The sequence below is a fragment of the Rousettus aegyptiacus genome, unplaced genomic scaffold (assembly GCF_014176215.1).
Source record: "Rousettus aegyptiacus isolate mRouAeg1 unplaced genomic scaffold, mRouAeg1.p scaffold_m13_p_18, whole genome shotgun sequence".
NCBI lineage: Eukaryota > Metazoa > Chordata > Mammalia > Chiroptera > Pteropodidae > Rousettus > Rousettus aegyptiacus.
Genome location: NW_023416293.1, coordinates 84,397 through 156,485, shown reverse-complemented (window position 1 = coordinate 156,485; position 72,089 = coordinate 84,397). Strand labels below are relative to the sequence as shown.

The following is a 72,089-nucleotide window of genomic DNA, read 5'->3' as shown; positions in this document are numbered from 1 at the left end:
CCATCCTAACAAGCAAGCGAAGTATTTCCACTCATAATTTATTCCTGAGAATTCAGATCCAGGAGCCAGAATGTGTGGAAATTGTCAAGGCCTGCTGGCTGGTGGCCGCCTGAGCTGTTTTTACTTGCAACACTTCTGACACTGAGTGTGTGGAGTTTTTTCACACCAACAACCAGTTCTCCAACTCTCTAAACTAGGTGTCCTACAATTTAATTCAATTTGACACTAACTAAACAATCTGGCATTAGCATCAGACCCCACAGGTTTAAAGGCTCAGTCTCACGAGGCTGCACTTGCTTCAGGCCAGCCACGCTTCCCTCCAATTTAGGTACAAAGTCAGGGGTCCCCACAACCCTGCTATTTCAGGTTCAATAATGGCCCACAGAATTCAGGAAACACATTACTTACGATTAGTGGTTGATAAAAAAAAGGACACAACTCAGCAACAGCCAAATGGAAGAGAAGCATAAGGCAAGGTATGGTGGGGGCTGGAGGAAAGGCCCGGCCTCCACCACCACAAGGATACACTCACTAACCTGGAAGCTCTCAGAACGCCATCGTTTAGGGCTTTTAACGAAGGCTCCATTAATGATTGATTAATGACTGATTAACTCATTGGCCATTACTGATCAATCTCCAGCCTTTCTCCCCTCCCTGGAGGTCAGGGCATGTGAGGCTGAAGTTCCAGCCCTCTAATCATGGCTGACTCCTTCTTGTGATCAGCCCCTATCCTGAAGCTATCTAGGTGCCCACAGCCACCAGCCATCTCCTTAAACACACCAGACACTTATTACTGCAGAGATTCCAAGGGTTCTAGGGGCTGTGTGCCAGGAATTAGAGACAAAAAACAAACATTTATTTTTTTATTATATCACATCACCGAACCCACAGCTTCTCTTCCACCGATATAGAGATTTCCTGGCTAAGCTATTCAATTCAATCTATTCTTTCAGACTTCATTGTCTCTTTGTAACAAACTGAAGCCAAATTTTAAAAAATAAATAAATAATAATTACATTTAGAGCCATCTTTTTCTAAAAAGCATGATTTTAGTAATACAATATGAAGCCAAATATTGCTGTAAAGGTGAGCTCTCCATAATTATAGGCAGAAACATAAAACTTTCCCCCAGTACTAGGTCAGTCTTATGCCTTCAGCTAGGACTGCAAATGATCTAAGACTGATATCTTTATTTCAGAGGTTAAGGACTTTATTAGCTGAATTTATTTTGATTGGCTGTCAATCAGAATAAGTTAATTTCTGCTACACAGGCAAGCTAACTCCAAATCACAGTGGCTTATGAGAACAAAGATTTACTTTTTCTTCATGTTATACATTCCTCTCATGTCAGTCAAGATCTCCCTCCCTGTCTTCTAGAACCCAGACTGACAGAATGGCAACCCTTTCAGTGTTTCAAGTCTTCATGGTATAGAGAAAAAAGATCTGAATAGATGTTTCTCCAAAGAGGACATACAGAAGTCCAATAGGCACTTGAAGAGATGCTCAACATCACTGATCGTCAGGGAAACACAAATCAAAACCACCATGAGCTATTGCCTCACACCTGTTAGAACGGCTATTATCAAAAAAGGCATCAGATAAAGAGTGTTGACAAGGATGTGGAGAAAAGGGAATCTTCCTGCACTGTTGGTGGGAATATAAGTTGGTACAGCTACTATGGGAACCAGTATGGAGGTTCAACGAAAAATTAAAAATAGAATTATCGTATGATCCAGTAATTCCTCTTCTGAGTATTTATCCAGAGGAAATGGGAATAGAGTATCGTGTTCACTGCAGCATTATTCCCACTAATCCTAATTTGAAAAAAATATCTGTATCCCCGTGTTCACTGTAGCGTTATTTACAACGGCCAAGACATGGAAGCAACCTACGTGTTCATTGTTGGATAAATGGATAAAGAAAATGTGGTATATAAATGATTTGACCAAGGAAAGGAAGGAAATCCTGTCATTTGTGACAACGTGGATGGACCTTGAGTGCATTATGCTAAGCGAAATAAGGTAAATACTGTATATATACATAAAATATATATTTTTTTCATTTGACATGTTGACAGTTGGTATACAATATTATATTAGTTTCAGTAGTACAACATAGTAATTAAACATTTATATAACTTATGAAGCGATCACCTGATAAATCTCATACCCATCTGATACCATACACAGTTATTACAATATTATTGACTATATTATTTATACTATACTTTGTTTCCCCATGATTATTTCATGACTACCAATTTGTACTTCTTAATCCTGTCACCTTTTTGGCCCTGCCTCCCAACCCCTCCCATCTGGCAGTCATCAAAATGTTCTGTATCTGCGAGTTTGTTTGTTTCGTTTGTTCATTTATTTTGTTTTTAGATCTCACATATAAGTGAGATCATATGGTATTAGGTTTTCTCTGTCTGACTTGCTTCACTCAGCACAATACCCTCTAAGCCCATCCACGTTGTTGCAGATGTCAAGATTTCATTCTTTTTTAATGGCCAAGTAATATTTCATTGTGTATGTGTACGACCTCTTCTTTATCCATTCATCAATTGATGAACATGTAGGTTGCCTCCATATCTTGGCTACTGTAAATAATGCTGTGATTAACATATGGATGCGCATGTCTCTTTAAAGTGTTTTGGGTTTGTATAGATAATTACTCAGAAGTAGGATTACTGGGTCTTTCTTTGCCTCTTATTTTAGACTTGGTTTTAAAGCCTATTTTGTCTGGTCTTTCCATTTTCATGAAATATCTTTTTCCATCCCTTTACTTTGAGTCTGTGTATCTTTCAATGTAAAGGAGTCTCTTGTAGGTAGCTTATGTAAGAATTTTGTTTTTCTTACCCATTCATTCACCTTATGTCATTTGATTGGAGCATTTAACCCACTAACATTGAAAGTACTTGATAGATATGTAGTTTGCTCCATTTTAATGTGACCAAGTGAACACAAAACAAACACACAGAAAGTATCGCACTTAATGTGAAGCATTGGTAGCACCTCCACTGAGATCAGGGGACAAGCCAGAATGCCCACTGTCATTAACTAGATTTGAACACTACACTGGGGGTTCTAGTTATTAAGTGCACTTGAGGAAGAAGAAAAACAAGATATAAAAATCGAAAATATGATTCTGAACAGAGCATCACAAATAATCTGCAAATAAATTAATAAGATAGATAAGAAAAATTGGCAAACTTATTGATGCATAATCAATGTACAAAAATGCATTACATTTCTATGTGCTAGTAATAAATACAAATCAAATAGAAAAGATACTATTTACAGCAGCATCAAAGGTATACATAGCCATGGTTAAGCCTAATAAAATGTATGCCTTACATAAAGACAAAATTATAACACTTATTGAACATCGTCAATAAATACATATGCTATTGTTTTATATAGGAAGACAATACTTTACAGATGACTCCTCAAATAGATGTATAAATTCAATTCAATGTCACTCAATCAAAACACCAATGAGTATCTCGCTGTAGTTCTTTTTGTCCTTAGAATATGTCATCAGTGAGCATAAAGTCAGAATAATCATTTAAAATTTATTTGTATTAGTAGTTTTCTTCTGAGTATTAAAAATTGATACAGTAAGGTTCATTTATTTCTGTTGATATGAAATGTTAGTGTTTTTCAAAAATTTATTTCTTGTTAAATTATTTTTACTTCTTGAACATGTAATGTATTAACATTGTTCAAAGGCAAAAAATATATTTAAAAAGCTGTACTGAAAGAAACCTTTCTTTTATCTGCAGCCCGTTCCTACCCACCTCCTGGATAACTAATTTCACTACTTCTGGTTTATCTTTCTGTGTTTACTTTTTCCATATTATGCAGATACACATTGAAAAGAAGCCAATGTCTAACACAGAGGACAGAGTAAAGAAATTGTGATATATGAGTATGATGGGATGTTGTAGGCAGTGCAGATGAAAAGGCTGCAGGGAGGCCGGTAAGCACGCTGATCCTCACAGAGATAATGAGGAGGCAAGTTCACAAATCACTAAAACTAAATGTCCTGACTATGTATGTGTGATGTATGTGCAAGTTAAAAAAAAGTATAGACCAAATATTACATCTTGGCTCAAAAAATAGATTTTGTTTTCTTACTAACAATTAAGCATCAAAGGTTAGTGTTTTATAGCCTTTTCCACAATGATTACCTTTACAAATTATGTTTATTGACTATTAACTTCCTGGTTCAGTGTGAAAGTTACATTTACCAATGTTAAATTGACAAGAAGGGAAATGAAAAGTTTATTTACGTCTCCCTGCTGTCGTCTGGGAAGAGAATGAGGCCTGGGTTCTCTTCAGCTATGGAATAAAGGAAGTAATCAGAATGGTGGATAAGGGAGCAAATTTTTCACCATGACATTTAAGACCTGGCTAATCTTATTATTTTTACCAATATACCCAAGGAAGGGTGGAAAGCTAAGAGAAGAAAAAAATGTCTCCTCCTTTGGTCATTTCAATTTATAGGCTAAAAATTCATTTTAATGGAAATAAACCGAGAGATATTCCATGTACGGTATGCAGTCCATCGTATTTATAGCACTGGGATGTTGTTTTCATTCTCAGTCCCTTTTATCTCCGATGTGTCACATTCCAGAAACTTTATTCCATGCAGGCCCTGGGTCAACCTGAGAACTTAAATGATTGGCTAATCAGGAAGAAGGACCCTGAACTCAGCACGACGTGACTTTAATAGTGATGCAATCATCTGGAGATCTGCTTGCACTTTTGGGAATCTGTTACTCATGGAATGAGTACCAAAGGGATTAGACACAAAAGGCCAGCCCATCATCTACTGATGATCAGTTCCTGAACATGCAATTCCCCAGTGTCCACTAAATGCCTTAGCATGGAGGTGGGGCCGCCCTCACTGCTGAGTCCTTGTGGCCCCCCACTGAACTTCCCTTTAAATTTTATGGACTTGGCCACTGGACTTACAGTAGCCACCCCCCAAAAACTGAGAGAGGGCAAATGACCAGGTCAGGACCTCATAAGCCCATGGTAGGTATGAGATAAGAGATACTGACCTCTTTTTAAAAAATTCCTGAGTTTTCATTCTCCTATGCCCTCCTCTACTCTTAAGTTTTCAAAGTAATTTTATATCAGTTAATGTTCTATTCTGACATTTGCAACAACCTTGGTCTCGGTAGGTTTTCATGCAAATGGAAGAGAAGGACCAGGGAGTCTTGAAGCCAGAAGACCTGGTCTGGAGTCCCTGCAGCGAAGAGAAAAGTTTAAGTATGTAGTTGTGTGTGGCTTTCAAAAATAGACTCTTCCAACTTTATGGAAAGCTCCGTACCCAACAACTGAAGTTTTCGGTCTAGTATCCAAAGGCTACAAGTTTTCATGGCTGTCCCCCTTCCTCTCAGCTTCCTGCCCTCCTCTCTCTGTACTGATAAGCTTGGCTAAAGCTGCTACAGATTTATCTTCTCACCTTGAAGCGAAGATCCCTTGGCAGAAAGAAAATCAGATCAAACTACTGCTGAGTTCTCCTTGAGCCCTAAAACCAGCCAATTCTGACATTGTATTTTTATCCATGGGTCGCTCTGCCCTTGGTTCTTCTGGAACGCAGCACTTGTCAGATTGATACACCGGTTCCTGCATCATTAGCTAGCTTCCCCTGAGCTGGTTACTTGGTTCTCTGAACTGCATTTCACATCTTCAAAATAAAGAAGGTAACAGTCAATTGGGAGGATTCTCCAGAGTGTTAAATAAAATGATGGAGTGAGGACTTTGCTATGATAGACCTTTGACAAACAGCTCTTTTAGTAGTTATTTGTCTCTATCTAATTTTTGGTGTAACTATGCTATGGAAACAGGCTTTATAAAGCAAATAGAACAAGTTGGCAGGTAATGGAGGGTCAGAAGATGGCGAACGAGCTTGGTTTTGAAAACCAGACTGAGTGTGTCTCAGAGTCTTCATCTACAACAATCTTGGAATTGAAGGGAAGGGATTGACAAATTTCTAAAGACTTCCTTTAAGGTCAACAGGGCTCAAAATGTCTTTTCACAATTTTTCCCTTCTGCTCCTAACCCAGACGACTCAGTGGCCTTCACTGGTGTCCGCAAGGATCTGACCGACTCCTCCATTCTTCCAGAGACTATTCAGGCAGAGGCCTGAGAAATGTCCATATGCTCAGAGAGGGAAAAGTCATGAGCAGTAGAGTCAAAATCTGAACCCAGAGCTCAGGCTGACAATGCAAGGGCTCTTACACTCCTCCAGAGCTATTTGTATTAATAAAGGTGAAAGGTGAAATTTCGTTATATTCTGACTTTTCATTTATTAGAATAATAAGTCAAGGAACAGAAACCAAAATACCCATCAATAGTTCAAGAACATTCTGGAATTGACAATGAATATAAGTTATGTACATATGTATGTATGCAGATATATATACGCGTGTGTGAAATGAATATGTGTGTTTTGTATGCATCTGTCTATCCATTTAGGTATACATATATGTATGTATATCTATAGAACCATATAGAGGTCACAAATTTTATAAATTCTATTCACATTGATATTGATTCAATTTTATATTTCCTTGTTCCTCAGAGCAAATTCTTTTATTAAAGACATCATAGCTATGCTTTAAGGAACAAGAAAATAATTTAGAAAAATTTATGTTTTAATTAATTATAAAGAATTATAATCTTATTGAAGAAAATGTGAAAATAGACGAAGAAAAATGGATGACTTTGAACTTTACCTTAACATAATGGTCATTAGTATTTTGACGTCATTCTTCCTGGTCTCCTTCCTTAAGAATTTTCTCTTCGATATTTTCTTTATATCTCCTGGTTAAAGTATGTTAAATCCGTAAAATAACTCAATAATCTGATGGTATTAGCTATTATTTCTTTTCCCAGTAGATTTTAAATTCCATTAGACAGGAACTATGTTTTACTCAACGTTTTATTTCTGATTTTTCTGTCTTACCCCCAAGGCCTACCATAGTTCCTTGTACCTAGCCAGTGTACAATGAGTCTTAGTGAATCACATTTTGATGAAAATTGTAGAAGACCTAAGAGGCCTTGGGAATAAAGATTCTGGTGTCAAATTAAAGATGGGTTTTAAATTGATGACATAGCAGTAAAGCATCTCTACTGTTCCCAGGACACCAGCCTGATTGAGAATATGCACTCAACACCGGGACTACTGTTTTTTCTCTGGAAAGTATTCCAATTCATGGAGTCCATCCGCGACTTAAACAGATTCCTGTCATTCACATCAAGTTGGCCTACAGCAATGGGCTTATGCAAGAGGAACATGCAAAGTGGGTTTTTATTAACAAATGTCCCTTCTCAGTCTCTGAGGGAAGTGGCAGAACTGCTTTTTGCATGATGAAGAGGATTAACTAAATGAACAACTTCAGTTAAAATTTGAGTTTGCTCTGATTGTTCTGGAGTGTTTGTTTAGGAAATAAAATTGGAAGGTCTTGATTTCACTGGAGCTTTTTCATTGTACCCTTATTCAATCTGCAAAATTCCAAGTGTATATGAAGTGTGCATGCACATGTGTGAGAGACAGACTGTCCCACTTTCGTCTAAAATTGTTTAACTTTAAAATATTATAATGATCATAATACCAAAAAAATCATGAAATTTTGATAGAATCATGATATCTTGAGTTTGGTCATCTCAGCAGTTCCTCCTCCCAATATTTAAATCTGTATAGCTGTGGTCTCAGCCTGTGCTTAAATATTTTCATTGTTGGAGAATTTATTTCCTCCCCCCCCCACAAAAAAATCCATCTTTGATTGTAAAGATTTTTGAAGACTTTCTCTCTGTACTTCCTGTTTGGCGATCACCTATTATTGTCCACTTAAGCCGGACTTGTTTCTTACTCTTCCAGATCCACCTATACCCCCCAAGATGACCCAGGAGACTTTCAGATACTGGAGCTTAGCTGAGGGGGAGGTAGATATACATCAAGAGATTGCCAAGAGTAGAAAAAAAATTTTTCATGGAAAGATGGCAGAGGTATTTTTAAACCTGGTAGAACTGTGAGGATAGAACAGAACTGGGTGCGTGACCCAGGGTTGTGTGTATGGGGGTATTTGGGGAGGGGAACTGGTCAGAGGACAAAAAGGCAGTAAATTCCAAGGGGAGGGGCCTCTGGGAACCAGGTCAGGGGCACAGACCATGCACATGAAAAAGATTTTGAATTCAAATTTTGAATGCCCCGAATTTTCTACTGGATCGCCAACCCCATAGCCCCACTCATCTCTTATTCTCTGGAGGGGACAGGGAAATAGGAAAACTTCTCAAAATGATGCTGACAACAGTTACTGTTCATAATGAAGTGCTGAGGCCTTTACCTATGTTGTCTCGTTTCACCCTGCTAGCCGCCAGCCCTCTTGAGTTACCCATATTTTACAGGTGAGAAAACGGAGGCTGAGAGAGTAAATACCACGTGAAAGTAAAACAAAGTAGTGACCAAACCGAGATGTAAAGAAGATCATTTAACGCCAGAGCCCATGACCCAAGCTTCAGGGCACCCTGTCTCTGTGATGGCGGTGAACAAGCGTGGGCGGCGGCAGGCACGGACTGGGCATGTGCACAGTGTCCTCTGCCCAGCCTGCCTGCGGATGCACGCGGCTAAGGCGGCCCTGCGAACATCTGGAACAGAGAACAAACTCAGCTAAATTAATAATCTGAGTCCACTAGGGGAATGGAAAGAGATAAACATTTATTGAGAATCATCTATATGCAAAGTAGAGTGCTAGGAGCTTAAGATAATAATAAGCCGTATAATAAATATAATAAACTAAATAATAAACGTTTATCTCTTCTTCTTCCCTCTCTCTTGAAAACCATAAATTCCCAGTCAGAGGATCTACAGCAGAAGAATTTTATTGAATTCAATGCCCACAATGACATCGGTCTAATATTATGTGCTTAATATATTTATGGAATTAATAATAGATGGGTAAAGATCTCCCAAAAAGGGTTAAAATAAGATTCAATTAGTACTGTTTATGAGTGCCTAACAGGATTTCATGCTAGTGAGACTGGCGATATAAATATGACACAGCCCTCACTCTTCACATACACATACCAGACAAGATACGTACAAAAACCTACACAAGATATCATATGCTAAGTATCACATATGAGTAGAAAAATGAGTACAAAAAGTAGAGATAAGGATAGTGGGGCAGGGGGGTGGGGGTCGGGGCGTAGATAAGAGCCATTTCACTGTCCTTGACTTTCAAGGCTCAGCTTTGCAAAATAGAAAAAAAAATCCTTTTGTTCTTGCCCATAAAACAAGTCCCAAACTACCCACTACAATGACTAATGGTGACTGAGCAGGGACACGCTCTGGGAGCCATCTGTGAGCGCACGCTGCTCGCGCTGTTTCCAGCGGGATTTACAGGGAGGGGAGCGGCGCCTTGGGCTTCAGACAAAGCACACGGTGACAAGCAGGCTTCCCCTCGCTGTGGGCTGCCTCTTGGTCAAAGCGACCACATCTGCGGGGCCCCCTGCCGCCTCTGCATCGCCTGCCCTCAACCTTTTTAGCTTCTCCCTCTAAGCGCAATTTGTTTAACTCTTGGAAGCCAAATCTAATTGCATTTCTTTTCCTTTCTTTCTTTCTTTTTTCTTTTTTCTTTTTTTTCCAGATAATTCTTACAGCACTGGTGATTTTGATTTATCTATTTATTGCGGCAATTCCGTCCCAAGGTTCTGCTCTTTTGTCTCTATTATTTCTAAAAGCCTTCGGATTTTTGTGTAAGAAAGCTGAAAGATCGGAGTCCCGGGCATTGCTGAAGATCGATCGTGTCTTATATGCTAACAGAATAGAGATGGTGTCTCTGAGTCTATTTTCAAAGAAAATAGAAATAATAATAATAATAAAAAAAAAACAAGGTGCAAACAGTATGGAGGTAGTGGGCAATGTAGTGGTGAAAAGTCTTCCTGAGAACCCATGGCAACAGAAACAAATCTGTCAGGAGGAAAGGTGACGCTGGTTGTAACAGGTACATTTCCTCCCCCATTCTACTGATTTCCCTGCAAAGGGACAGGCAAGATAAATACTATAACTACTTAATATCTCTATTACAAGAATAATATCCTGGAGAGTGTTCTCTTGTTTATTTTTACCAGGAGTAAATCTTTTAGCCAGATAAACAACATGGTGATGTTCAGCCACATGTATGCAAATCATGAACTAATTTTTTTTCATTGAAATAAAATAACAATTAGTTGCTCATATTTATAACGCATAATTCAATAAGGTTTTTAAATTATAGTTGGTATATAATAATATGTTAGTTTCAGTTTACAGCATAGCGATTAGAGATCTATATAATTCACAAAGTGATTCCTCTCAATAAATCTTGTAGCCCTCTACCCCTTACATATTTATTATACTTTATATCTCTATGACTATTTTATAGCTATCCATTTGTACCTCTTAATCCCTTTGCCCTTTTTCACTCACCCCCCCAATCCTCCTCCATCTTGAAACCCTCAAAATATGTTCTGCATCTATGCGTTTGTTTTCATTTTTGTTGTTGCCGTTGCTTATTTTATTCTTTAGATTTCACATGTATGTGAAATCATATGGCATTTGGTTTTCTCTCTCTGACTTACTTCACTCAGCGCAATATCCTCTAGGTCCATCAAGGCAGTCTCCTTTTCCATCCCCTTCCTTTTAGTCTCCATGTGTCTTTTAATCTGAAGTGAGTCTCTCGTAGGCAGCCTATGTAAGGGTCTTGTTTTCATATACATTCAGCCATCCTCTCTATTAATTGGAGCACTTAATTCCTTTTTATTTGAAGGACTTCTTAATAGATATATCATTATTGCCATTATTTATTCATATTTTTGATACATATTTTTTTCTTCTTAAAGAAGTCACTTCAACATTTCCTGTAATGCTGGCTCAGTGGTGATGAACTCATTAACCTTTTTCTTGTCTGGGAAGCTCTTAATCTGTCCTTCGACTCTAAATGATAGCTTTGCTAGATAAAATAATCTTGGTTGTAGATCTTGGATTTTCATCACTTTGAATATTTTATGCCAAGCCCTTCTGTCCTGCAAAGTTATTTTTTTAAGAAATCAGCTGCCAGTCTTATGGATGTTCCTTTGTAGATAACTGTTTTTCTCTTGCTGCTTTTAAGATTCTCTCTTTGTGTTTAACCTTCGGCATTTTAATTATGATGTACCTTGTTGTGGCCTCTTTGAGTTCATCTTGTTTGGGACTTTCTGAGCCTCCTGAGCTTGAATGTCTTATTTCCATCACTAGGTTAGGAAAGTTTTCCATCATTATTTCTTCAAATAGGTTTTCAACTTTTTGTTCTTCATCTTTTGGTTACATTTGTTTTATCCTATAGGCTCCTTATGTTATCTTCATTATTTTGGATTCTTTTTTCTCGTTGCCATTCTGATTGGGTGTCCTCTATATCGGTGATTCGATCCTCTACTTCATCCCCTCTGTTAATTCCCTCTAATATACTCCTCTTCTCAGATAAGGTATTCTTCATTTCCGATTGGTTCTCTTTTATAATTTCCATCTCCATTTTTATGTTTTCTATCTCTTTGTTAAAATTCTCACTGAGTTCATCTACTTTTCCCTTAAGTTCATTGAGCATCTTTATAACTAGTGTTTTGAACTCTGCCTCTGATAGATTGTTTGACTCCATTATTTCTGGATCTCTGTTCTGTTCTTTCATATAGGACCTTCTTCTTTGTCTCCCCATTTGGGCTGCCTTTCTGTGCCTGTTTCTATGTACTAAGCAAAGCTCCTAAGTCTCCTGGTTTTATTAGCATGGCTTTGTGTAGTAGGTGTCCAGTGGCACAGTCCTGAGAGGGATTCAGCTGCAGGCCAACTTAAACCCCAGCCTGTGCCCCTCTGGGGACACCTGTTAAGATTCAGCAAGCAATCCCCAGATGACTGAAACCCAACCTGTGCTGATAGTTGCCTCAACAGGCCATGCTAGAAACCAAGGCCAGGTGCCACCAGTGTGGGGCTAAGGGCTGCTCAGCAAGGGGCACAGGGCACATTGAGGATATCACTGGATGTGGCTTGGGTAGGGTTAGGATGGGAAGAGTTTCAGGGAGTCCTTTGAGCAGAGTAACCTCTGTTATCCAGTTCGATGACATCTCAACTATCTGGCCGCCTGTGTCTGCACACTGGGAGTGGGGAGGGCTCAACAGAAGAACAATGGATGCTTCCAGCACTTCTGCCCAGGAGAAAGTCTTGCCTCCAGTTCTTACCCTGAAGCCCAAGGAATCAGCAGCCCCCTGTATGTCGCCCGAGATCTCTGATCAGCCGACCCAGCGCTGGAGCTCAGAACAAGCGAATCCGTCCCTGCAAAAGTCCAGTCGCCATTGTGGCCACCTTAAGAGAAGCCTGCTTCTGCCAGCTGCAGCCTCCACAGCCTTTGTTTCACTCAGCCTGTGGGACCAGGCACCTGCTCAACTCCGCCCCCTCCTGCCACTGCATGGCGGTTTCTTATTGTTCTCCCTAGTTGTAGCGCCTCTGTTCATCCAGACCCTAGGCAACTCCGCTTGCTGTTGGCTCTGTGTTGCCTCACATTTCTGGTGTGATCGCAAGAGGAGATGTACAAAGTTTCTATGCTCTACGCCATCTTGACCTCCCCTTGTGAACTAATATTCTAATGAAACAGAACTGTCTCACAGTAATGAAGTAGGAAGATGAGCCACATTTATCTCTTATTCCTTCTATAAATAGTGGTGTGGTGTCTGGTGAATGTTTAACAACCTGCTCTTGGGGGTGGGGATGGGGGTTTGCAGTGTTTGCTATTTCCATAGTGTAAATATTCCCATCGATGCTGATTTCAAGTAACCAACCTGAAGTCACTGAACTGGATTTTGAAAGAGATGCACATACCGGCCTTCACGAGCCTGCAGGTGCTGGCTCCAGCCCGATACCACCTACACATCACATTAAGTGAATAAGATTCTACAAGTAAAACTTAGTCCTAGAAAGTCTTCATGTTTGAGTCCTGCTTTGGTGAGCTATTACATTTCAACTAAGATAAATGGCCTACTTACTATGATATCACTGCAGTGAGTATTGAATTTGTGCTAGACATTTCCTGTCCGAGCAGACTGTAATACTGACCAACTCTAAAAATAAGTGCTACCCCTTAAAGCTGACTTCACACTGCCTGAGTTCATATGTTGCTCCTGCTTTCCTGGCACATCATAAAATTAGATGCTTTGTGTAGCCTCTTTTGGTAAATCATGGTAATTTCTCAGGTGTCATTTGTATCCCCAGGGGCACTCTGGGAAGGAAGTAATATAATCTTGTAAGGAATCCCTTTTGAAGTAGTTTCACCAGAGGATTTTTGCTGAGTCTTAAAATAACTTGATCCCCCTTTCCCTGGATAGTCTGCCCATGGAGTTCAAATTGCTTCCCCAGAAGGCCTGCAAAAAGGGGTGAGAAGATGGGCAGAGGCAAACAATAGAAATGATTTATAAATTAAGGGAAAGAAAATCTTTGAAAATTATTCTAAGTTCTAACTTTTGGGACTTGAAGGAAACAATGGAAGTCTCGAGGTTTAAAATCCACAGATTCCTAGATTAGTTCTAGGAATATATATATATATATATATATATATATATATATATAAAAGAGTGAGAAGGAGATGGAGGAAGGGGAAGGGAAAGGAAAGGGAGTGAGGAAGGAAGAGAGGAAGAGATGGAGGGGAAGGAAGGGAAAGAAGACTGAGTGTCCATCAAGTGATAAGCTAGCACTAGGCTTATGGTCTCTGTTGCCTTCTCCTTTTGCCCTTAGGCAGCCCCCCTGATCCCCTGAGCTGGTTCCAGGAAGTAGAAACAGAATGCATTCCTCCCTTTGGTCAACATAACATAATGTAAAACATCACGTGATATCGATCGCGCAATTCCGTGCGCTCGTCTCACCCGTGGCTCCCTGCTGCAGGCCCCACCTTGCTAGGGAACAGGATCTACAATAGTACCTCATGCAACTGTTTACAATAGAAGCATTGTATGCTCTCTCCGGTTCCCACTGGCCACGGACTTCCGCTTCCCTCTCTGTGCCTCGTAGTAGCTCGTGATGAGCATTTTCCCGTTTCTTAGCTCATTAGAGTGCACGAGGTACAGTGTGGAGCATGAAGAGAGCTAGCGCTCTGCCCAGTGCCCTCCATCTTCTGAGACAGAGGAGGTGACCCCGGCAGAGGAAGGAGGAGCGTGGCCAGGAGCCAGAGCAGCCAAGCAGCGGCAGCACTTTGTAAGGTTCTCAGTGTCTTTGTAAGAAAGTGATATAAGTATTGTCCTTGATTCTTAATCACATTTCGAGGCAGGAAAATTCATTATCTTCTATCTCCCTGCACCACGGCTATAAGCAGAGGAATAGAATGGCCACTTTAACTATCAGTTATTGGGCACTTTCTTGATTTAGATCATTTTATTGCATCCCATGAGAAGAATTAAAATCCTTCCCAACGAAGAGCACAAAAGGCAATGTTCACTATTCTTTTTCTTCCTGGACAGTTCATACTTTAAAGAAATAGAATAGGAAGTAGATCGCTTTAAGATAGAGCCAGAGGAGAGAATTCTCGGACTTTTTTGGAAATGCTTCCCTGTGCCTTAAAGCACCATGAGATCCTAGGGAGTAGCTAGCTGCTCAATAAAAATTTCTTTCTAAATAAATGAAAAAGATGAATACTCGATGAAGTATTCCGGCTTTATGTCTCTGGAATTGATCTTTTCGTCATCACACAGAGAGATTACTTACTTCTGTTGCTTCTTTATTAGGAAGAACAGGCAGGAGATGAGATCTGCTTTTCTGTGCCTTCTAAATGGCAGTTATTGGATGTCATCACTATGTGTGACTATCATTGCTCTTTGGGCTTATTTCCTGAGAACTAGGGGTATTTTGTAAGTGCAAATTGCTTCCCTGTATGCACTACAATGTATGTTAGCCTGGGATGGTTGTGCATACCTTCTCTTTACTTTGCCATTTGTTCTTTCCTGCTGGCCAGAGAAATGAATACATCAATAAAAATATCTGTGAATTTGTAAGCAAGCCTGATGTAACAAGAGGAAGCTCCGGTCAAGGGATTAAACACTTCCTGCTGATGAATGAGAGAAAATCCACAACCAGGTAGACACTGGGTTTCCCCTGCTCGGATCTGGATTCTTTGGGACTCTCATTTGGATGCGATCAGTAGCAGTCAGACATTTTCTCCAGGGGCAAGTGGTGGAGCTAGTTGCCCCTAAGTATTCTGCCCAATTGTTCATTTATCATTATTGGGGAGTGGAGTTTCTAGCATAGTTTATGAAACTGCCCAATTGTGCATTGAGGAGTGACATATGAAAGTCATTTTAAAATCTAAAGTACTATTCCGATTCATGGTCTTATTAGCCACACTATTTCTAAGGATATCATAATACAATATGTCTTGTATTTCACTTAAGGGCTTTTCTAATTTATGGAAGATGTTGCCCAGTATCCTCCTTGGCTTCACACCTGCTTAAGCCAGAAGCCTAGGGGCAGTGCCTTAGTGGTTAACACACAGGTTCACAGAGTGAGAATTGAACTGGCTCTCCACTAAGTCCCAGACGAATTATTAGAATTGAATGAGACAACAAAAACACAGGTACACTTGGTAATAGTAATAGGTATTTTTTATTCAAAGTCATTTTCACCCTTACCGGTTAGTGTATTGGCATTCCTGCTGCTATATTTTAAGATTTATGTATCTGAACAGGGTCATGGTGTTAATTATACTGCCCTTGTATGTACTGCGTAACCTTGGGAAAATTGGTTGTCACAGCCAAGGAAAGGACAGAACAGATCTCAACTGTTCTCAAAACGCATAAGTGAAGGCATGGCCCAGGTGTTCAGGGACAAGTCATCAGGTAAAAAGAAAACATAATATCTTCAGTCAGGGGAATTGCTCAGGTTTTCATCTTCAAAATATGACATGTAAAAATAAAGGGAATATTATTTTGAGGGGATAGGAAGGTAGAAGTATTCAACATATGGATTGTGTGGTACCTGTTCTATACAAAGCCCTGATCATCTTATCGTAGAATAGATGGGCTCTCTGTCTGTGTCCCACCACAGGGGATGCTTGCATGGCAGTAGGTACCCTGTACCCCACTACAGGGGATGCTTGCATGGTGGTACCCTTTACCATGCTTTCCCATAAGAATCAAGCAATTGCTGGCCAGAAAATGAAAGCATTCCTTAGTGAATTCAAATGAAAAAAATGAGAACACGGCCAAAGTCATTTCAAGAGATGCTGGAGGAAAATGGAGCTGGCCTTATAGGACAGTACACATATTTATACCACACAAAGTTCAAGCTTCTCATTTTGTTAAGCTGAAAATATCACTATCAGAACATTTGGACATAGTGTGTTAGAAAAATAGACATTGACAAATTTTTTTCTGTTTTGAACTGTAGGTCATAAAAATGTGAAACCATTTGAGGTACATAAAATAAAGATTAGATGGGGATTAATTCCCAAACCCAATACTCAAGGCCAGTATTGGCTGAAATGTGATGTTTGCAGGAACTTCTGCCAGACCTGAGCTTTAAGCAAACAAGCAATTTGGGATAGTCTTTGACAGCTGGGGTCCATTCTAATCAAATAAGGGATGGCATGGTACAGATGGAATACATTCAGCATGGAGCATTTGGGTCGTGCCTTATCAGCCACTATTTGGGCAAGATTCTGTTGGTCATGGCACATAACATCAGTTGGCAGAGATAGCACTTGGGAGAAAATCTCCCTGTTGGTATAGTTCCCTATCCTCCTTACTTACCATGTGTGCTACCTTCCCTCCCTCTCTCCCCTCTACATCCCTCTTTCCTTCCTTCTCTCCTCCTATGGATGACCTGTAGACATTCCTCCTTGCATTAGAACCTAAGGTGGATTTTCAGGCCTATGTGGGCAGATGAGCGAGAGACAGTTTAAAGAGACTGTATGCTAAAGGCTGCCTTAATCTCTCAGCATGTCAACAGAGATGTTGATTGGGGATAATGCCACAGATGCCAGGTCCTCCTGAGGTGCTAGACCAGCCTTGCAGCGGCCTACTTCAGAGATGGTTCTCCCAGGTTAACTCATCATCTGCTTCTAAAGTAGACCAGAAAAGACAGAACGTTCACTGACAGGTCAGAGTCCAGGTGGTGTGGGTTTATCAGGAAAAGGGATGTTTTCTCTAGCTACCTCAAGCCAAGTGAGGGGTCTTCCAGAGAATCAGTTTGGGAACTTGAAGAGTGACCCCTAGAGTTTGGGGGAAAGTGGCCCTGGTACCCAACCTCTTCCTAAGAAAGTCTAGAAATGGAAGGCCAGGTCTTCCTCTTAAGGAACACAAAGTCAGGGCTACACTGAAAAGGTCTGCACATTTGAACAAGGCTGGGACGAGGATGTCTGATCTTATGGGCTGGAAGTGGAGGGTTTTCCGGCATTAATCATCATTGAAAGCTCTACCCAAGAAGCCCATTGGAAGGCAAAGTCACCCAGCAGAGGGTTGGGCCTGTGGAAACCAGAGTGGAAGGACACAGAGAGAAGTTAGAAACAGCTAGCCTGAGTGCACATCGCTAACTTAAGAATTGCTGGGGAGAGGTCCCCAGAGATGAGAAGACTGTCATAGAACCCTCAAAAGCACTCCCATGAGGAAAACAATCAGCATTTGGTGTCTGCTGTGCTCAGAGAGCATCAGGGCCAGATGACCTGCTGATCAGGGAGACTTCTGTTCCCTTTCACCCTTACTCCCCGAGGAGAATGTGGTGGTGAACCACAGAGATCCGTCTTCAGGGAAGACACGCTCGATCCGCAGCTTTCTGGACCGAGGCCCAAAGATGGCCCTTGGTCGTCAGCTTTCTTTGGGGATTGCCTCAGTTGAAGAAAACTGCCTTGCCCAGGTCACAGTGGGAGTAGCTCATCCAAAGACTGACCAACATGGGGTACAAGTGAATTCCCAGCCCCTCGATCCAACGCGGGCCAATTGTGGAGGGCCACCCCAGTTCCAGAGCACTGCCAAGGGGCCATCCGAAGCCTTTGTTGAGATTGATTAGCTCCTCCCTTGGCCCTCTCCCTTCCACAGGTGTTGAGTCCCAAAGCATTCCTGGACATTAACCTCCATCTCAGAGTCTGCTTCGTGGGGAACCCATCCTGTGTCACCCCTCATCCTGCACTTGTGTGGAGAGGCCCCATGCGGCAGTTAGCCAGCAGTCGGACACATGGAGCCTCCTTACCCCACTGTGGGAGGACCTTCCAGTTATATGTGAATTTGGAGTTACATGATTCTTAGACTGAATGTTCTTAAAATTAAAATGACTAAAATAAACTGTGAAACATTCCAGGAGTGTCCTCTATGCGCAGGGAGAGGACAGGTCCCCAGCCTGAGTTTAACAGTCAAAGTGCACAGCTGCCTTCCGCTCATTTAATGAACTGACTGAAGTAGAATTTTAAATGCTAAGGACCTGGGACAGGGATTGCTCAGGACAGGGACAATGTGGAGAGTGATGTCTTAGGCTGGGCTATCTCTTTTCATATACGACTGACAGGGTGAATCATAAAGACAGTTTGTATAAATCACATGCCATTTGATTTTCCCTAGTAAAATTATAAATGGGAGCAATGACTCTTCGCAACTTCAATAGATGTGTTGCAGTCACATCTTTTGCTAAACCATTTCATGACTATTTACATTCAATTTACTAGTCCCATTTATCAGCTAAACCAGGTTTTCACCTGTATTTACTAGGCAGGTTCTTATCCAGCAGCTAATACCTGCCTTTGACTTGTTTCCTGTCCTCTCCTCCCTTTGCATCTGAGATCCTGGTCCACAGATGTGCGAGTCCTTTTTTTGCTCTTGCATCCTAAGAAATCCCTTGGGCTCACCTGTTCTCTTGCCATTATGGTTCCTCTGCTAGAACCCATAGCTTTCCTCACCAATCACTTGCAGGTAGGTAAGCATCCTGATGTCTAATTAAGTATAAGTCAGGGAGCTTCCTTCTTGGAGAACCCAGAAGTTTGGATGGTCATTTCCTCTTAGTCATACACTGGCTGTGAAATTCTGTCAAGCTTTAGAAAGTGAGCATATTCAGGGTAACCAAAGATTTTAGCAAATAGTTTATACCAATTCATTTTTTTTTCCTGTCGATAAAATTCTAGTCGCATAATCATTTGGAATGATCCAAGTGCACTGGTGGTTTATGATATTAGAATTATAGTTCATACATCTGTAGTAGTAAAATAAATACGTGGGCAATTCGCTAACAGGATTAAAAGGGGGGAAACCGATGCACCTGTCACTGTAGTATAACGTACTCCTCACATGCCCATTCCCAGAGAAGAAACTGCAGCCAGAAAAGTTTACATTATCATTTTGAAGCTGGGAATACTACCAACTTAAAACCCTTGGCCCAGGTGAGCATCAGACCCAGAAGATGCCCTGAGCATGTACCTTTATTCCACTGTGATGCCTTAGCTGCATCAAAATGGTATATCTCTCTTCTAAAAAGGGCTTTTTAATTTTATGTTTAACTCTGTTGTATCTAAGAACCAGCTTCCTGTCCATAATTGATTGGCCTTCTCTAACCACTGAGACTCGCCTTTCCAAATGAGTTGATATACCCCCGAGCTCTGGGACTGTATTTTTCAGCAGCATTAAATGCTGCCTAATTGGGCAACTATTGATCTAACATTCATTTTCTTGACAGTTGACAATTTCTTAACATTAGATTATAATCTTATGTTACTTCTGGTTTCATTAGGATTTGTCTATTTTTAAAATTGTAAATTCATTTACATCATCAGGGTTTACGATTTCTCAGAAGTCTAAATCTCTATGATGCTTACTAAACTAAGTACACACTAGAAACACTAGCAAATGATCGTCAAGTTGAAATCACGAGTTTCAATTTAGCAAAGGCCAACTCTGTGTGCTAAGATCATCTAAACGCGTAACTACATTTTCTTTTTAGAATCTTATCCCCGTTCGGGTCATTTTGTCTGGTGCCTTTTCCCCCAGCTCACCCTCTACCCCAGGTCATTCTCCCAGCACCCACAGTCATGTTGTGTGCAACATTCATCCATCTGCTTCTCCAACTAGATAAAGCTTAAATAATTTTTAATCTTGTTTTGTTTTATTTATCTTGTGTCTCTATGGCCTAGCACACATCAATTGTTAAAATGAATGCTTTCGGAAAGGAGTGGCTTGAGCATAATTAGAACAGAAATGTTAAAAGGGGAAATGGAAGGTATTTAATGTGCCCTGTCTATCCTTGTATATCAGTTTAATAGTTTTTATAACTCGAAACCAATCTGTCAGGTTGACATGTTGACAGGCTGTCTTGGTTCATGACAGATTAACTAATTCTTAGTCTATGATTTATGCTCTGCCTATATTTAACAAAGCCATTAGCAAAAACCAAAATGAAGACCAGAAAAATAGCATCATCAAGGACTAGAACTACATAATGGGGTGGGAGAAGGATACTGTTGGCCTTGAAAACCTAAGACCAATGAAAGCTCTAGCAACTGAGCATGAAAATTAAATCCGATGTTACTGAATTTCATCGCTGGGAACTGAATCTTACATCTGACCTTCAAAAAATGTATAATGTACAGAAGCTGTCAAAAATGAACTTAGACAAGCATTGAGATGGTACACATTGCCTATATTTAAGTGCTTTACTGCAGAAAAAAATTACTCTAATTGTTGAAAACACTAAAAATCTGTTGCCAGTAAATTCCTCTTTAGTGCAAGTGAACAAATGGGGGACGTCAGAGGTGCCCAGATAGTTATATGACATCTACTAATTCCCCATTGTTGGTCTTGATAACAGCAATGGGACCCTAAAAGGAACGAAACATAAAAGAAAGCTGTGACCACTACCGGAGTGGAATAAAAATATAAGAGACCCCACAGTCATCGACCATTCTTCATGGACACCCAAAGGCACTAAATACACATTATTTTTATGCCATTTGATTTAAAGTTAGAATTCAGCTTTAAGACTCTAGAGGTGAGTGAGAATTATGGTGTGTCTTACATTATCATCCGATATTTCCTTTTTTACTGTTGAGTTAGACATAGTATATACTAGCTACTGTGATATTGGTCCCAGGTAATCATAGTGGAATTTCGACTATCGGGGTGATTTTGAAGTATTAATTCACAGTTCAAAAACTTTGGACATGAAGGCCAGATGAAATGACAATTTAAGCAATTGTCCGATTGATTTAATCTAAAATAATTTAGATTATTTTTTTTCTACTAGAACTTTGTAGTTGTCCTAACTATCCAGTTAATCATTTCGACGACCCCCCTCCCCTTTTTTCTTTCAGTATAGACACTGGCTAATTCTTTGTGACACAGACAATCAGATGTGTCGATACAATGGATATGTCTAGTGCTCGTAGCAAAACCCAACTTTGCAATTAGACCATAGCAACTTGACAGATTCGATTAGGCAAAGCAGTTTAAGTCCCCACTGTTGGTTGGTTGTCAACTGAGCTGGGAGTAGGACCGAGGTATCTAACTCTGAGAAATGTCCCAGTGCCATCTGATTTGGCTCTCTGTGTGTGGATAAAATGAAAGCCTCTGTGTAATGGTATAAACTCATGCTCCTAGAGTCTTATCTTGGGGGCCAGTCGACATTTCCACTATTCGCCAGCTTCTCCATGTCACTGTGGAGCTCTCAGCCCAGTATATTCAAGGAGCCCAGGCAAGGCCAGGCTGGTATGTAGTGTGTGAAGGTGTGTGGGTTGGGAGTTGAGCCACCTTAAGCCTCAGCCATCATGTTGCCTCTTGTTAACTGTGTCTTTTGGGTATGTTAGTTCTCTTGGGTCTTTATTTCCTCATCTGTAACATGGAGATGGTTATGTTTACTTTTCAGGATTTTTATGAGAAACAAATGTAATGCCTTTTATGATGGATCGACACAGCGATCAGAACTCGGTAGGACCTCAAAATATGAGATTTGTTAGTCTAAAATAAGTTCGTACATAGGTAAATTATCTTTGTTAATAATTTAACATTTAAAAAAAATCCACATGCAGTTAGCATTAATATGATGGCTAGGGGGAGGGCCAGGGAGGGAAGGAGCAATTGGGGGGATCGTTTTATAGACTATATAGATGTCTAACCAATGTACTGTATACTTGGAACTAGTTTAAATAAATAAATTAAAAATAAAAAATAGTAAAAAATAAATAAAAATCTACATTGTCATTTTATAACTAATCAATAATAACAACATTGCTAAAGAAAAGATTCTATATAGAACAAAGACTCTTCTCAGAGAGTAATGTAGTATATTAATGTATATATATATTTTCTTTCAGGAAAGAAGTTAAATTTAGGATTACTTTAATTTCGTTCTAATGATTTTACTTTATTCAAATTTTCTCTAGAAATAATCTCATAATTAATAAATATATTTTAAAAAGTAATGCTGTCTAGTACTCCTTGGCATTTACCCAAAAGAGTTGAAAGCTTATGTCCACACAAAAACCTGCACACGGTGTTCAGAGCATCTTTATTCGTCATTACCAGAACGTGGGAGCAATCGAGATAATCTTCAGTGAGTGAATAAATAAGTAAAGTGTGGTCCATCCAGACAATAGAACATTACACAGTGCGAAGGAGAAATCTCTGTACTTTCCTCTAAATTTTGTCGGGAACCTAAAACGGCCCTAAAAATTGAAGTCTTGAGAAAAAGTAACGTCGTAAGCTGCTGGACTCACTTCTGAACAACAAAAAATGGAGTAATTTCTTGTGTCAGTGTTTTAATATGGCCATGCGCAGCGCGAGGGAAACTAAGGGTGAAATAACACAGGCTGAAAGGCAGGTCTCATAACCGAAATGTTTTATTCATCAGTAATAAACCTGTAATAAAACCTGGTCATACTTGGTGAAATAAAGCATGTAAGTTCTAAGACGTATTCATCTGAGATTTTTTGATCTGACGTGGTAAAAAAAATCCTTTCTCTGAAGTCAGTGAATCTGGCTTATAGACCAGATTTTGAAATTATTAGACACATGGCTTTCAGCAGGTGATTTAATCTCCATGAGCTTCAATTTCCTCCTTGCAAAAAATGGAGGTAGTAGCAACTACCAAGACTACTTTTAGATAATTTTCTCATTAAGTCAGTGTAATAAAGGGTATGAAACATGTTACCAATGTAAACATTATGGAAATGGTCACTATTATGAAAGGTTTAATAAAATACTCCCCGTTACTTCTTGATTCTTTCAGCCTTATGTTTTATACCCATGTAGATTAAGTATGAAATAAAAATTTATATTTTTCCTGATATTTTTGATCATAATAAACATTAACTATGATTGATTACAATGCTCAATTCAGTATTTTGTCTGTAACACATGCTACCAGAATTCTCCTTTCAAAAAATGGAGACAGTAACAACCCCTACAGTGATTTTCTGATAAAGGTATAGGTTAAAAAAAAAATCTGTTCAATATGAAAACCTCACTCGACATGGACGCCATTTGTTTAAATTCTCCTGCAGTGAGACATTCGTTATTACTCTGAATTGGGTGTCTGTCATTTGTCAAGGTTCGTTTGTATCGCACAACCTACAGCATAATCCTATGAAGCAGAAAGGCTGTCAGGGTTCTCTAATGCCAATATTATAAAGATATACAATTGCTTGTAGTCATTTAAGTTGTGCATTTATACTTTAAAAAAGCAAAATCAGTAAAAGCTCAATTGTCATAGTAAAAAATGGGAGGCAAGACAATGGAATGTACAGGGTTAGCGCCTTTTAATACTGGTTCAAATCCTTGCTTTGAAGTGTAATTTCTGCTGGAGCCTCAGTTCACTCACCTGGAAAATGGGTTTAATAACCTTTATCTCCCAAAATAACACAGACTGAGATAACCTGGCGAGGGTACACAAACTCTTCATCTCCTAAGAAAACCAATCTGGAGTAAACAAAAATCGTGTGCATTACTTGTATTTAGTTGTTTCATCCCTAAATTGACTGCTCTTAGGCTTTTATTTCAACTACTATCATTACAATATCATCTTCTACTATGGAGACTTTTAAAAGACGTGAGACACAACCCTTGACCTCACAAAACTTCAAATTCCTACGCGGAATTTCCTTGACACCGTCAGCCACGTTGGTCAGTGCTGGGGAACGGTTCTGCTAAGGGCTGGGAGAGCAGTTCTCACGCCTGGCTCCTTTTAAAATCTCCAGTGCGCTTCTGCAGCTTCCACACACTTCCCAAGCTTTTAAATGAGCCGAGAAATCCTTAACGCCAGTTCTCTGGCGTTTCGGTCAAACCAAAACAGATTTTGAGATGCTGTCTCCAATGACAGGAAAAGGGAAACAGATTTAAGGGTTAAATATTAACAGACCACGTTATTGCTAAAACATCATGCCTGGCCGTTTTAAGACCGGGCCTGAAGCAGGCGTGAAACCCTTTGGGGCATAAAAGCTGGGCCAGGGGACCAGGGGCAGAGAAGAGAAACAGCTGCCCGGCACCGGGCCACACACTCCTATGGGCAGAGCGCGGGCAGCGAGGGCCTGGCGTCGCTGGCCGGGGATCCGCTGGGGTGGGGCCGCGGGCAGCTTTGTTCGAAGTGGGCGCGGCGGGGGAGCAGCGGGTCCGCGAGCCTGGCCGGCAGGTACCGCATCGCTACACCCCCAGAGGAAAGTATGTGCGAGGCTCGAGAAACACATGTTCTTGTGGCCGTTTTCTGGGGGAGGCTAGGCACCTTATGCTCTAAGCCCCCGGAGGCGGGAAGTTATTGAACTTTCAGAATAAGGAGACGTACAGCCCGAGGAGCCTGGGCGGGGTGTGGGGGCGCTGCAGGCCCGGAGTGGGGGAAGGGCGGAGGTGGTTCCCGAGCGTCTCTCGGGATCCGGCCCCGCGCCCGGAGGCCGGAGGGAGGAGGAGCGGAGACCGCGCTCACCGCTGCAAGGGCTGTCCGCCTTCAAGGGAAACTGCGGGCCGGAGAGGAGTAGCCCTCGGAGGACCCGCGGGTCCGCAGCCGCGGCCGGCCGCCCGGCCAGGGCGCGGCGGGCGGGGCGGCGGCGGCTCCTCACTGCGCCAACCTGCGGGCTCGGGCTGGCTCGGCCGGCGGCGGCCCCTCCCACCCGCCCCGCCGCCTCGCGGCGTTCCCGCCGGCCCGGCCCCGGGTCCCAGTCGGTGCCGCAAGGAGCCGGCGTGCGGATCGCGCGCTCGGGACCGCAGCCGCGGGGGGACACCGCAGCCGCGCCGCCCGCGCCAGCACTTCTGCCTCGCGGGAGCAGGCTCCCTCCCTCCTCGCCGCCCTCTCGCCCCCGCCCCCTTCCCCCGTCCCCCCTCCTTCGTCGTCCCTCCCCTCCCCCTAGCCCTGCCCGCCCTCCTCCGGCCCCGCCGCCCGCGCCGCCCCTCCCGCCCGGCCGAGCGCTCCCCGCGCTCCGCGCGCCCGCCCGCGCCGTCCCCGGCTCCCGCCCGGCCCTCCGCGCGCCCGTCCCGAGTCCGCTGCGCCCGGCCGCCGTCTGGTCATGTCAGGATGGAGATCCGGCAGCACGAGTGGCTCTCGGCCTCCCCCCACGAGGGCTTCGAGCAGATGAGGCTCAAGAGCCGCCCCAAGGAGCCCTCGCCGAGCCTGACCCGAGTGGGCGCGAACTTCTACAGCAGCGTCAAGCAGCAGGACTACAGCGCCAGCGTCTGGCTCCGGAGGAAAGACAAGCTGGAGCACGTAAGGGCGCCTCGCTCCCTCGGGCCTCGGCCCCGCACCTGCCACACGCACACGCGCCTGGCCCGCCGGCGGCCCGGGAGCGCAGGGGACCGCGGCGGGTGGCCCGACCCGGAGGCAGGGCGTCCGCGTGCTCCGCCCGACCCGGGGCTTCTCGTGCACTTTCTTGCCGTGGTGTTTGGAGGGAGGGGAGGTGCTTCTCCCGGGATTGCCGGGCCCCCGCGCACCCCGACCTCCCCACGAGCTCCCCGCTGTAGGGTCCATTCGCACTGTGTTCTTGGGGTGCGCGGTGAGCAAGAAGTGGCAGTGCCACAGCGCGGTCCCGAGAACCCGGCGTTGCGCGGTAGCGGGCTTCTGAGGGGGCGTCCGCCCGGGTCTTTGGGGCTGTTTTACACTGTCCAGAAACTAACACATTAAAGAATCTGTAAAGTTGTCGCCGCGGGCGACCCAGCCTGGGCCCGCGCACCAGCAGAGTTTTCTGCAGGGTGTCTGTCCTCCGGGACGAGCGGTCGGCGATCGTTTCTTCTGAGCCCAACTGGGGAGAGATTTGCGCGTTGCCAGGGGAAAGACGAAAGAAAGAGCAGAGCGCCGAGCTCCAGAAACCCGCCGCTCTGGAGGGTGGGGGCCGACGGGCGGTGAACCCCACTCCAAGAGTGCGGGGTTCCCGCCGGGCGTTCTGGGATCGGAGGCTGAGCTCTTAAGGCTCACCATTCCGGAAAGAAAGAGGCCCTCGAAAAAGGCGTTTAGTGAGTGAATCCACAGTTCCAAACCTGACCCTTCAGCATCTCCTTAAACCAAATGTTAAAATGAAACTAAGAGAGTTATCTAGAGTGCAGCACAGCCTGCCACGGAGAAAATGCTATTTCTTCCCGCGGAGCTGCATAATCTAAATTGAGTCTGCTCAGGAGATGTGGAGGTTCTATTGTATTTGGGTCACCACGCCAATTGTGATAGACAAGGAGAACTTTGGAACTCACAAACGTCTGCTATCTCCGCACGGACCCGAGTCCCATCTGGCCCCTAAGTTCGCTTCTCCTTTTCCCTTGGCCTTTGCAGTGACAGCAAGCTTCCCAGGAGGGAGCCTGCAAACAGGGCGTTTGTCTCACACTCTGGAAGGAAGGTCTCTGCCTTTTCTTTGAGGGCCCGATTGAGTCACTGAAAGCTCGAATTGAAAGCTTTGAGTTGGAGAACCGGCTGTCCGCTGTCTTGTGTGTAGAGAACCAATTCCTTAGTGTCAAAAGGCTGCCTCATTCTTCAGACCATGGAAGTAAACTGAAAGGAGACTTCCAGGATGGCAAGTTGTTTGTCAGGCAGTTGTATTCACTTAAAAATGCAAGCTCCAGGCTTAGGGCAAGCACATAGCATCTTCCTCTTATTTGGTTGTTGATGTTGTTATCAGATTTTAGTACCAGGGAGAATGGTCTAGCCTAGGAATGGTGATAGACTGTATACTCATTTCAGTTTCGCTCAGAATGTGTGTTCATTTGCAGCTTGTGCTTTTAGCTGATCTATTCCCTTTATTCCCTTACCGAAAATCAATAGTGCAGCCTTCTATGAGTGTGTCTTCTTGAGTCACAGACACTGTATGTGTTATATTGAAACGGTTTCTCACTTTTAGGTTTTCATTATAAGTATGAGTCATGCCAGGTGGGCCGTGGCAGCCTCACCTTTCTGGACAAACATAGTATGCTCAGCCCCTCCCCAGAATCAGAGACCCAGGAAATGGGGTTCTGGTTGTTTGGAAGCAGGTACAGATCTATACTTTCTTCTCTCAGGTGCTCCAAGAGAGAGCATTGCGTTAATTAAAAAAATAAATAAATAAATTGATCACCTCGTTCATTTAAATCAACATAGCATTTTTGTTTGCTTTCTCAAATATGTTTCATGAGACATACTCTGTTTTTCTCTATATTTGCTTTCAATTAAAAAGGGAGCTTTGCTTCAAGGGAAGTATTTTGCAATATACTTTTGCTCCTCTGAAACATCTACAAATGTTTTAAGTGAAATAATATTTATGAAAGTGCTATAAAAAATGAAATTATAAAAATGTAAATTTTATTTGAATTCAAACTCTGGGTGTTTATTATATATTGTGTTGTATACGTTATGATATTTCAGGTCGTTCGGTGTTAATTTCTAATTAGATATTGGAAATGTAAAAACCCATAACGATGTAATGTATGTTATTGCAACCCAAAGCATGAAAATGTAATGTTCACTTTATTATAGGTAACATTATGAACACATGTGGCACTTAGATACAGCAGAGATTGGGGTGAGTGTGTCATACGAAGTTCACAGGTGATGTATGATAGTTTAAAAAAACACCCTTTGGTCTGCCTACTCAAATGGATGATCACTATTTTTATTATGTTAAAAATGAATTAATAAGTATTATGGAGATCATTGCATGAAAATAGCATACTGTTATTTTGCTGGTGCTTTAAGAGCCAACCTAGTGTTGAAGGCGATAAATAAGTTATGGCTTCGGATGACACGTATTCAGTCCTCGCAGTAATGGAATTCCCTGAAATGAACTGTGTGTGAGTGGACTCAGTCTGGACTTCAGAGGCATTGCTTAATCTGAAAGTCAATAACACAATGTAAAGTGACAGCTAAAGAATATATTTCTACCCACTTTGCTGAAAACGAGGACACGTAGTTTCTCTCTCCTTGTCTAATTTAAAGGCGACAGGACTGATCCCCGGTTGGATACGAGAGAAGTGGCTTGAATTGGTGGAGGATTGGAATACTTTCTACCCATAAGTAATTTCATCCTGTCATTGGTTGCTTGGTACTTAAGATGAACACCCACCCAGTGAGAAATGACTGTGTGTGAGGGAATCCCTCCATTCTTGTCATGATTAAAAGCTATAAGGAAGTCGTGTTTGTACCGTGAATTCTGGACATTAAACTTCACTTGGAAATTTTAGGTGAAAGTGAAATTGCTGGCCATACATAGTGTCCTGTTAGCTGCAAACAGAGCTCTCAGGGCTTGAATCATTTTGCTCTCTGTTCTGCTTCATAGTGCCTGTGGCTTTAGAAGCCTTACGTTAGGGAAGCAGTGGGAGTCTGTTCTCTGTGGGATCCTGTGTTCACTTTGGATATGATGGAAAGTGAAGGATATGGTCTAGCACAGCAGGGGAAGCATGGGGCCACTTCTTCAGCCCCTCAGCCCACCCCTGCCCTGTCCGCCCTTCCTGGGCTAGGGCCACTTTGAGTCGCTCTTTGATTTGATTTGACTATTGAGGGACAGTGAAACATTAGGCTGGTGTCCTTTGGTGGTATATGCCCTCTTTGAACTACTTCTCTTCTTTTTCTTTTCTCCTTTCTTTCTTTGTTTTGTTCTTTCTTTCTTTCTTTCTTTCTTTCTTTCTTTCTTTCTTTCTTTCTTTCTTTCTCTCTCTCTTTTTTACAAAGTAAGAGTTGAAGAGGCTATTCTGCTTAGTTGCCAGGTTTTGTGCCAGTTTGTGTGTGCGTGCGTGTGTGTGTGTGTGTGTGTGTGTGTGTGTGCGCGCGCGCGCATGTCTGAAGTTTCCTGATATATTTATGGAGGCAGGGTTGCCTTATTTTATCTCATACTACTTATTCAAATAGCTTTGGCAGGGGTGTGGTTAAAGGTGGGGCTCTGGTTAGATAGACCTGGGTTCAGAATCTCACTCTGTCTTTTGTTAACTTTGTGATCTTAGGCAAAGACGTCACCGTCACCAGGATGTGCATTCACAGTCATGCAGAAAGGAGGCACCAGGATGTGCATTCACAGTCATGCAGAAAGGAGGCACCAGGATGTGCATTCACAGTCATGCAGAAAGGAGGCACCAGGATGTGCATTCACAGTCATGCAGAAAGGAGGCGTAGGAGACAGTTCATGTCTATACTGCAGTGCCAGCCACACAGCCCCTAATGTCAGGGGCTCAACGCCATAAAACTATATGTTCCCTCATGCTTCTCATCGGCATAGGTTGGCAGATGTCTTTGTCCATTTGGGCTGTTATGACAGGATACCATAGAATCAGTGGCTTATACACAACGAACATTGATTTCTCGCAGTTCCAGAGGCTGACAAGTAAGTCCAAGATCAAGGCGAGGACGTATTTGGTGTCTGCTGAGAGTCTGCTTCCTGGTTTACAGACAGTCCTCTTTTTGTTGAGTCCTCCTATGGTGAAAGGGGTGATGGAGCTCTCTGGAGACTGTCATAGGGCACTGTCCCCTCCATGAGGGCTCCAGCTTTTGGGACCCTGTCTCCTCCCAGAAGTCCCATCCCCTGGTGCCAGCACAGGGGGATTAGGTGTCAGCGTATAAATTGAGGGGAACACAAACACTTTGTTTGTAGTAGCTGGGGATTTTCCTCACCTTCTTCGCCTGGCCTGATGGAAGCTCCATCTCGATATCATGATTGTCAAGGCAGCGAAAAGGGAAGCTGGTGAATCACATACTGTCACTCACTGCTTCCACCCAGAGGTGGTACATCTTTGACTCCTGTTTCTTGGCCAAGGCTTGCTTCAGAGGGGATGAGGAAGGGGGATTTGATCAAGACTCAGAAAAAAGAGAACAAGAGCCTCCAAGACTAGCTCAGTAGGGCAACCACGACACCTAAAGCTGTTGGCACGGTGCACGGCCCATGCTAAGTGCTCACTTCACAGGACCTGCAGGTGTAATCGCCTCTCCAGTGTTGCTAGGCTTGCTGGCTGAGCCCTCACATTCCATGCGAAGAACTGGTTTTCGCGTTTGAGATCAGCCTGCCTGCGTTATGGTTCTGGACCCAGGATGCCTGGGTCCTTTAGCCAGCAAGGCCAGCTCGCTACCTGGAGCCTGGTAGGCTGCCTCTTTGCCTCGCCTCCAGTTCATCACCTGGGGGCCTGACTCTTTCCTGGGTCAGTGGACCCCTGTCTGCTCACAGCTGCTACTCTGAGGCTGACTCTTGAGTCCCCCACTCTCTCTGCAGGCTCTGCTAGCAGAGACCTGCTCCCTAGCCCCAATCCCAACCCCCGCTTTCCTTCCCACCTCTGCTGAGATTCGTCTGCATGGTAGCTCAGCAAGCCTATTTAAAATTAAAAGAGAACGTGGAAGAGAGAATTTGTAAAGAGCAGAAGACAGAATCCTTGGTGGTCACAGTTATACTGAGCGTTAGTCTCTTCCTTAATTTAGTAAGTGCCTCACTGGAAAAACAACAACAACAACAAAAAACTATCTCTTCTAAGTGTGAATTTGCACCTGTTTAAATAGAGTTTATGTTACCAGTGAATAGTAAATAAATGCCACGAGCACACTAGCATCCCGGAATAAATTATTCACATGATCAGTGAGGAGTAAATGGATTGGAGCAAACTTGGTCATGGTGGTCCAGGGTCCTATTACGTAACCCCGTTTATGTCACACAGAGCAGACTTATGAAAGTATTAGCCCCCCACAGAGTAGATCGGTGAAGCACCAACAGACAACGTTCAACCTAAGGGGGTGAGTCTTCAAAATGCTCCCTTAAAAATCAGTCAAACAAACAAAGAGAAAATAGCCTTTTCTATGTTCGCGTATTGTTGGCCAGAGCTGAATAATTTTAGTCTGGTTAACATTTAAGAACGTTTACGTTTACCAGAATTATTTCCCATGTGAATTTTAGATAACAGAACAGACAAAGCCTCAGCTGAGGCAAGTTCTCTGCCTCCCTAATTCATAGGTCAGGATATGAAAGTTTAGACGTCTCCTGAGTGTGTTCTAATGGAGCTCGGTGTTGTGTCCGTTACCGGATTTGTAACTACTGTAGGTAGCATATTTATTCCACTAATGTGTTTCTCTCACTGTGGGTTGACATTTCAGTTCGTTCTGAAGAAACTTCAGCTTCTTTGAACTCTGTTGAGTGTGGCTTATTGACTTATTTTAACATCATCACAGCCTGTGATATGTTTAATATATTTAATTCGAGAAACTCAGGATTATTAGATTTAAGTTATTTTTTTTCTCTTCTTCCCTATAATAGTAACATACCAATTTCTGGCTAGTTTCTCTAAAAGTTTTTACTTCTCTTTAAAGACTTTTGCATCTATCTTAGGTCGAAACCTATATAACAGTATTCAGTTCTTCGGTGTTAGCTCCAAAGATCAGGAAATCTGATGAATCTTTTGAACATCTAGGTCAAGGCAGGAGCTGTAATGTTATCTTTTCGTACTGAGTTGGCTGACAGATGGCTCGGTTAGGCAGAGGTAGAGTTTGTGGTAAGCTGTCAGCCCAGAAATTTTTCTTGAAGTGTGTGTATTGGGGATATTTAAAGCTACCGAATTGCCTAAGAGTCATACCTACACAGATGGTGCTGTGAGAGTTTAGGGTACAACATAAAAGTTGAGATACGGTTAAAATGCCAACCTGTGTTTAACAGACAGACTTTTTTATTGGGGTGATCACTTTGTAAGTTATTTTAATGTCTAATCACTATGATGTACACCTGATATCAATGTAGTATTAAATGTCAACTGTAATTGAAAACAAATTTAGAGACAGACTTTTTTACCAATAAAAGTACATTTATATTTTCTCAGAAACAGGAAAATGAGCCCAACTTCTAAACTCACAAATCAAACCCTTCAGCAGGACTTATGAAGAAGAATGAAGAACACGGCACTTTCCCAGGTAGACTCATGTACTTTGGAAAGTCTCACACATGAACATGAACTACCTAGGGACTGGCTGTCATGGCCATTGGGTGATAAATATGGTTCTTTATTCTCTAAAGTGGACGGTGAGCCTTGGAGCAGGATGTTTTTCTGAATTGAGCTATTATCGTGCTCCTTCCTGCCAATAGGTTGTTATGTCTGATCCAGCAATAACGTGAGCTAAGTTGAGAAGATGGGCCTCATTGAAATAATAATTTAAAAAAAAACACTAACTGGCAAACCCATCATCATCAGATATTTATTGAGGGTGTCTTTTATGTGAAAGACACTTTGTTAGGAGATTATGAAGACTTTCACTCACCATGCATTTACATGACATATCTGTGCTCCAGACAGAGAATACACCAGGACTGGAATGGGGTTTCTCCCTTGGGATGTTTATAGTTTCATAAATACAGTTAGGATTGCAGTGTTATGAATAATACAGAAAATACTAAATAGCATAAAACACTGCCTTCAAAGAATTTGTTTAGACAAGGATAAAATACAGTTTAAAAATAAGTAATGAATCCCATCATATATAATAACATATAAACAAAGCTAAATTTATTCTAGTGATGCAAAATTAATATAAAATTTGGAACTCAATTAATGTAATTTATCACATTAACAAAATGAAAGTAAACCCCATAGTGTTATCTCAGTAGATGAAGTAAAAGCATTTGCTAATATTCTATACCTATGCATGATAAAATTTCCAACAAACTGGAAATAAAAAGAAATTTTATTCTGATGAACAGTTTCTTTAAAAAGAATCAGTTAATGATGAAATATTGAAAAATAATCTGCATGCATTATGAGCCAAACAGAGATGTCCACTATCATCACTTTTATTCAGCATTTTACAGGCAGTTATAATCAGTGCAGTAATTGTCATTAGTGGATGACATGACCATGTACATTTGAAAATGCAAAGTAAACTACAGGTATAATTAGTAATAATAGTATTATTAATTAAAATGAGTTAATGTCTCTGGATTTATCACAACCACTGGATACAAAGTCAATATACAAAATTAAAGTAGGAAAAAAATTTCAAAAAAACCTAAAAACCATTACCATTTACATTAGCATAAAAGTATCAGATACTTAGGAATAAATCTAGCATAAAAATACCAAATACTTAATGAGACCGGTAAGGCCTCTTTCATTCTCTCCCAGATTAATCTATAAAGTAAATACAATTGCAATGAAAGCCCCAACAGGTTTGCTTATATGGAAATGCAATACACCAAGCATAGCTAAGATAACCTCAGTGAGGAACAAAGTTAGAGAACTTTGCTTCCAGATAGCAAAACCTATAAAGCTACGTTAACTAAAGCAGTGTGGTATTGGTGCAAGATAAATGAATAGATCAGTTGACAGACTAGAGAGTGCAGAAACAGACTTGTGCACACTTTATTATTGATAGGCACTTGATTTATGACAAAAATGGCAGGCACAGAAGTGCAGTGAGAAAGAGATGGTTTTTTAAAGAATCGGTGGAGTCAGCTACATGGCTATATTAAATGGATCGTTATGACTCTTTCATGCCACACACAAAAGTCCGGTAGATGTGGGTTGTAGAACTAAATTAGAAAGTGAAACAATGAGGCTTCTAGAAAGTAATATAATAAAAAATCTTCATCAACTTGGACTAGGAAAAAAATTCTTAAGGCATTTTAATAATACTGATTTATTAAGATTAATAAACTAAGCTACATTAAATTTAAGTAATTTTGTCTAAAAGAGACTGTCTATTCAGAGAATGAGGAGGTAAGTCATAAAGCAGGATATATATGTATATTTTCCAAAACATGCTCTGACAAAAAGTTTTAGCCAGAATATATAAAAAGTACCTACAAATCAATAAGAAAAACAGCCCAACAGAAAAGTGAGCAAAACATTTGAAAAAGAAAAGGTGCTTGATGTCATCAGTCATCAAGGAACTGAACAGCTAAAACAAAATCATCTGCTATTAAAAGTCATCAAAATGGCTGAAATTAAAATGATCGACAGTAACAAGTTTTGATGAAAATACGGAACATCTGTAGCTTTCCAAACTTCTGGTAGGGCTGAAATTTATAGAGCCACTTTGGAAAACTGCAGTATCTACTAATTTGGACACATACACATCTTATGAGTGACTCAGCAGTTTAAACTGTGTATACATCAAATGTGTGTTCCTGTGCACCAAAGACATATACGTGAATGCTTATTGAAGCCTTATTTTGGTAGAGTACCCAGTAGGATGCGTCTCTAATAGCCAGTAGAGTTGATTATCCCCTGTTCTGATAGCTAATATCCTAATTTCCAATATAATTGAATGGATAATATTTTTTTATATACTTTAATTACATATGTACATTTCTCTAAATATTCATTAATGTAAATGGCTCTTTCAGACATAGTAATGAGTGAGAGGCCACAGATACAGACTATAGGATTCTGTTTATGTGAAAAAACAGGCAAAGCTAAATTATAGATATAGAAATCAGAATTATTGATTACCTTTGAGGGTGAAATGGGCACTAGGGAGGCTTCTGGGGGGCCGAGAGTGTTCTAACTCATTTTCTAGGAGGTAGTTACAAAGTAATACTTATCAAGTTATACACTGAAGATTTACATATTTTATATCGTATCTCAGCGATAGTTTACCCAAAGAGGCAAAATGTGTGCAGTGCCCTGCAGCTTGCTTATTGCTTATCTTCGGCTGTACTCTGCTCAGACTCTGCTTCTCCCATCTTACTCCCTGGCACGTACATTTTCGGCCATGGTGCCTCTGTCATTGTCTTCACATAAATGGCTCTTACTTGTCACTTCCCAGTGTATGGCTTCCTGGGCCCTTTCCTTACCCACACCATCTGCTTTCACGTCATTTCTGATGTACATATTACACCATCCTTTTTTAAAATTCTTAAAATAATTTTTAAATTCTTCAGTTACGTGCGCCATGATGTCGGCATACATTACTTCAGTTTCAGGTGTACGGCATAGTGATTAGACGTTGCATAACTTGTGAAGTGATCACCCCGATAAGTCTAATGCCCTTCTGATGCCGTACATAGTTATTACATTATTGACCGTGTTATTTATGCTATCCTCTACATCCCGTGACTGTTTTATAACTGCCAACTTGTACTTCTTAATCCTTTCCCCACTTTCATCCACCCACCCCAAGTCCCCTCCCACCCTGCAGCCATCAAAAAGCTCTCTGCATCTTTGAGTCTGTTTCTGCCCTGTCTGCCCATTCACCTTGTTCTTTAGATTCCACATGTCAGTGAAATTACGTGGCACTTGTCAGTCTCTGTCTGACTTACTCCACTCAGCACGATACCCTCCAGGTCCATCCATGTTGTTGCAGATGGCAAGATTTCATTCTTTTTTTATGGCCAAGTAATATTTCGTTGTATATATGTACCACCTCTTCTTTATCCATTCGTCCACTGATGGACTCCAGGGTGGCTTCCGTGTCTTGGCTGCTGTCTATAATGATGCAGTGAACATATGGATTCACATGTCTCTTTGGGTTTCTCCAGATGAGTATCCAGAAGTGGGGTTACTGGGTCCTTTTTTGTCTCTTTTGATAGCCTATGCTTTAAAGTCTATTTTGTCTAGTGTAAGTATTGCTACCTCAGCTTTTTTGTTTGTTTGTTTCCATTTTCATGAAATATGTTTTTCCATCTCTTTACTTTTAGTCTCTGAGTGTCTTTCGATGTGAAATGAGTCTCTTGTAGGCAGCATATGTAAGGGTCTTGTTTTCTTATGCATGCAACTATCCTATCTTTTGATTGGAGCATTTAATCCATTTAAATCTAAAGTGATTACTGATAGGTACATAGTTATTGCCATTCCATTATTCCTATTTTTGATCTTTTTTTCTTTTTCTTAAAGAAGTCCCTCTAACATGTCTCGTAATACTGGTTTGGTGGTGATGTACTCCTTTAGCTTTTTCTTGTCCGGGAAGCTCTTTATCTGTCCTTTAATTTTAAATGATAGCTCTGCTGGGTAGAGTAGTCTTGGTTAGGGGTCCTTGCTTTTCATCGCTTTGACTGTTTTGTGCCAGTCCCTTCTGGCCTGCAAAGAGAAATTAGCGGACAGTCTAATGTTTTTCTTTCGCTGGTTTTTAGATTCTCTCTTTGTCTTTAACCTTTGCATTTTAATTAAGATGTGTCTTGGTCTTGGTGTGGGCCTCTTTGGGTTCATCTTGTTTGAGACTCCCTGCACTTCCTGGGCTTGTATGTCTGTTTCCTTCACCAGGTTAGGGAAGTTTTCTGTCATTTCTTCAGGTAGGTTTTCAATTCCTTGCACTCTCTCTTCTCCTTGTACCTCCATGATGTGGATATTGGTACACTGGAGATTGTCTCAGAGGCCCTTAAATTGTCCTCACAGTTTGGATTCTTTTTTCTTGTTGCTATTTTGGCTGGGTTTTTTTCTGCTGCTTGAGCTTCTAAATCACTGATTTGATTCTCTGCTTCATCTATGTTTCCTCCTAAGGTAGTCTTTCCTTCATTTCTGACTGGTTCTCGTTTATATTGTCTATCTCCATTTTTTATATTTTCTATTTCTTTGTTAAAGTTTCACTGAGTTCATGTACTTTTCCCCTAAGTTTATCGAGCATCCTTATCACCAGTATTTTGACCTCTGCATCTGGTAGATTGCCTGTCTCCATTTTGTTTAGTTATTTTTTTTTTCTGGAGCTTTGTTCTGTCCTTTTATTAGGGACATGTTTCTTTATTTCTCTGTTTTGCTTGCCTCCCTGTGTTTGTTTCTATGTATTAGGTAGGGCTGCTCTGTCTCCCGGTCTTAATAGAGTGGCCTTACGTAATTATACTGTATTCTGACAATGTGTTATTTGTCTTTCCCCCAGGCCCAGTTTATTCTTTAATAAGACCTACGCACACCCTGCAGGAGCAGTTGTTTAGTGAATAGTAACCTGGGGTTGAGAAACCTTAAATCACTCTTTGTCTAGAGAAGGTGGTCAAAGAAGGCATCACCCAGGGCAGAGGTTTGTCCTGGGCTCCGGGGGCTGAGGAAGAGGAGCTGCTGGATGTAGGACTGGCCTGGACTGAGGCTCCGAGTGGAATCTGGGCAGCAAAAAGCATGTTTGGAAGACGATTGAGTTAACAATGTGTATGACTGTGAAGGGAAGGGTTTGTTTAAGGGTTTGTTTAAGGGAATGTCGGCTGTGAAAACACAGTGATAGATTAGGATAAGACCACCGAGGGCCTGAGGATTTGAATGGTAAGCTGAAAATTTTGGGCTTTATTCCATAAGCAAAGGGGGGATATTTCATAAGGCACTTTATTTAGCAAGTATTGGCTTCAGAAAATCTCATGGTGGCATATAGTGTCTGGAAAAGAGAGCCTGGAAGTGGAGGGACCCGTTAAAGTCTCTCTGAGAGGTAGAAATGGGAAAGGATAAATGTGTTTGGTGGGCGTATAAACTTCAGGAGGGGCAGATGCAAGAAATCTTGTGAAGTAAAAGTTCGTGGGACTCGGTGCCAAGGATGTTCCAGAAGTTGCGATTGGCGTGATGGGCACAAGGATAAACGGGGAAAATTCCAAAAACTCCTTGAGAGTTGGAATATATATATGTAACTTTGTATCCTGGACCCAGGCCATTGCTATTGTATTGATCCATATTCTCAATATTATTACGATCATAATTAACAAACACTCTAATTCCTGCTCTCTGTAAGGAAGCGAGCTTCAGGCTTGGGAAGATTCCAGTGTATACGGTTGGGCCTTTGCTTAAGAGCTAGTTCTTCGGAACTCAAATGATTTCACCTCTGAACCTAAAGCCTGGTTAGATGTCCCTCCTGTGTGGTCCCATACCATCACGGGCAGGCATCTGTTATGGCACTGAACACACTGTTTTCTCTTTAAATTGCTTAATTAACTGTCAATCTTTTGCCCTCAGTGGAAAGTTTGAGGACAACGGTGTCTTATTCATAACAAAGTAGCCTTAACGCCCAGCACAGTGCCTGGTGGACGTCCAGTATTGATCGACTCGACTATTAAAAGAGTGAGTGAATGAATGAATGAGTATGTGCTTAGAGAGGCGGGACTCATACACATGAGTGAAAAACTAAGGTGGCATATGCTACTTGCCAGAAGAAAAGCTATCTACATTAAATGCAACAATTCAGTAGAAAGAAACATCAGAAGCTCCATGAGAAATTACCGGAAAGGCTTATTAAATGTCAGATGGAGAAGGTAATAGAAAAGGCTGCGTCTAAACCATCCACAGGTTGGGATTCCATTAATTTTGTCTAAGACCCAGGAAATGGTGGTTTTATGGCCATTTTAGCAACCTGTTCTACTATCTAATGTTATCAGTTACGGTGCATTTTTAAAATTTTAATTTCGATATATCTTAGTTTTAATGAGTTGGGAGGAGAATTAACTTTTTAATTTCCCCTAAGTACTTTGGTCTGACTTGTTGCCATGTCGAAATCTGCTCATTCATTATTGAGCCTCTCCCTGCTCTGCTCGAATGCACTTGCTCTGAAGCTGTAAGATACTGTGCGGCAGGGAAGGCGTCGAAACTGCCCAGATCCCGTTGAAGAGCTGCCAGTCTCGATCCTTATATCCTGCGATGATTTTCTGTCTTGCTGGTTCCCAAACTTTTCCATTCCCTAAGATCTTCTTGCAATAATCCAGGGCATGTGCACATGTTGCTGAAAGCCTGTCTTGTAAGATTCCTAATGCATCTTTTTTTAAATAGACTCTCATTTTGGAATACATTTAGACTTACGGTAAAGTTACAAAGACAGTAAAGGCATTTCCTGGACGTCACTCACCCAATTTCAGTTTCCTTTAACATTAACTTCTCAACTCTAGACCTTATTAGAATTCCGCCAGTTTTTAAATTAATGTCCTTCTTTTGTTCCAAGATTCGGTCCAGGATAACACACTGCATTTAGTTGTCGATATCCTTCATCTGCTTATGGTCTGTGGCAGTTTCTCGGGCTCTCCTCATTTTTCATGACCGTGACAGATTTCCTTTCCTGCTTATTGAGGTAACTGACTAATAAAAGCGTAAGCTATCTAAAGTGAACATAGCGTTGATTTGATATACTGCGTATACATTGTGAAAGGAGTCCCACCATCAAATTAATGAAAACATCCATCATCTCACATATTTATTTATTTTTTTTGGTATGTGGGAACATTTAAGTTCTACTCTCAGCAAATTTCAATTATATGATCGTTATTGACTATAGTCAGCATGTCAGACATTGGATCCTCAGACCTTGTTCATCTTATAACTGAAAGCTCGTGCCATTTTCCCGACCTCTCTCTGTTTCTTCCACCCACCAGCTCCTGGCAAAAACTTTTCTCTCTATTAATATGAGTTTGACTTTTTGGAAAAAAATTTACATATAAGTGATTTTATATGTTATTAGTTTTCTCCGTAGCTTATTTCACTTAGCGTATTGCCCTCAAGTCCTCCATGCCGTTGAAAATGACAGGATTTCCTTCTTTCTCATGGCTGAATAACATTTTATTTTATACATATTTACACACGCACACACACCTCACATTTTTATTCATCTGCTGATGGACATTTAAGTTGTTTCCACATCTGCCTATTGGGAATAATGCTGCAGTGAGCACGATATTCTATGTCCATTTTCTTTGGATAAATACCCAGAAAAGGAATCGCTGGCTCATATGGTAGTTCTATTTTTAATTTTTCAAGGACCCTCCATACTGTTTCTTGTAGTGGCAGGACCAATTTACATTCCTATCAACAGTGCACAAGAGTTCCCTTTTCTTCACATCCTTGCCAACACTTGTTATTGTTTTTATCTTTTTGGTGGTAGGCATTCTAACAGGTGTGAGGCGATACCTCATTGTGGTTTTGATTTGCATTTTCCGGGTGATTAGTGATGTTGAACATCTTTTCATGTACCTGGCAGCCATCTGTAGGTCCTCTGAAAAAAATAGCCATTTAGTTCCTCTATTTATTTATTTGATTGTGTTTTTGCTTTTGAGTTGTATAAGTTCTCTATATGTTTTGGATATTAACTCCTTATCATGTATATGATTTGCAAATATTTTTACCATTTGCTAGGCTGCTTTTTTATTCTGTTAATGGTTTCCTTTGACATGCAGAAACTTTTTAGTTTGATACAGTCCCTGTTGTTTATTGTTGTTTTTGTTGCCTTTGCTTTTGGTGTTAAATCCACACAACCATCACCATGTCAAAACACAGCCTATGTTTTCTTTTAAGAACGTTATAGATTTAGGCCTTACTTTCAAGTCTTCGAACCATTTTGAGTTAATTTTTATATACGGCATGAGGTAGGGTCCAGTTTCACTCTTTCAGGTGCCTGTTCAGTTTTCCCAACATCGTTAATTGAAGAGATTGTCCTTTCTCTACTGACTGTTCTTGGCTCCTTTGTCATACGTTAATTGGCTATACATGCGTGGGTTTATTTCTGGGCTCTTTATTCTGTTCTATTGATCTATGTGTCTGTTTTTATGCCAATACCACGCTGTTGATCACATAGCTTTGTAATGTAGTTTGAAAAAAGGGAGCATGATGCCTCCAGCTTTGTTCTTCTTTCTTAAGATGCTTTGGCTACTCAAGGTCTTTTGTGGTTTCACACACATTTTAGGATTGTTTGTTCTATGTCTGTGAGAAATGCTATCAAAAGTTTGATAAAGATTACACTGAATGTGTACATTGCTTTGGGTAGTGTGGACATTTTAACAATATTAATTTTTCCAATTCATGAGCGTGGAATCTTTTCATTTACTTGTGTCTTCTTCAACTCCTTTCATCAATGACTTAGAGTTTTCATTATAAAGGCTTTTCATTGCTTTGGTTAAATTTATTCTTAGGTATTTTATTCTTTTTGATGCAGTTGTAAATGTTTTCTTAATTTCTTTCTTATCGTTTGTTATTCATGTATAGAAATGCAACAGATTTTTGTATGTTGATTTTGTATCCTTCAACTTTACTGAATTCATTTATTAGTTTTAACAATTTTTTTTTTTTTGGTGGAGTCTTTAGGGTTTTCTCTATAGTATTATGTCATCTGCAGATAGTGAGTTTTACTTCTTCCTTTCCAATTTGGATGCTTTTTCTTTTTATTTTTTTCACTTACTGTCTCTGGCTAGGACTTCTAATACTGTGCTGAGTAAAAGTGGTGAGAGTGAGCATTCTTATCTAGTTCCCCGACTTACAGGATAAGCATTCATCGTTTCACTGCTGTGGACTTGCCATATGTGGCTTTTATTTGTTTAGGTACATTCTCTCTACACATGACTTGAGAGTTTTTATCATAAATAGATTTATAATTTTATCGAATGATTTTTCTGCATCTTTTGAGTTTATCAGATGACTTTTTACCTGCGTTTTGTTTATGTGGTGTAATACATTGATTGATTTGCAGATGTTGAAACATCCTAACATCCGTGGAATAAATCCCACTTGGTCCTGGTGTCTGATCCTTTTAATGTATTGTTGAACTTGGTTTGCTGATATTTTGTTGAAGATTTTTGCATCTGTGTTTATCAGTGATATTGCCCTGTAATTTTCTTTTCTTGAAGCGTCCTTGTCTGATTTTGGTATGAGGGTAAATGCTGGCCTCAAGTTTGGAAGCATTCCTTCTAAAATGTTTGGTAGAATTCACCAGTGAAGCAATCTGGTCCTGAACTTTTGTTTGTTAGGATGTTTTTATTTACGGATTCAATCTCTTTACTAATAATTGGTCTGCTAAGATTTGCTCATTTCCTCATGATTCGGTCTTAGGAGGTTTTATGTTTCTAGGAATTTATCAATTTCTTCTATGTTTTCTAATTTTTTTTTTTTGGTGTATAATTGTTCATAGTAGTTGCTTATGATCCTTTGTATTTGTTTGGTATCCATTGTAATGTCTCCTCTTTCATTCCGTTTTATTTAGTTGAGTCTTCTCCCTTTTTTTTCTTGGTAAGTCTAGCTAAAGATTCATATATTTTGCTTATCTTAAAAAAACGGTGTTTAGTTTCTTTGTTTCTATTTTCTTTTTCAGTTTCTGTTTGATTTCTCTCCATTCTGATCTTTGTTATCTCCTCCTTCTCTTAACTTTGAGCTTGGTTCTTCCCCCCACCCCCCAGTTCCTCGAGGAGTAGAGTATGTTGCTTATTAGAGCTTTTTTTCTTAATGTAGACACTTAGTACTATGAATGTTCTTCTTGAAACTGCTTTTGTCGCATCCCATAACTTTGATATGTAGTATTTCCTTTAAATTTGTCTACAGATATTTTTCGATATCCCTTTTGATTTCTTCGTTGACACCATCGGTTTTTTGGTACCTTTAAAGAAACCCCACATATTTGTGAATTTTCCAGTTGATTTCTAGTTTTATACCATGTGTTTGGAAAAGATGCTTGATATGATTTCAGTACTGTTAAATTTATTAAGGCTTATTTTATGGCCTAATGTATGATTCAGCTTGGATAATATTCCATATACATTTGAGAAGAATGTGTATCTGCTAATGTGAATGTCTAAATCCATCTGATCTTACATATAGTTTTAGTTCAATAATTCTTTATTGATTTTCTGTCTGGATGATCTATTCATTGTTGAAAATGGGGTATTGGAGGCCTTCGATATTATTGTATTATCGTCCACTCCTTCCTAGTCTTTTAATATTTGTTTTATGTATTTAGGTGCTTCTATGTTGGGCGCATAAATGTTCAACTCTACTGTTGCATTGACCTCTTTATCATTATATAATGACCGTATTTGCCATTTAGTACAGTCTGTGGCTTAAAGTATAATATAAATAGAATACAATAAATATATAAATATACCTACCCCAGTTTTCTTTTGACTTCCATTTGTGTGGGGTGCCTTTTCCATTCCTTTGCTTTCTGTCTGTGTTTCTCCTTAAATCTGAATTGTGTCTATGGCAGGTTGTATCCCTCACTCTCTTTTTTCAAAATCCATTCAGTTACTCTGTCTTTTGATTGAAGAATTTATTCCATTTACATTTAAAGTAATTATGGATAGATATGGACTTACCATTGCAATTTTGTTAATTATTTTTAATTAATTTGTTCCTCTTTCTTTTGCTTCTTCATCTGTGATTTGTTGATTTGTTCTGTAGTGGTATGCTTAGATTCCTTTCTCTTGACCTTTTTATGTATCTACTATAGGTTTTTTCTTTGTCGTTACCGTGAAATGTATGTAAAAATATGTTATATTTACAACAGTCTGTTTCAAACTGATAACAATTTAAGTTTGAGCTCATACTGAAGCTCTATATTTTTATTCCCCCCATAATGTTTTATGTTTTTAATGTTACTATTTATATTTATGCTTGTGTATCCATTAATGTTATTGCAATTATAGTTACTTTTGCTACTTTTGTCCTTTAACCTTCATACCAGATTAAGTGATTTACCACAATTACATTAATGTATTCTGCATTTAGCTATATATTTACTTTACCAGTGAGTCTTGCATTTTCATAGGTCTTCCTGTTACTAATCAGCATCCATTTATTTGAGCTTGAAGAGTCTCTTTAATATTTCTTGTATGGCCAGTCTAATGGTATTGTATTCCTTAATTAACTTTTCTTGTCTGGAAAACTCTTTATCGCTCTATCAATTCTGAAGGACAGCTTTGCTGGGTAGAGTATTCTTGGTCGGTGGGGGAGAGGGTTGTTTGTTATAGCACGTTGAATATATTATACCACTCACTTCTGGCCTGCAAAGTTTCTACTGAAAAGCCTGCTGTTAGTCTTATGGTTTCCTTATGTGTAGCAAATAGCTTTGCTCTTGTTGCTTTTAAGATTCTCCTTGTGACCTTTTGACAATTGTTAATGTGTCTTGGTGTGGGTCTGTTTGGATTTATTTATTTTTAACTCTCTGGGCTTTCTGGATCTGGGTGACTGTTTTTTTTCCTCAGGTTAGAGGAGTCTTTAGCTATTATTTTTTTGAATGAGCTTTCTGCCCCTTCTTTCTCTTCTCGTCTTCCTCTGCTTCTTCTCTCTCTTCTCCTCTGGGACCCCGAATTTGAATATCGTCCTGTTTGATAGTGTTCTCTAAGTACCTTAAAATGTCTTCACTATTTTTCATTTTCTTTTACTCCTCTGATTGGGTGAATTTTACTGCCTTATCTTTGAATTCACTGAAATTTTCTTCTGCTCGCTCTAGTCTGTTGTTGAAACTTTACATTGAATTTTTCAATTCATTTATTTTGTTCACCTCTGTGATTTCTGTTTAGATCTGTCTTATATTTTCTATTTCTGTGTTGAAATTCTCATTTTGTTCGTGCATTGTCCTCCTTACCTCGGCGAGCATCTTCATGAGCAATACTTTGAACTCTTTATCAGATAAGTCGCTTATCTCCATTTCATTAACATCTGTATCTAGAATTTTATCTTGTTCTTTCGTTTGGAACTATTTCTGTGTTGCTTCATTTTCCTTGACAGTGTTGGTTTCTGTGCATTGAGCAGCCACCTCTTCCAGTCTCCCTAGCTCTTGGCTGTCTCTCCAACCCTTGTGATGGTCCAGGCTACCTTTTTTGTTCTTAATGGCTTCCCCGGTAGTTGAAGGTTTGCCAGGACCTGTCAATATCCCAAATGGGAGGATCTCAGTGAACACTAGATGTGGGCTAATTGGAAACCAGACCGTTGGGCAGCAGCTTTAAAGTTTGCAAGTAGCCCTCTTTCTGGGAGATGACATTTCTCTCCACCACCTCTGCGTTGAGCCCTGGGAGAATAGCAGGTTAAGAACTATTTCTTAGTTTTATGCTGTTCTGTGGAACCTGCACGCATATGCCCTGCTAGCTACCAGAGCCAGGTATTCAAGTGTTACACCCCCCTGGGCAGCAGCCACAAAAGCTAGGATACCAGGTGTGTGCAAAAGCTTCTTTCAGGGAGATATGAGCAACGTGGCGCAGGGCAGAGGAAGAATGTGAGGGTGGCTGGCGCCCATCAGCCTCCCAGGTCTTCAGAGAGGATTGCGTTAGGCCCATAGGGATGCGTTAAACTACAAACCTGTCCCTCAGGCTGCAGCTTTTAGGATGTGAAAATTCGTGTCTTTTAGAGAAAGATGGCTAGACATGCTTGCTCTCTGCTGGCTGTGCTCTGAGCCCTGGGGGATAGCCCCGGTGAGTCCTCAGAGCCCATTAAGAAGTTTCTTTTTCTTTTCTTTTTTTCCTGTCCCTCATTGGCTTTCAGAGCTAGGCATTTTGGGGGCCTAGCTCTCAGTTGGAAGTTTGAGAAGTTGGGATGCTGAATGTTGAGTCCAAACCTTTCGCTCCTCGAAGCTGGGAGTTGTGAGTCTTCTCCTGATTGTGTGTTGCTGTGTGGGGCTGGGTTTATGGCAGGAGTGTGTGTCTCAACCTTTCCCGCATTTTCCCAATGTGTAAGCGTTGCTCAGCTAGTTTCCATGTGTACCTGTAGATTTGGTGTGTCTGTGGGAGCAGGAGAGTACAGGAACCCCGTAGGTCTCCATCTTAGACCAGAACCCATGACCTTGACAGATTAAGGAGTATTGCTCAGGTATTCTGTAGTATGTTCCTCTCTTTGGTTTGTCTGAATTTTTCTTTTCATGTTAGACTGATTATATGTTTTTGAAAAGAGTACCACAGAGGTGAAGTGACCCTCTTGTCATAGTAAGGGGTACGTGTTATCCACATGACATTACCGATGATGTTAATTTTGATTACTTGGTTAAAGTGGTGTTTGCCAGCTTTCTTTACTGTAAAGTTGTTATTTTTCCCTTTTCACACACTGATTTTTGTAAATGAGATGTTAAGTCCCAGACAACTCCTAGGCTAGAGAGGAGCTGCTTACTCTTTGAAATTCTTCTGTAAGGAAAATATATCTCTCCTTCCCCAATATTTACTGTCCAATCATTTATTTATATCAGATCTCTTGGATGTTTAGTTTATACCATGGGTATAAATCAAATCAATGTTTTTATTTCACTTCTTAATTTTCGTTCCTGCTTTCACTCTTGGGAGCCCCTTCAGTTTGTCTCCTGTGTCTTTTGGGAATACTGATTCATCTTTTTTATTTTTTGAGCTCTTTCTTACTTTCTGGTACTACAAAATGCTCTACACTCATTTGGTAATTTTCCTGCTCCTTCCTAATATATTCTTAAGTTTTTTTCCTACATATATTTAAAAAGAGATGTTTCATTTTCAGCACAGAGCCCTCTAGTAAACGGCTCCAATAAGAAAAACTTAGTTGTTTCATATATCCAGCGGAAGTTCATCATACACATTTTGATAAAGATGAACACCTTCACTTGAACTTTTTATAAAACTCCTGAACCATCTTGTTTATAACTTCAGCCCATAAACTGTCATTCAGGTGATGGAAAGAAGTTTGCTGAGCCAACGATAGCGCTTGTGGAGTGGGTACTTTATGCCATGTCCTGGCGTAGCGTGACCGTGTGTGCTTTGTGTGTGCAGACACCCTCGTTCTTTTCTTTTTTCCAGTGTCAGTGGCATGTTGTTCTGCACTTGGGCATCAGTAATGCCTTTCACATTTTCTAGTTCCCAATTTGGCATTATTTTCGAACCTGTGTTTTCATGCTTAGACTTCTTGGCTCATATGCGGGGAAAGGGAGGTCTTCCCTGTGGGCCGTCGTGGTCTCCCCTTTTCAGAGCCAAGATGCCCTCCTCTAAGATTTCAGATTCACTTGGAAACTTACTTGTAATCTTTTCGATGCCAGCCCATTCGTACTAAGGAAAAATCTCCAAGCAGAACCAAGAAAAGGTGGCCAAAAGGGGAAGGAAACATGGTGAGATAAATATTGAAAAGCTTGGGGCAGTGTAGCACCCCAACGCAGACACACTTGGTGTGGCGTTTCAGGTGTGCGAGGTGTGAAGAATGTGTTTATCTCGAGAATCTCTGTCTCGCATTTTAAGACATTTCTTTCAGCCTGCGTACCTGCACCACTCCCAGCAGGTAATTCTGGCTTTCTCGTCCTTGTGACTTCCTGGTTGTACCAGATGTAGGCACAGTGCATGCCCACTCATCAGGATGTCCCCGTAAACCAACAAATGAATTGTTATGGTTGTAGCTTTTTTTCCCACTCCAGGAAATATTACAAAAATGGAGTAATGGCAAGGTAACAATTCCCAGAGCTTTGCTGAGTATAACTTGTGGAAGAAATGTTCTACTACCTACCTGTTTTCTTTAGCAGAAACAGAGGTGAATAGGGAACTCACATATCCTCTGAGTGTCAAGGAGGAAGAAAGAAAAGTAGACGCTCAGGAGCCACGTGGAGCAGGTGCAGTAAATCTCCCGATGAGCCGGCGTTAACACCGATGGGCGGCCGTGAAGAGCAGCGCGCAGGGAGGCACTGGACGGAGGCCTTAGCTCTCTATCGCTGCACGGAGCTGCCTTTCTTGTTTTATTAGGGCCACTTCTCCTGTTTGGATGCATCACTTGACTTAATTTCACAGACTTGGTATTGAGAGCAAGGAGACAAAGTTGACAGGTGGGGAGAATATGGGCCTTAAGGAGACCAGCAGGCAGGAAGGCTTACAGATCAAGATGAGCTATGGTGGGTGGGGAGGTGTTTGCTTTGGTTTAGTCTTTTATCCTTGTCCTGTGCTGAAACGACAAGAGGATGTGCTTCCTGAGGGCCCCGAGCAAGGTGAAAAACTTTCCAGCGTGGCAGCTTTCAAAGTCTCCGGGCTTCCAATTAAAAACTTCAAATGATGCACTTATCTTTATTTGCTCACATAATAAAAGGTTTGGGAGGATGAACATATATTTCCTTTGCTTAGAAACCAGACAGACTGTTTAAATAGAGCTGCTGGTCAACAATAAAAAAAAAATAGGTTAAAATTTTTTCAATGATAAAGTTACTTAAAACGAAAGTTCAATGTCTTTCATGGATAGGAAATAATGACTCCTTATCTAATCAATAAATTAAATTCGATCCTCACTGACATAAATGGGCCAGTACCTAGCCCAGCACCTATCTGGAACCTCTCGCTTGCATGTTTCCAGACTAAAACACAAGATAAATCTGCTTTAGGACAAAACAATTGGGTGGTTGTGCATTTAATCTAGAAAGACTTTTTCCTTTTGGAAATGAGCGGAGTAGATTTCTGGTTACATTGAGAATCGTGTTGTTTGGGCAATGGACTTGTTTGAAGGAGAAAGAAACTTAACCTAATCTTTGACCGATGTGATTCCAAGATTAGTTGTCTGACATGAGTAGGCTATTAAGTGAATGGATTTATCATTGCATTAACATTTATTTCAATAGCTTGGGGGTAGTTATCAATAAAATAGACAACTGCATGGTTAATTTAATATTTTATTAACTGTCGCCATCTCTATCATGAAAAGATTCATTCTAAGAAGAAAGGGCCTTTCTAGTGCAGCCCCTTCCTTAAAGGAGTCGGGGTTACCGCGGTCACCCTGAAATGCAGAGGCTGCGTGGCCAGCTAGCCTCGTCGCTACTGCACAGCCCCCGGGATTCAGATCTGCGCCTCGACAGTTCATAGACAACTACGCTAAAATGAATTTCAAGGTTCTTGTGAAAAATTGAGACCAAAGATGTTTAATCGCTAAATGGCAAAGGTCTGCTGTTTTCACAGCTTTCCTTAACCAGAAACAAGATTTTGTGTTTAAGATCAAAAAAACCTTAGTTTTGCTAAAGATCGCTCTTCTGAGCAGCTGAATTGTCTGGGGAGAGAGCGTGAACCCCGGCAGTGGACCTCTACGTCTGGGGAACGGGGTCCTTGCCAAGGGCACAGCCTCTGGCTGCGCCTCCCACCCCTGGCTTGGCCTCTGCCGCCGCCCAGAGCAGGGGCCCCTCCGAGGTCACCTCCGCTGTCGGGGGCACTTTCAGTCGCCGAAGTGGGCCCGGCACTGAGGCTGGCATCGCCTCATCTAACGACGTTCCTTCCTCTGCGAGGCTGAGCTGCTCCCGTGCACTAAAGCCGCTCTGTTAAATGACGAGCGATCTCTTCTCCAGGCACTGCGCTCCACCCTGACCCCCTTTTCCCAGTAATGCTGCCTTATGCTGAGATTGTCTGTGGAAACATCTCAGTCACCCTTCCCAGCCCCTCCCTTCTCTTCCTAGGACTCTGTTACTTTGTGGAGGAAAGCTTTTAAGGTAGAACTGAGGGAGGGACTTTCTCACTGTCCCCTCCCCACCCTCCAGTGCCCAGGACAACCCCCAATTTCTTAGTCTCCCTCTGAGGATGAAGTCTTTCCCTGGAAGCTCGTGGTCCTCATGCCCCAGCCCTGGACCCTTCCCCAGTACTACGGGTTTGCGGGGTCTGCCTGGGCTCCACCCTCGAGTCCCCTCATGGCTCTGCCTGGGAAATGTATCCTCTTCTTTGAAGTTAAATCTTCCTGGGTGACAAGCGTGGCTGGCTCATTAGGGTGAGAGAGAGAGAGAGATGTCAATCGAAATGTGCTATCACCCTGGGTTCTCCAGAGAGAGAACAGATAACATCTAATTTAGATTTAATCTGCTCACAGTGCGAGTGGATGGTTATGAACTTGTCAAGCAGAAGCAGTGACCCACGAGGGTCCCCCGTTGAAATCCTGTATGCAGGTGACCCGAGTTAGCCATTTAGCAGTTGATTCTACGTCTCCAGAAGGTCTATTCGCTTCTTTTTGAGGGTTTCAATCTCCTTGCTAAAGAACTCATTCTGCTCATCTAGTTGTTTTTTCAATTCCTGAAATTGTCGATATTATGCGTTTTGGACCTCCTCACTGAGTTTTTTTCAGAAGTACCATCCTGAATACTCTGTCATTTAAGTTGCATATTTCTATGTCTGTAAGCTTACTTTCTGGAGATTTTCTCTTTCTTTCTGAGATGCTTTGTAACCTTGATTGTTCATGGTGTTCAGTGGACTATTTCTCTGCCTGGGCATTAATGGAAGTGTGTTCTGCTCCCCCCATTCCCCCCCCCCCCCGGGAAGAAGATTTATTATATAATGGTCCCTAGCCTGTTGCAAATAAGATGTTTTCCTTTGGTTTCCAGTAAGGGGTGTCTAAGTCTCTTGGATATCTGCTTTATATAAAGTGTTAATAATGTCTTTTTTCCCTTATAGATGTTTAATCATGCTCACAAACCTCAGCCTCAGTCCCTGTCAGCGTTAGTGACAGTTTCGGTAGCGTTTGCTCAGATTCCCCTGGGGCTCTGCGGTGTTAGGTCTTGGAGGGTATGGGGGGAGAGGCCTTCTGGGTTGGGGGACGGGGGCTGCAGCTCAGCCTGGTTTTGCAGCCAGGGCCGATAAAAATCAACCTTTGTCTCTCTGCCCTCCCTGCCTCTCTGCCTCTGCCCTGCTGCTTGGGCCCTGCAGCCGGCAGGGCAGCCTGCACTCAGCACTCGCAGGCAGGGCCGTGCAGGGAACTTTCTGCACTTCCACCCCTCCCCCTCCTCCTGCAGGGAGCTCTGGCTGCAGCTGGGAGAGGGAAGAGAGGAAGCTTCTTTGTTTTTCCCAGTTTGGTGCCCGACACCTGGGGTTCTGACCTGTGGTAGCTCTTATGCACAGATCCCATGCTCAGACATGCTGGTGTGCAGTTTGGGTGTTTTTCGTTGAGTTTTAGGTGTTCAGCTTATTGTTTCAAGGAGAGAGATCTGGGGATGTCTCTCACTCCGCCATGTTTAACCTTGAGCAGTTGATTCTAATGTACCCTAGAACTTCACTTTTTCTTTGAGTGGTAACTGCATTTATCATGAGTTCCTGAGAAAAAATGGGAACTTTCGACTGTTTCAAGCAAATGCTACATGTTTGTTTTCTCACTTAGTTTTTTTTTTTTTAATGAAAGTCTCTTTACGACTTTTGATTTTTGGCTCCTATACTTGTGTTTGTCCAGCTTTGATCATGCCATCATTCTGTTTAGACGTGCTGGTTGCAGAGGGTGAGAAGGATGGCTTCTCAGCAGACTGGGTGGTATGCGGACGTGGCCGTGCTCGGCTGTAAAGCTGTAAGAGATTGCCACACCTGTCACCTCGTCCTTCATCCAGGTGTGAGGAGGTTGTTTGCCACTCAGAGCTTAGATGGTAGGTCTCCCTTTCTCTGGTCCATTATATGGAATCAGAACCTAGAGATGATGTCCCAGATCCTTTCCACGGTATCTGTGGAATACAATAAAATCACAAACGTATTAAGAAAATGTTCCCTTCACGGCCTCCCTTAGAAATGCTTCTTTATTTAGAAAGCTCCTCCCGGTGTCTAATTAAATCTTCTTGTTACAAATAAACCCATTTCCTTATTGTTCTGTCCTCCTTAGAACAGAATAAAAAGTATTGACTCACTCAATGGTTTTTTTTTTTTAAAGAGTGAATGAATAGCTTCCAACCATCAGTTTGATTTTATATGAAATGTTCATTTTCCAAATGTGTTACTTCACATTTTAGCAGAGTTATGGTTTGTAAGAAAATTTTTAAAACTCAGAATAGTTGGAGAAATATTTTTAGAAAAAGCTGTATGAAAAATTAAAACATAAGGAAAATTACTTTTTTTCCCCAGGAGGAAAATACTTTTTCCCCAACTATCGAATGGATTTTTTTTTTTAGACATATAAATTTCTAAAGTGGAGATCAGTAAACATACATGCTACAGAGTGAATTTAGGTTACAGTTGTTTTGGAGAGAGTTTAGAATTTATTTTAGGTGTTACAGGATAAGAAGTACTTTCACAGATGGACGCCTTGATTTGAAAAACCGCCCTGCGATTAAAGATTCAGTTTGTCTGGCGTGAAAACGGATGGTTCTGTTCTAGGACCGTGAGCCCTCGGTGGGCCCCGTGAATTGCAGAGTCTGAGAGGCCGGTTCCTCACGCATGCTGGAGTTTGGCAGGCTCTTGAAGGATTCTAGGTGACACCCATAGTCACCCACTTTTTCCTAAGAGAAATCAATTGAAGATGACACTAGCTGCTTTGGACAGAATGTTAAGGACTAAAGTAATTGTAACAATACATTTCGAGAGGTACCTGTCGGGGCACAAAAAATAACATTTCTTCCTTTTGAGGTTTTTCTGGCTGGGCTAATAATATTCAAATTAACACAGGACAGATTAACAGAAGGAAATGGCCAAAATTTATTGCGAATGTACAGGTGGAGGTGCCATAAGAATATGACACCCCAAGAGTCGTTGGCAGTTGAGGTTTATATGCCATTTTGGACAAAGGAGAAGTGGCCAGGGGTCTGGCACTCCAAAGGGGAAGCAGGTGATTTACAGGTAGACTAGAAAAAGTAAACATGTGGTAAACAAGAAGTTGCCGGGGCCACCCAGAAACCATGGGACACAGAGGGAAGTTCCACAAACAGGCTTTGCTAGATTTCTCCCTTATCTGCCATATCCAGTTTGTATTATGATGCTGAGGTGATGCTCCCTTCCTTTAAACAGCTTTTTCTATCTGAATTCCTTTAGTCAGGTAAAGGCAGAGGGTTAAAGGTTCTTTCTGAGTTTTTTGTTTGTTTGTTTGCTTCTTAATAACTAGCTTTAAAATAATGAGTACCCCAGAAAGGATATTTGGAGGTGACAAAGCTTTGTCCCCCTCACACCCTCAACATGTTGTTCCTTTGAACTTTTTCTTTAATTGCCTCCTCCACCCCTTCCCACATGGCTGTGTTTAACTTCCATTTATCCTGCATCAGAAAGGGCTAACACAAACTACTTCCGGTGGTTTCCGTTTATGAGAGAAGAAATGGCAAGCATGTCCTATTTTAAAAAAACAAAGCAACCGTAGTGTCCTACGATAGATGATTGGATAAAGAAACTGTGGTACATACATATAATGGAATATTACTCAATCATAAGAAGAGATGAAATGCTGCCATTTGCAACAACACGGATGGACCCCAAGATAATCATGCTAAGTGAAATAAACGTGGCAGAAAAAGTTAAAAACCACATGATGTCACTTAATTGTGGGATATAAACCTACAAGTAACAAACGAACAGGACAAACTAACAGAAACTCATGGACATGGATAATAGACTAGTGGTTACCAGAGGGTAGATGGGAGGGGGGAGGGGGAGGTAGCTGGGGTAAAAGGGGTCAAATATATAGTGACAGAAAGAAATCTAACTATGAAGGGAACACACAATGCAATATATATGCCTTACTGTTAAATTGTACACCTGAAACTTACTGGATTTTGTTAACCAATGTCACCAAAAATAAATAAATTAATTAATAAAAATAAATAAATTGCATTTCTATTTTTAAGATAAGTAAATAAATAAGCAAAACACCAAACTAGAAAATACTCATTCATGCTTATTTGATCTGTATCACTTATGATGAGTTCAGCCTTAAGTAAGAGAATATCCAAGTCAAAATGTTTTAAATAGTAAGGGGATGTATCATCTCCCCTAAATAATTCAAAAGGTTAGATAATTCAGCAGCTCAGTGACATGGGCAAAGTCCCCAGAGGTCAGAGGTCTTCATGGGTCATCCCCTATGTGGCCCAACTTACTGCCAATTACATTACACTAGAACAAATTAAAAAAACAGGCAAATGAATCGAAGTATAAAGTAAGAAAAGAAGAAGATTTTGAAAGAAAAGAAAGTTAAAAAAGTGGCAGAAAGAAAAGGGCCAAGGATGTAGTTACATAGATACAGATATAGAAATATGTATACAGATCACTATAAAGACAGTTGTAGATAGATTGATAAAGGCTCAGGTATACTATTACCGTATCTCTTTATTATTAGTAAGCGGTGCTTCCAAATTCTTTACAACACCAGGTCTACTTAGTTAAGTCCTTTGCTACATTTATTATTCTTTCTGCTAATTTTTATTTCATCATGGAATCTATTTGTAGCATTTTAGAGCCCCAGAAAAGAAACAAATATGTCCAAGTTTTTCCCTTAATTATGTCTAGTAAACACATGAAAATGGCTTATTCACTAACAATCAAATAGATACAAATCGAAAGAACACCAAAACTTTTTAATTTTGAACTCCCTAAGTAGAATAAATTATAAAAACCTAAAAACCCTTTTGTTGGATAATTTGTCATTGTGCATCAAAAGAGTTAACACTGTTAGTATCCTTTTACCTAGAATTGTTTTCTTAAATAAATTTATTTTAAGGGAGCTGTTCTGTAGGCATAAAATTTTTCTTCGAGGATGTGCATCACAGTGCCCGTTCAGCCATTCGGTCAGCGGATATGTGTCGGCGGCGTGATTCTGACACCGGTTCCGGCACGTGGGTTCTTTCTTCATGCCCAGCAGTTCTCTGACAAGAGCTGGGTGTTCTACAGTTCCACTCCCTTCGGACACGGTCCACTTGGAGCTGACCTCAGGTCCCACAAGATGAGCGCTCAGTCCCGCAGCACTGCGCCCACTTCAGATGCCAGCCCCAAGTCCAGGTTGTTACCTCTGACGGACGAGCTGTAAGTCAGAGGCTCCTACTCTCCTTGAGTTCGATTAATTTGATTAGTTTGAGCAGCTGACGGAACTCAGGATGTACATAACTCAGGAGCTGCCAGATGGAAGAGATGCACAGGGCGTGAGGGAGAGGCATTGGCCGCCTGTGCTCTCTGAGTGGACCACTCTCCCCACACCTCCACGTGTTCGGCAGCTCAGGTGCTCTCCAGTCGCTGTTTGTTTGTTTGGTTGGCTCTGGATTTTACGGAGGTTTTATTACATAGGCTTGATGGAGTAAATCATTGGCCATGGGTGACTGATTCAACCTCCGGCCTCTCCCCTCTCCCCAGAGGTAGTGGGGTGGTGGAGGGACCGAAAAGCACCAACCCTCTAACCTTTGTTGTGTTGCCCTGGAAACAGGCCCCCACCCTGAGGTATTTTCACAAGGTCACCATTAACATAACAAAAGGCACCTTTACTGATCTCATCACAACAAATTCCAAGGGTTTTAGGAGCTCTGTGCCAGGACCTGGGATGAAGACCAAATGTATATATTTTTTATTATAAACCACAATATCACAGGCATCTGTTGTATGCCAGGCACAGGTCTTGGCCTTGGAGGGACTCCAAGGAAGAAGAGGAAGTCAGTGGTTGTGTTGGGCTTCGGTAAACCCACCCACATATGTAATACTTCTAAATTTGCGAGTTCAATGAAGAAAAACAAAGCAGGGAACAATTATGGGGAGTGGGAGCTATTTTAATTTAGGGGCATCAGAGAAAGCCTCTCTAAGGTGTTAACAGTGTTAATTTTAATAGAAAAAGAAAAAAATACAGGGACCTCAGGAAAGTTTGGGAGGTGTTTATTGTATATTCTATTACCTTGATTGTGGCGATGATGTCATTAGTGTTTGCATTGGTCCAGACTGGTCAGATTGTACACACCAGACATGCAGGGTTTTTTTTTTATTGTATAATACCTCAATAAAAACCCTTAAATATTCTCAAATACAGATTGCTGAACGAATTTTGGTACATCCAAGCAAAGACATTTCGTACAATAATTGAAATGGTAATAACATACAGTTTTTTTTTTTCATGAATTTCAGGTGAGAAAAGAAGTTAAAAAACTATTTGCAATATATCTTATAAACCTGTGTGTTTATTATGAAGGACTATATACCACAGCTAGAATGAAAGATAGGATATACTCCAAAATATTAACAGTAGTTATTTCTGAGTTATGGGATTGCGAGTAATTTTTATTCTCCATTTTTGTTTATCTGTTTTTTCCTAAAAGCTGTGCAATTATAAAAAGAAATTTAGAAAGATTTAGAAACCTGTTCTTTCAAAAAAAAAAACTGCCTTTCCTCTGCTCTCTTTATAGTCTCTGCCATGGCCAGGTAAGCCCCATGCAGCCAGACGTCCTCTCTGAGTTATTTACTTCCTGTCCTGGTACCCTTACCGATGTAAAAGTCCATGTGCCTCATGCTTCAAAAGGCCAAAGCTGAAAATGTCAGAGTTTGGAGCAAGGGAGGGCTTATTGATTGAAAAGGTGCAAAATCGAGAAGATGGGGGTGCTTGCAGTTTCTCAAATCCATCTTAAGCCCTCACAGAGTTCAGGCTTCTTTCGGGTCAAGAAAGGGGAAACGAAACAGGAGGTGGTTGATGACCACAGACATTTGGGGCTAGCAGTTTCCAGGAAGCCAGAGAGATCTCTAAATCGTTTTGTTCCTAGTCCCGCTGGCTGATCTGTGTCCAGTCTGGGAGGTTCCTGCAGATCTTTTGATAAACAGTAATTACTTTTGTATACTTTTCCCCACCTCCTCGGGATAGGCACCTTCCTGCTAGGGGCTGTTCTTTTAAAAACTCAAGTCTCAAGCAGAATTTCTCTAAAGAGCAGCTTGTCTACAGCTGGAGCGATTGGCCTAAAAGCCTTGAGAACAATGCAGGATGGACTGAGATAGAGTGAGAGATCCAGCATCTCACTCAGTTGCAGTACCTCACATACTGTCTGACACATGGCGTGCGGGTGCATTATAAATAATTCTTGAATGAACAAATGAATACATAAAAACACGAAAGAGCAAAGAATCATATTTGTGGAACATTTCTAATGTGCCAAGCTCTAAGTACCTGAAATAGTTTATTCCAGTTAATTTCTGCAGCAGTGGTGTGAGGGGGGAAGGGCCAGAGTTTTTTTCATGACTGGAACAGAGAGGCTTAGAGAAGTTAAACAGCAGACTGTGGAGACTGGTACTGAAACCCAGGCGAGCCTCCAGTTAGTGCACTGGCTCCCACCTCCACCCCCTGGCCCCCCTCCCACCAAAGGATGTGATCCATAAATAGAAAATTTAGAGGAAGGAAAAGATATATTTTTAGGCAGGTGCTTTGCATCTAGGGGGTCATTTACTCTTATTAGCAAGAATAAAAGCAAGAAAGAATGAGGTCCAACTAGAATTTTGTGAAATGTTAATAGTTTTTTTTTTAAATATGAAGATAACATTTGCTTAGACTGTGTAGCAGAATTGAGAGAACACTGGTTTTGAAATTGGTAGGTCTGGGTTTTAGTCCCAACTCAGTTTCCTCGTCTGTGACATCTATATACACATTAGAGTTTTGGCTGCATGTAAAAGACTTCCCAAAATGGTGGTTAAAAAGACCTTTATTTTCCCCTTATATGAAAGTCCAGACGTAGTCAGCTCATGGGCACTGTGAAGGCTGCACAGCCTCCTGGGACCCAGTCCCCTCCCAGCTCTCTGCTCCGACTTCCCTCCTGTGTGGCCCTCCTTCTCAGAATCCAAGGGGGAACACACACCGTCACATCCACTTTCTGGGCCGCAAGATGGAGGAGCGGCGGGGGCACCCCGCATCCCTTTAAAAGCATAACTCAGAACTTGCACCGCCACATTTCCGCCCATCTCTCTGTCTAAAACTAATCGCATGTCACACCTAGCTGCAAGGGAAGCTGGCACATGTAATCCTACACCTAGCTGCAAGGGAAGCTGGCACATGTACTTCTCATTCTGGGCAGCTGTGTGACCATCTGCTCTCTGAGAGACCAGATATTGGAGGAACTTAGAAATCTGCGCCACAGTCTTTTAAGGGCTGTTTTAGCATGCTGTAATTCTCTAGTAACCCTAAAAACATCACTTTTATAAATTATTTTGATGTGTGTACTGTGCATATGGGGGAAAAATGAAAATGAATTGCAACTGCCATTTCACTTAGTACTCTTATTAGAACAATCTCTCAAAAAGTCCAATGGAGTGAAAGAAAGTGAATATATCAAGAAATGCTTTAAAAAGTGCCAGTAGGAATGTAATCAAGTGATGTTTGATAATAAGGCTGAAGTAGAAGCTAGTAAATCCTCACCTTCTATGACATTAAAAAGCAAAAAAACTCCATTTCAAAAAAATTACTGAAAGGGGTGTTAATCTGTGCCTACTGAAGTTGAACTGACTGTTTTTAAGAGTAATTGTGTAGAGTATTATTTTCTTCAAAGCTGTCTTCCATCTTATGAGAGCAAAAATTCAAGCAAGGAAGGTTTTTCTCCTAGCTTTATCTCCCTTATGCATTTAAAGGAGAATTAAGCTTATTTAAGTTCTCTGGTTTTTTTTTTTTTTTTTTTTTTTTTTTGCTCATTGCAAAAATTTTCTATTTGGGATGTAATCCAGTGTTCTGAGATATTGTCATGGTCTGAGAAGTATTCTTGGCTGTACAAGAGGGATATTAACAAAATAACTGCTCTTCCTTCAATGATAATTGCAAAAATAAAATGGAACATTTAGATATAAGTACCGGTAGTAATTTCTTCTTTAATTTACATTGCACAGATATGATGCCAAAACTAATGAGAATAGTAAGAGGATGTAATTAAACATAAAACATGACAAAATATGGAGATTAGGACCTCTTGTTAATATTTCGTCTGTAGGTTATAATAACATTAATTTAGCACTGGAGCCAGTTTATAAATGATGTAGGCAGTACTTTGGCAGTTTCTAAAATTTGAATAAATAATCAAAACGTTGATTTAAATCTGTATCTTTTTTGTCAGAAATCTAAACCCCAAGTGACATTGTATTTGATTTTAAACCAGTGGTTGTTGGGATTGGCAGTCTAGCTGATTGCATCCTACCTTCCTGGGCTTTTCTCTTCCTGTCGAAATCCTCATTCCTCCCTTTTTTGTTCTTCACTTATTCATTTAGCGGTTTTCCTTGAACACTAACATGTCTGTGACAAAATTATGTTAAAGACATGCTAATATAGAAATAAGATCTCAGTAATATTGGAAATATTATTTCTCTTCTAATTTTAGAAGGCTTGCTGTGATTTTTGCCTGCAGTATTGCTTAGAGCTTATGTTTTACTGCTGTTTTTATTTATAAACTGGTATGGAATCCAGTTCTTCTAGAGCTTTTTTTGTGTGTATGTGCCTGGAAAAAAATATTCATGGGCTCCCTCCCTGCTGGAGAGGGTGGTGTTGGTATAGCGAAGGCCTCCTCGTGGGGCCTTTGGGTGCTGGCTGCTGGTGGATAAATATTTATTGAGTGCTTGCTAGGTTGGTTCACAGGGACCGGAATGGGGAGACTGGAGAGGGCCTTGGAAATTAGTTAATAAAGAGAGTTTTGGTTCCTGCTTCTAGAATTAAGAGACAAAATCCAATTCCTATAACTTTTTGCTGAATCTAGTTTCAGTTGAGGCAGAACTGTTTGATTTGGTTGAGTGACTTGGTTTCTGAGCATCGGCATTTCATAAATAAGGTGGACTAATGGCACGATTTCCTGCTGTCTCTTAGGAATGTGGCCACTTAAATGATAATACAAACTCCCGCTTTCAAGGGGGCACTGGAGGACCAACTGCTGGACGTGATTAAGGGGGAAGAAACTGTCATAGGACAAGTTTCATGGGCAGCCCAGAAATGCAGCCGAGTGGCTAAGGACCAGCGAGTGAGGGGGTGACAGAGGGGGCATGTCATCCCGAGACTTTCTTTCCACCTTCAACTTGACAGAGATGTGAAGCAAAACACGGCTCAGGAGGAGTTAATATGAGGAAAGAGATTGGAAGAAAAAGAAAAAAACAAGGAATGTAGGAAGGGCAATTTTTATTTATTTGCCCATGGAGACAAAAAAAAAATTAAGTAAATTTACGGTTGTTAGTTGACTGTCAAATAGTTTGATAAAAGGAAGGTTTGCAGAAAGAAAACCAGAGACTATGAGACGTACTGAGATTATTACATAAGTGCCCCCATAAAAAAATAATTGGTGATGTTGGGGCGATGTTCTCTTTCAGTTATTGAGATTCCATGGATGAGAGAGCCAGAAATGAGTTTGGGATGGTTTATGGTCATTTTGGAACATGAAATAAACCTTGGCGGGGGGGGGGGTGTCGAGTAGCATGCACCAAACAGCTCTAACCCACGGGCATTTCTGTTATGTGAAGCTGGGCGCAGAGACGTGGAGCTGTGTGGTCAGCACGCACTCGAGGCTCAGGTGATTCCGGTGACTGGGACAGACGTGGGCGTGCGGAGGGGACGGCCAGCGGGAGAGGCGGGGAGGCTGCGCCCATGGACACCGGGTGAACATCTGCTTGCGCCTGAGGCTGTGCACGTCTCGGGTGGCAGGTGGCTGTGCAGGCCTGTGGAGCGTGTTAGTCAGGCTGTCACACGCCTGAGCGTGCCCGGTGCACAGACGGGCTCCGTAGGGCATGGGGCGGAAGCAGCATCCTGCGTGACCCGTGAGGAGCGTGCGTGGGCGCCGCTGGCCAGAGCAGACGTTGGGAAGGCAGCAGAGCGGGAAGGATGCCTAACCCAGGAACCGGAGAGAAGCAGGAGGGCGGCCGTTATTATGAGATAGGATGGAAGATGAAAAAATATGGGAGGAGGGGGCGGTTTGAGGTCCTTTATGCCTAAGGACCACATTTTAAGTTAGAATAACTCAGTGCTTAAGTCCCTTTCGGCAAAAGGTTAACGATGCAAAGACTTTTGCAGTCAGGAATGCTGAGAGGAAGCCATGGGGGATATTATTTTAAATAGCATTATGGACCCCTCCCTGCAGGAGTGCTGCTCCAGGGACGGGTCCCTAGGACGTGACAGCCTGCCTTGCGCTGTAGCCGGGAGCACTGCCCCTGCCACCAGGGAAGGCTGAGAGTGAATAGTCTAACTGTCCTATGCTGCAGGCCCCACAGGGAGCACAAGGGGGTGAGAGCAGCGAGCTCTGGGCTCCCTCGCGGCCCATCCTGGCAGCTCCCTGGGCCAGCTTTCTCAGACAGGCCCGTCCTCTGTCCATCTACCCTCAGTGGTCACGTGGCAACCTCAGGCTTTGGCGATGGAACGGCGTCTGGTTTCTGCTGGTGAGGTTTCCCATTTGTTCTGGACCCACCTGTCCCACCTCCTGAAAATTTCCCTTTGACCTTTAGAACCGACACTGCCTGGAATATAACCCTGTGCTTGCCTCTCTCTTCCTTCTGCTCCGACTCTTGCATACTGATGCTTGACCCAACAGGGTGTTTACGGTATGTCCTTTGTACTTGTGACATTGGATTTGACCTTCAAGAAAAGCCTGATGCCAGCCCTTTCATCCCTATGGGGTTTTCCAACTTTTCCCTAATCAAATCCATAGGTTTCTCTTTCCTCTTATTTCAAGAAGAGTGTGGGGGTGTGACAAAGGTCAAGAAGTATGTGACAGTCATAGTAATTGGCCGAGTAAGACATCCTGAATAAAATTTAGGAAAATTGGTAACTTTTTTAAATCCTAAAGATAATAGGGAAATGTTGTCTAAGACAGTAAGAATTGAATTAATTACTTGTTTAGTGAGATTGAACTAGAAATTTTTATATATACTGTTAGTTTCTTGTCCTTTTCTTTGTCATATATTTAAAACATAGTCTTGTGGACTGAATGTTTGTCTCCTTCCCAAAATTCATGTGTTGAAATCATAACCCCCAATACGATGGTATTAGCAGGTGGGGCCTTTAGGGGTGATTGTGTCATGAGGGTAAAGCTCTAATAAATGAGATTAATGCCCTAATAAGAAGAAATGTGAGAGATGACCCAATCCGCGATATTCTCTTAAAGCAGCCCAAACTAAGACACATAGTAAACACGTAGATTGTTTTGAAAATTCATCAGATAGATGATCAGTTACTATATACTATGTAATACTATGCTATAGCCATACTGTACCAGACATACTACTATACTATGTGTTAATATTGGTGGCTGGGTAGGAGAGACAAATCATCAAAGGAAAATGAGGGTATTCATAGAATTCTCGGCTGTTTGCCTTGATGGTAGACATGCTCATTAGAAACTATTTGTTGTATTGAAAATCAGTAGACTGTGAGATAATAAGAAATAAACATGTTGAGCTTGATATGCGGCATATACAGATCGCAATGAGAGTGACTAGCAAAGAGATAGAGTGTGAGTTTCAAGCTCATAAATACCTAGAGTTCTTGAGCTCCAAAGTTTATACAGTTTTGATCATTGCAGGTCTATGTGGATGGACGAGGAAAGGGCAGGTATAAACAAGCCAAATTTTTATGAATATATGTGGAAATTTACTCCAAAGGTTTCATGGAGACAAAGTCTGATTAACAGTCAAGGGAAGCATTGGGTCAACAAAAGATAGCCTGAAGTCAGTTTCCAAAATTGAAATGGTACCACAGAATGAGGCTTATGACAACCCCTAGGCAGAGTTTCAGGACAAAGAATGAGGCAACATAAAACTGGTGAACGAGACAGGAGGAATTTGAGAGCAAAATAAAACAGTGGGCTGTCCGAAACATTCTCCTTGTAGAACAGAACCCAGTTCATGGGATGATTTAAATAACTGAAGCATTTAGATGTAACACATGATTACTACTATTTTTTTCCCTCTACTATTCTGTGCCCTTGGATTTTGAGCCCAGTGGAGCTAGACTTTGTCCAATGTATTTGCCTTTTCATTGTTTGACAGTCTTGGGAGTTTTACTTTTCTTAAGTAGGTCAATGTATATACGCTTCTCTCTCTCTCTCTCTCTCTCTCTCTCTCTCTCTCTCTCTCCTTCCTATCTATTTCTATCTATCTATCTATCTATCTATCTATCTATCTATCTATCTATCAATAGTATGGAAGAGGGGAGGGTAATTTAATTTTCTCACCTAGAATCATGATTAACAACTCAGAGAGGAAAAAAATAAAATTTTTAAAAATGCCTAACAAGATTAATGGGTGTGGATTTGGAAGGTCTAGTACAGAAAAAGAAGGTGCTGTATTTAAGCATACTGAACCAAGAGTCTGGAAATGAAAGACTGTGGAATATGGAAGATAAGGAAAATACTAAGAAGTATTAAGAATGCAAGATTAGCTCAAAGTGTGGTCCACAAAGTCTCAGCATGAGCATTCCCGGGGCTCTTGAACCTGAGGTGTATCAGGGTCAGCAGTTACCAAGGTTACAGAGTGACACTAGAGCACATTATAGTTTGACATGCACTGAGGTGCTCAGTAGCAGTAGTTTGGTGGACAGTTTTTGGAGGATATTGGGATTCTTAGAATTGAAGAGAGGTTGAGCAGTGGAAAAATTCTATGAAGCAGACATGGGCTCTGGGCAAAGGGCTACTGTGAACTGAGGCATCGCTATGTGTTGCCACTACTGGATGGTTTGTAAATAAAGTTAATACAGTAAAAGAGCTGTTCGATCCAGCCAATTAGGAACCTAGACTATTGGTTAAAGAAAGAAAAATGTATGTTACAAAGAAAAGGTGTAACCGTCCAAAACTGAAGAGGGCCAAAGATTAACATTCCTATTTTCAAGTTATAGTTCTGAAATTTTATATTTAAAGGAAAGACTGAAAGAAATTTATAGGTATACAGATAATTGCACTGTAAGAAATAATGCTATTTGGTTTATTTTAGCAATGGTCCCCTAAGAGCCGTGAAACGGCTTGCTGATTTTGACTTCCTGGGTTTATTACAAATGAATACATAAAAGCCTTGAGGTAAGAAGTGAACTGGGAGCAGATGGCACAGAATCACCAGTGAGACCCAAGCCTAACCGGAGACCGTTTCTGGAGCCGCGCTTCGCACCGAGAGTTGTTATTGTTATTTGTCGGGGGTGGTGGTGGGCGGCGGCAGAACTCCCTGACCTCGCATCCCCACGCGCAGAGGGGCTGCATGTGGCTCTCCTCGCAGAGGTGAGCTCAGCCTTTCCAGTGAATCCTTCGGAAGGTCCTCCATCAGAGGCCCTGCCGTGGCTGCTGCACAGAAATTCCAGCCTGGGCTGGAGCCTGTCTCTCCGCGTCAGTCAAGAATCTGGGGACAGAGAAGCTTCATCCTCTACATTATTTCCTTCTTCCGTCTTGAGGAAGCTCATTTCTGCACGTTACCAGGGCCTTCTGCACATGTACTGCTGCAGAAGTTAAGTTTTAGTGCGCAGCTAGATGGGTTTTGACAAATGTATACACTGTTATAACCAGTGCCTCAATCAAAATATGCATTTAGCGCACAGTTAGGTTTTCTTACTCATGTATATTTCAGTGGTCCTATGAGTTGTGTTTTTAATTGCATTTGTCAGTTTCTTATTTCATTTGTCAATTGTTCATTGTTCTATATACATAATATAGAACAATGTATATATAGAACAATGTTTATTATCAGTTGTGTTTAAAAATACAATTCATTTTATATTGATATTGGGCTTATTGCATTTCTTGCCTCATTTCCTGTGCTGTCTGCAATCCAGTGTCTGAAAAATTTTTTTATATATTTTGTCCAGTTTTCTAATTATTAACAATGGGAAGGCTAGTCTGGCACAGTAATTCATCAGAGCCAGGAGGAGTTTTATGAATTTAATTTCAGCAGAATTTATCTTATTCCGCATATCCTATTTTGTAAACTATGTTTCATTTAACATTGTTATCATTTAATATCTTCATATCATTAAAATTTCTTCATATAAACTTCCATTTAGTAGCTGTTCAGTATTCTATCATATGAGTATTCAAGTAGTCCTTTATTATTAGGCTATTAAGTTGTTTACATTGGTTTAAATATTTCTCTGGCAAACCTTTTTATGTCTCCTCATATTTCTAATACTTTATACTTATTCGTGGTATAGTAGTGCTCACATTGTGCTGCAGTTTTTTCGTGAGCATCTCTATGAGAGGATTAGAAAGGATTATAATTTATTTTTATATCTGCCCCAGAGCCTAGCCATCTAGGGAACATAATAAACACTCAGTAAATTTCCCATGGACAAATGGGACTCAGTACTCCTTGAGAGGTCATTACGCTTGATAAATAATACCTTTGATTTTTGTAAGCTTGGGCCTTTTCGAGAAACACCTACTCCCTGACTTAATCCTCACATTACTGAGAAGTCAGTAAGTTCGGGGCGGGACGCAGCGCGGCGCGGCTGGCCGCTGGCCGTGGACAGCATCTCCATCGCCCGCCTCCCGTCCTGTGCCTTTCCTGTTCTCAGACCAGGCCAGCCTTGCAGAGGTCGACCGATTTCTGGGCCCCCGTCCTGCATAGCCTTCCCCAGATGACAGTGAGTTTACGGAGGCCTTTTTAAGACAAAGTTTTCTACTGGGAATCTGGGTTGAGGGGTCAGAGCCTTCTCCGGAGCCATCGATGGCGATCAGTGGGAATGCTCTGTCCCTTGAGCACCCCTCCCCCCATTCTGTCATGTTTCACTGGGCACTGTGCCCAGATTTAATGTCATTCTACAGCATTGCTTTATAAGTACGTGCTTCGAAATGTGCTTTGAAGAACATAGTCTTAATGTAGAGCTTTTGTACTGTGAATGGCCCCAGACCTCGGCGGCTGTGGGCGCCAGTAAGGACGCCTTTACAGTTAAAACTCAATGTCCAGAGCTCCATACTGTCCACTTGGTGATCGAGGAACCAGAGCCCTGTTAACACTCCCCGTATCTTTTTGTAAGACTACGACTCTGGGTGCAGCTCATAGGCCCTTACAGGTTCTTTCAAGGTTGAGCTCGTGTTGCTGTCCCTTTGCTCCGGGCTGTCCCTAGTGTCCTGCCTAGGTCACCCCTGCGCCAGCATCAGTCTTTGCTTGTTCTAAGCCTGATGACCGCGAGCACCGGCTCACCTGGCCACTGCCAATCTGGTCCCCCAGGGAACACCGTGCCTGCGCCGCTGGTCGGCCTGCACTGCCCTCTGACGCTGCCAGCCACGCCACTCCTCTGCCCACCTGCCGGTGAGACCTGCCCTCCAGGGGACCCGGACGCATAACACGTGTCCTTTGCTCTGCTCCTTGTCCTGTCGGTGCTGTTCGGCCCCTGCCCTGCTGTCCCGGGACCAGTGCTGCTCCTCCCTCTTTGGCCCTGACGAGAATGTCTTTCTTGGGGGTTCCTCGCTTGCTCCTTCGAGTATTTCTTCTCTCGCTCCTCCCTCACGCGCCTCGCCAAGTTTTCATGCCTGCCTGTGTGTGCGCGAACCCCAGTCGTGGACAGGTTTGAGTTCTTTTCCCAGAATGCCCTTCAACCTGCATGTCGATCAATGGCGGAGAAAGCGATCTGGGTGGGGACAGACCGGGAGGTGCGATGTAAGTGTCCGAATCCCAGTCTGGCCTGACCTCGATCTCCGTGGTGCTGCGCCATTTTAGATGAAGTATCACATAAAATACCAGCCACCGATGGAAGTGTTTTGAGCTCTTAAAAGGCAGATTTTATTTCTGTCTGTAATTAAACATCCTTTTGAGAGGAATGTCCTTCTTGATTATCATAGACTATCGGGACCAGCGGTGCCTTTGAGGTTGACAGTTCCTGATACTCGTCCTTCCTTGCTCTGAGCCGGAATACACTGATGCTAGAAAAAAGTGGCAGTGGTTGCTTTCCTCACAGTTCCGGAGCTTGGAAGTCCAAGACCGAGGTGCTGGCAGGGTGGGTGTCCTCGGAGCCCTGTGAGGGAAGGTGCCGGTCGAGGCCTCTCCTCGGCTTGCAGGTGGCCACCCTCTCACTGCCTCTTCCCGCGGTTGTCCCTCTGTGCCCGCACGCCTTCGACTCGACTCCTGGCGTCTCCCTTCCAAAAAGGCCACCCGTCCTGTCGGATCAGCACCGCCTCCCTTCCCCCAACGGCGTCATTCAAACGTAATCTCCGCTTCAAAGACCGGATCTCCAAACGAGGTTGCATTCTGAGCTACCAGGTTGGGACCCCGGCATATAAATTTGGGGGGGGGGTGCAGTTCAGGCCATAACAACAGAATGGCCGCAGCTTTCTGGCTGTTTAGTTTACTCCGCTGAAGATGCTCCAGTGAACTTTCTTGGGCAGGGTACCTGGTGCATCCGTCCATTTGTCTGCATCCCTCAGACAAATCCTAATCACCTTGCTCACCTTGGTGAGCAAGTACGGGTAATCTTGGTTACAGGTTTTATTTGAAACACTGTGGGTACCTATTTACATTTGCTCTGTGTGAAGTCTTTTGTTATTTGTGTGTGTGGGCACCTGTTTCCATAATTGGAACTTGGGCTTATCAGGTCTCTCTGACTTGACACCCAGGGGAGATTGCTTGGGGCTGTAGCTTTTCAATTGAGCTCTCATCTCTTGAGCACTGTTTCTCCCAGGCGCTGTGCTGGAGACGTGAGAGACGTGGGAATGACTAAGCAACAGCTCTGCCCGCGGAGAGCTCCTGCGTTACGGGGCAGCGCACACATAAATCCATGTTTATAATGCTTTGCATTAAGCTCAGTCATAGAACTCGAGCAAAGTACGGAGTTGGCACAGCGAAGGCAGCAGTGACTCGGGCAGGCAGAGGAGGTGGTTCCAGGTGTGGGTTTTGAAAGGTGACCTGTCTGATGGATGCAGTGGGCACTGTGTGACGTTTTTCAAGAACAGTGTTCGTGACTATAGATGAAAGGCGAGGAGCAGCAAGCGTGCAGAGAAAGGATGGAGTGGGATCCAGATGTGTGTCACACCTTCGCGAAGGGACTTTACGCAGAGGGACAGCACAACCAGGTTCTTTGTTTGGAAGACAGCCCTCGAGATGAGGTGGACGTGGGTATAGAGCAGTGGTCCCCAACCTTTTTGGCATCAGGGACCAGTGCTCCCACAAGCATTGAATGCCTGAGGATCTGAGGAGGAGCTGAGGCGGTGATGCTGGTGCTGGGGAGCGGCTGCAAACACAGATGAAGCTTCGCTCGCTGGCCCTCCACTCACCTCCTGCTGTGCAGCCCAGTTCCTAACAGGGCACAGACCTGTACTGGTCCACCGCCCCAGGGTTGAGGACCCCTGATATAGAGGACAACAGCTGGGAGACCAATGGAACAACTCTATCGCAATGTTTTAAATAAGGGATGATAAGAAGCTCAATAACGACCCTGGCAATGAAAATTAGAAGTCAGGGGCCCAATTGAAGACCACAGAAGAGGCGATTTTGGAGGAGAAGACAAAGAAACGGTAGTCTGTGCACTGTTTCCGTGCAACGAGCAGTGTCTGAGTGAGGCGTCGCTCATCCGCTAGTCTCCGGGGGATGCTGACTACATGCCAACGATGGGGAGCATCGGCTCTCCGGCCAGTCCTGGGCATGTGGTGGTGCATCCCACCGAACATGGAGAGGAGGAGAGGGGCAGCTTTAGGGACCCACGCTGACTTTGGGAGTCTGTAGGAGCCAGGTGACCATGGTCGGTGGGGGTCAAAGGAGAGACTGAGGCTCATGTCCCTCCTTGATTTCTCAGCCCGGACTTACTTTCCTGAAGATGGTAATTGTAGGAGAGTGTCTCCTTATAATCAATTCCACACTTACTAAATAATCAAGCCGTTGTCACATGGGTTAACATTCCGTTTGCTGCTGGGTTTACTTGTATTTATAACTCAACAGATTTACAGGTAATTATACTCCAGGATCTTATTGTCTTGGGAGATGGAATGTTCCCGGCGGTTGAAACTCATTTTAAAAGACCAAACCGCACTCATTAGTTTCTATAGTTGCCTCTTTCAAGTTCGCACTATTTTGTGGGGGTGTTTTCAGCTCTTTGATGACACGCTAGCTCATGTTGGCCCTTTAAATTCGTTTAGTGCACACCAGCAGCCTTCTGTTTTGTTCCTTCGGTGTTCTCAGGAGAATTGTAAGACATTCTTGTTGGTATCCTAATTACTAGAGCTAATCTATGGCTTTTAGTAACAATTCTTCATGTATCTACTTTGCAAGATGACTTTACTTCTGGGAAGAAAAAACTTTAATATGAATGTTATGTTCTTCTTTTTCAATAGACCCAATGCTATGTTATAGAACATAACTATACTCGTATGTGATAATACTGGAAATATAAACCGAATTATTTTTCCTAGTAGCGTTCGTGGTACGGCCAGCCTGTGTGACATTGATCCTTTACATTCTTTGCACGTACTGTGTATTGTTTTATCTTCACACTGGCCCTGTGGAAAGGAATAAGTGTTATTCCTGTTTGGAAATTGAACTAAAACGGAGCGATTGTGTTTCACTCAAAGATACACTGCAAATTCGCATTGAAACAGAGCCTGGACTACTGATTCTTTGCCTTCCCACCTCTGTTTCTATTTGCCTGGGAACTCTGACGGCACGGGGAGGTGCTGCTCATCGCAGCATCGTTTGGGGGTGCTTACTGGGCATCATGGCGCGCCTGAATGCTAGCATGCAATTTCAGACTTGCATGTTAGCTTGTACTTGAACATTTGTACTCATTTTTTTAAAAATATTCTTTTCTGTCTTTTTTCTCTTTTTTATATTCTCTTCTTTTCCTTTTCACATAGGAGTCCAAGGTATTTGGAGATTAAGAAGATAAAATGAAATATTCTCTTTTCTCATTTAACATATTCTCGAAAACTCAAATGATTCTACTGTTTTGTTTAGAAGGTAGTTAAACCTGAATTTTTATTTTGGGCACATCTATGTTGTTTGTTTCATGGGCTCCATAATCTAAAATCCATACATGTTTGTAACACATAAATTTGATTAAGTGGAGACTTTCAATGAGGTAAAATTTAATGTTTTAGGCCTCAGAATATATATAACTTATTTAACTTTATTTTTGGTCAAAAAAATAGTTATAGAGTTAGTCATTTGATGAAATAAAATCACTGATAGATTGTATTCAAGCCAAAGAGACAGCTGCATTTAACAGACAAAACCAGTCTCTAACTGAGAATACCAACTAGATGGCTTCACATTCTGACTCCACGATCACACAGCCGAAAGCAGTGCTCCATCCTAATTCCAACAGCCTTTTGAGCAAGAATGGACTTTGGCCAGATGTCCCTAGACCTTTTCAGCACTCGGCCATGTAGCCAGAAATTGCAGGGTCGCTCTGGGATCCATCTCTAAACTCAGGGATGAAGAACAGTGGTCACCTTCTCCTCTGTCAGTCAGTCCACCTTGCCATTGAACCAGATGTCTGGTCATTTAGACTCATCCAGAGACATCCAAACAGACCAAGTCAGCTCTTTATGCACCAACCATCTGGGAATATCTTTGGAAACTCTGAGGCTGTTGAGCCCATACATCTTCAGTTTATCAAAACCCACGATTCCACTTGGCCCCAAGCCGTTGGGCTGCAGGGGATGAGTCGTTTTCCGTTTTCTGCTCTCTGCACAAGTTCATGTAAACGTGAACACCTGCCCATCTGTGAGCGAGTCCACAGTCTCTCATTTCTCTTTCTCATTATAAGTTCTGTGTGCTTAGATGTTTTGCAACACCAAGGAAAATATATAATTTTGTGGATTGTCTGAGTTGGTCTCAGAGTCCTTTAATTTTAAAAGCATGATCTGTGAAAACCATTTGGTAAATGATTTCAACAAGTTTTCCTCACTTCAGTGACTTAACTGAAGCAAATTGCTTCCAACTACGGTATAAAATGGTATGGCTAGTAGTGGGAACATGAAGAAAAAAATCATAATATTGGTTTTTCTCTAACCTGTTACACAACAAACTTGATTGGTTTCAAGGTTCACAGAAGAACATATTTTTTTCCTAATTAATGCTGCCACCGAAACTGCCATAGCTCATGTAAAACCCTGTGTCAGAAACCTGGCCAGTGCCATTGTTTGTTGTGTGTGGGCAGCATCCATGAAATTAGATAGAGAAGAATGGCCGAACCTGGCAGTTCCACGGGTAGGGGACGCACGTTACATCCAGTTCGTTTAGTAATGCACTTCCTGAGTTCCAAGGTAAATCACAGTTAGGGGCCTTCACCTCCTTGTCTTCCTGCTGCCTAGAAGCAACTAGAATGGGGTCGAATCCTTAGGAACTGCCTACATCTGAGGAAGGCCCTTTGTAAAATGAGAAGAGTAAAAAAATGACCTGATGTGACCAGCATGATTTTGTCCTGAAGTAATTTCTTGCATTCTGCAACAGGAGGAAGGACAGGGACTGAGACAGAGGCGGAGGGCAGAAACTGGAAGGCGTGTAAAGGGCAGGCGAGGGGGCAGACAGCCCCCCCGGGGGAGGCCAGCTGTTTCGTAAAGGGACCGCTGGGTGGGTCTAAGGAGAGAGAAGTAGGGAGCCCTCGAATGCACTTTGCCTCCCTCACTGCCCCGAGAACCGCGGAGGCTTGGACAGGATCTGTACTGTTGTGGTTGCCAGAGGCCTGGCCTTATTGTCTTGGACAAAGACTGGTGGAAGAAATTAACTAACTTGCCCACCACCATCCAGCTAAATAAGTGAAGGCTCCCAAATTTAAACCCAGGCCAGTCCAGTTCTCTAGTCCCCCCGGGTGATCTTGGCAGCCATCTTGTTTGCTTTTCCTAATACATCCCGTTGGCTCAATGCAATATTTACCGCAGCGGAAAACTGCCTCGGGACCTCACACAGGAGCCTGATCTGACTGTGCAGCAGCTGCTCCCAGCGCTGGTCGGGGATGTGAGCAAATAGAATCATGGGCCAAAATGTGAGAAGGCAAAATTCAAAGACCGACAAATACGAATGGGCGATAAATACTTGAGATGCTGCTCTGGCTCTCGAGAGATCAGGGTCATGTGAAGAAAGCAAAACCATGATTCTGCTTTGTGTTTACCGGCTTGTCAAAACAGAAAAATGGTTGATAACATCTAAGGTCAGTGAGGGGCAAGAAAACAGCGTTGTTTGGGGACAGGTAGGGGGGTGAGGTGAAGCTTTTCTAGAGGTCAGTTGGACATCACCTACCAGAATTGTAAGTGTCTGTGCAAGCAATCCCACTTTTAGAAAGGAATCTTCAAGACATACTGATACAGAGTTTTAGGGTATTTATTGTGACATTGTTTTAAATGGTAGACAATCTATATAGCCATTTCTGAGGAGATGGTTAAGAGTGTATGGCATAATCCGTCTAGTGTGGTGGATACGACCATGGACTTGGAACCAGACTGTTTGAGTCTGAATCAAAGCACCATCTCTTAGCAGCTCTATGACCTTCAGCAAGTTACTTATCACCTCTATGTCTCAGCTTTCTCATCCG

The 72,089-nt window shown here is 41.9% G+C and overlaps 1 protein-coding gene across 1 annotated transcript; it reads left to right on the top strand.

Annotated features, from left to right (window-relative positions):
• The first annotated feature begins 25,475 nt into the window (after positions 1-25,475).
• On the top strand, positions 25,476-50,161 carry PLD5 (phospholipase D family member 5). Its single transcript, XM_036235358.1, is given in 3 exon segments — positions 25,476-25,719; positions 49,546-49,609; positions 49,612-50,161. Coding segments are annotated over 3 exon segments (330 nt in total). The 5' UTR covers positions 25,476-25,530; the 3' UTR covers positions 49,689-50,161.
• The last annotated feature ends 21,928 nt before the right edge of the window (positions 50,162-72,089 follow it).